Genomic DNA, 72,089 nt, shown 5'->3' with positions numbered 1-72,089 from the left:
AGTAAGTGATGATGTGGAAGAACTGGAGTCTGACAAAGCATACAAAAGCAATTATTAAAAGAGTTCAGACTTACGATTATTATTCCACCTCTCCGGAAAAGGCATGTAGTTGTCCGGAATAATGTCCAAGGTCCGCACCCGGACATAACGCTCTAACCAGCCCCGGTATCTATCTTCGTCCATTTTTGAAAAAATTGGATTCGGGCTACGCTTAGCGAGTTTTATTACACCACCCCGGAACAACCTCGGGGAGTATAACCGTATTAAGTGGGCCAGCGTGAACTCCTTTTCTGTATTATTGGCCAACAGCCGGAGGCAGGCCACAGTCCTCCAAACAATCAGACCAATCTGTGCCAAGGTTACGTTATAAGTCCGGCACATGTCTAAGATGACCGGATCGATCGAGGGGTCGAACTTGAGGGTGAAAGGATAAGTATAAACGTACAAGAAGCCCTCCCGATGGTCGGTGACTGACTCATCTGGTCCGGGGGCGAAAACTTGAATCGAACGGTTATCCCATCCGCAATCGGCCCGGACCAAATCGAGTTTGTCCTCAGTAATGGACGAGGGATATCTCCTTACATCAAACCCTCTATCGGAAACTAGAGAAGGTTTCTTGACCTCGAAGTCTTTGTTGTAGTTAGGTTTGGACGGTACAATGTCCAAAGCAGTGGGTTCGAAGGTGACCTTCCCCTTGGGTTGAGAAGTTGGCTCGGTTCCTTGAGAAGAAACCGATGGAACATCATGGGAAGTGGTTTCGGTGTTGGCAGACATTTGAAAATATGGAAAAGGGAGATTGGGTGAATTCGAAAAAGAAGTTAAAAAGTGGAGTAAGGGAACAGTCAAAGAATTCAAAAATGGTAGAGAACGAGAGGAAGAAGCAGCAACACACTTACAAGAACGACTAGTGGAGAAGTTGGCAGAATCGTTCCTTTTTACGTAGTATAAGCAGCGAATCAACAAGAAATGTGAGTTGAAAGATGATAAGTGAAGAAGTGAAATCGTGAATAAGTGAAGAACTGAAAACAGAGAATAAGTGAGTTTGAAGAGGTAAAAATGTTAAAATGAAGAGGTAAAGGATGTTATATAGGCATGGGATCGAGGCGGTTACAGATCCCAGCCAACCGGGGAGAGCCACGTGTCCCATAATTAATGAGAAGTGACTTGAAACGACGTGCGTTACGGCGGTTGTCAGAGCTGACCGCCCGGGATGAGACACGTGGCTGATGACAGACGGGACGTGACGCAACTGTTCCCGCCAAAATGAAAAGATAAGAACGAGCATGCGGAACCACCGGTTTTTTATTCATCCACTTCTCGTTACTCCGATAAAACTACGATTCGGAAAGTGTGGGGACTATCTGTATACGGTAAAAATCGGATATATGCTAGACCGGTGAGACCGGTGACCGAGGGAAGAAAGAAACAAGTACGAGCATGAAGATTCTTTTGGGACCGGAGAAGTGCTTGAATCGAAGAGAGGGAAAAACATCATTTGGTCCGGTTTCTCCATAGACGAGTTGATCGTGGCCGTTGATCCGTTTGATCGTGGCCGTTGGTCCGGTTGATCCGTTACACAATTGTCACGCGTCAATACCGTTCTGCCACATTGTACTGCCAATCGTACGGGTGTCAGACCGTACGACCAACCTTATCCATTTTAGGGTTTTCTTTATTCTTTAGGGCCTTATGTTGTATGAAGCCCATGAGGCAAAACTATAAATAGGGGTCATTACCCTACTTTTAGGGGTTGGCTTCTCAGATCTAGAACATTTTGTAATAGCAAAATCTACAAAACTTTCCTACTTATTATCTGATTTTGGTCCGGATTTATTGTGTTCTTCTTAGATTTGTTCAATAAGGCAATACCATATATTATTTAATATGCGCATTATTACAAGCCATCAATCACTATTCAGATTACTCATAGCTCATCTTAAACCATTTTCTCTCAATCAAGAATAGATTAAAGTTCAACCACATATCTTATACCTCACTCATAAATTTAATTGATTATCCAAATTTGGGGTAAATAATTTATCTGTTCCTTTAGCGCTTTACTTAATACTATTTCACAAGTTGAATAATAAGGGAAGATTTAATAAAAAATAAATGACTTCTTAATTTTTCTTAAAACGTCAAATAATCTGACACACATTCAGTTTGTGAAAACATCAAATTCATAAACATATTTATCTGTTCCTTTAGCGCTTTACTTAATATTTCACAAGTTGAAAGATTTAAGAAAAAATAAATGACTTCTTATTTTTCTTAAAACGTCAAATAATCTGACACTAATTCAGTTTGTGAAAACATCAAAAAAAAAAAAAATGACTAGAAGGAGTACTTGAAATAGTTTAAAGTATTTCAATTACATTCTCATTCTCCAATCTTTATCTTAGTTACTGGTTACATGACACAATATTGTCATATTCACGTATGATTTTTAAGGGTTTTCGAAGAAAATTTTTATTTGCTTGTTAAAATAACTACCTATATTCTAAACTATATGACAAATTTATATTTAATGTGTGTCGAAATATTTAACAACGTTCGCTAGTACCAGTTTTTCTTCTCTCATTTAAGTATTGATATTTTATATACTTTCACAAGGTTTAAGAACCCCATATTTTTTTAGTTAATTAAATTTAAATTGCGATGTGTGATTTTTTAATATTTATAATGATATGTTCAACCAAATAATGTAACTAGAAGTATATAGTAGTAGGAGAGTATCATTGACTAACAGTAGCTAATGTTGTTTGTTAGGCTAACATTCAGCAAGACCCTACTGTATAAATGACCATTACCCATTTAGCACGTTGTTGAGACTCTGAGGTTCTTCTTGTGCGTTTTTGTCAATGTTCATGCAAGTGCCAACCATATGAAAATGAAAAAAGATCCTAACAGTTAACTTTAAGCGAAAGACTACATTAAATTAAAGAGAGAAAAAAGGTTTTTAGAAATTGGATAAAATAAAGCCAACTAAGAAATCATTGGCAAGTTTAAAAAATTGCAAAAAAAGGGTAATGTATTAAACTTTAAAAGGGGAAGTTAGATAAGGGGAAAGGCAAAGGAAATCCTAAAGGGACCACCAAATATAATGTTACTACAGGATGCATGATAAGCATTCTTTCCTTCGTTTGAGTTTGAACTTTGAAATGAAATCACCTTTAATAGCTAGGGAGTTTTTTTTATCCAAAATAAGATTTTTCAATGCAAATCTGAATTGATTGGGCCCACCAAATGTTGTGACAAAATGATAAGCATTTTTTCATGATTTTTAATCAGATGTCTAGTGTTTGAACTTTGAAAAAAGAATCATCTTTGATAGGGAGCGTTTTACTCTCAGAATAAAAATTTTTGACACGAATATCTCTCAAAGTAAATTTTTTTGACACGAATATGAATTAGTTAAAGTACAAAACGGATACTGAACAACGAGTGTGAAAAACCGGAAAAAAGAGAGTCCTATTGGGTAGTACTTGGAGATTGCACATGATTTCATACTATATGATGTGCTGTGATGAAATTAATATCTTTATCCCGTCCCTGTCGCTGACCTTTCTTTCTTTGCCATATCTCTCCTTATTTACTCCTCTTTATCTTCGTTTCCTCTCATTTATTACATTATTTCAGTGCTAGTAATACTATCAACTATTATTACTGTCCAAGGTCCATTTATCTCCATTAGTTGAAGCACCATCATTTTACATATAATATAAAGTACCACAAGTGCTACAAATTACTCTCCATCTTGTTCATTATTTCTTCTCCATTTCTTCAATGGGTCGATCTCCATGCTGTGATAAAATTGGGCTGAAAAAAGGACCTTGGACACCTGAAGAAGATCAAAAACTCTTAGCATATATCGAAGAGCATGGCCATGGTAGCTGGCGCGCATTACCTGCCAAAGCTGGTGTGTTTGCTCGCCATCTTCAGCATTGATAGTGTAAAAATTCTTTAGTACGGAAATTTAATTTCAGTTAATTATTTTTGTAGGCCTTCAAAGATGTGGAAAGAGTTGCAGGCTCAGGTGGACTAATTACCTAAGGCCTGATATCAAGAGAGGGAAATTCACTTTACAAGAAGAACAAACCATCATTCAACTTCATGCTCTCTTAGGGAATAGGTACTTCAATTTTCTTCTCATTTTTCATTAATTAATCTTCAATTCATTCTTCTTCTGCTCAGAGACTAATTTAGGGTGCATTTCGTCGGTTCAACTGAATTCAAATGTATACATAATCTGATAACAAATTCATTTTGAACCCACCGAAGTTAGATCTTGAATTTGCCTTTGCTTCTTCTTCTTCTTTGCCTTAATAGGATTTTTTTTTATTATTGGTTTAGTAGATAAGTGATCATGGAAGATTAGACCATGAAATCATCAATAAATGCTTATGCTTATTATTGTACCTTTTTTTCTAATAATTACAAAACCATATGCATCAGAATTTTAACAGGCTCAACGGATGGCTTAAAATAGTGGACACAAAAATGGACAAATCTGAACTAACTTGCTTTTGCCTAGCATGATTTTCTTCACTAGCTGACACTCATTTACGTCTAAAATTTGACATTTTTATAAATCTCATCTGCACAAATACCATTGCACTTTTATTTTTCCAATACACCTGACCTTGAATTTATCTTCAACAATTTCAGTGAAAGTGAGGGGTCTTGTTGCACTCTCTTCTCTCGGACAATGATATTGTCCTTTTGTCTCAAATAGCTAAAAATCAACTTATCAGTTGAATTTTCTATTATTTCCTTTCACATTATTTTTATTGTATGTATTCCATGGATAAAATCAAAGTTTTTTTGTTTGGTTGTTGTAAGCCTGTCTTACACTAAACATATTCTTTTGTTGTCTTGTTATCAGGTGGTCGGCCATAGCCACTCATTTACCCAAACGAACAGATAACGAGATCAAGAATTATTGGAACACGCATCTTAAGAAACGGCTAGTGAAAATGGGCATTGACCCGGTGACCCACAAGCCCAAGAACGATGCCCTCTTGTCCAATGACGGTCAGTCCAAAAATGCTGCTAATCTTAGCCACATGGCACAATGGGAAAGTGCCCGCCTCGAAGCTGAAGCAAGACTCGCTAGACAATCAAAACTCCGGTCCAATAGTTTCCAAAATTCAATCACTTCTCAAGAATTTACTGCCCCTTCACCTTCTAGTCCACTCAGCAAACCCGTTGTGGGCCCCCCGCGATGTCTCGACGTGCTGAAAGCCTGGAACGGTGTTTGGACCAAACCAATGAATGAAGTTCCTGTCTCGAGTGCTAGTGCTAATATTTCAGTCGCTGGACTCGCTAGGGATTTGGAATCACCTACTTCTACACTAGGCTATTTTGAAAATGCGCAACATATTGCCACGTCAGGGATTGGAGGAAATTCTACAGTTTTGTATGAATTTGTTGGCAATTCATCAGGGTCAAGTGAAGGTCCAATAATGAATAATGAAGAAAGTGAAGAAGATTGGAAGGGATTTGGTAACTCATCAACTGGACATTTACCTGAATATAATAAAGATGGGATTAATGAAAATTCAATTTCATTTACATCAGGACTACAAGATATGACTCTGCCAATGGACAATACATGGACAGCAGAGTCACTAAGGTCAAACACAGAGCAAATTTCCCCTGGAAATTTTGTGGAAACATTTACTGATCTATTGCTTAGCAATTCGGGCGACGGGGATTTATCCGAAGGCGGTGGCACGGAATCCGATAACGGTGGGGAAGGTGGTGGCAGTGGAAATGCTAGTGAGCACTGTGAAGATAACAAGAATTATTGGAATAGTATTTTTAACTTAGTGAATAATTCCTCCCCCTCAGATTCGGCTATGTTCTAGTTAGTTTTTTTTTTTTTTTTTTTTAAATAGTGGATTTGAGCTAATAATTCCTTAATGTTCATGTGTGTGTTACAGCAAATGACTAATGTGGTGTGAAATTTACAGGTGAGTAGAAAAAACACAATGTGTAGATTTTAGGGAGACTATTCCTTTTCTTTGATCTCATGTTCACTGTCTTATCTTCATAGCTAATTAAGTGTGCTGGCTCAATCAATTCAACACCCAACTGATCCATTTTCTCTTTCCACTTTTCAACTCTCTTATGACTCGTTGAAAATAGGAGTACTTTAATTCTTTTTATTTGGTCAAAAGAAGAACCAAAAAACAAAAACAAAAAAACCGCACACATTTCTGCCTTAGTACGCTCTGATGAATTAGCAAAAGATTACTTGTGTGCAGGGGCAGAACCAGCATTATAGCTATTGGGTTGTGACTTCTAATGAATTGACAAAAGATTATTTGTGAGCGGAGCAGAGTCACCATTGTTGCTTTGGGTTCTACAGTACCATTAACTTTACTTAAACTTTATATTTGTGCTAAAAATATTAATTAACATATATAAATAATATATCAAAACCCAGCAAACAAAAGCTAATTGTGGTTCTAAAAATTCTTACTCAATCTCGACTTATGGCGAGGATATAATTGGTTGTTACAAGTTGTGCCTTCGTGAATGGGTTTTTCCCCCTCTCATCCCATCCATGAAAATCAAAAGTAGGAGCCTGTTTGGATTAATTTATGTTATTTGCTTTTAAATTAAAATAGTCTTCCAACACTGTTGTAGTGTTTGAGTAAGATAAAAAAGTAATTTTAAGTTAAAATAATAAAAATAAGTCAAAAGATATGATTCTTAGCTTATGACTTATGCTTCTAAGTCATAAGCCCATCCAAACAGGCTCTAGGTGACCTCAAACTTCATGAATGATTGAGTAAATAAATGGTGTTGTTTTCTTTTTATTTTGGTTTTTTCCTTTTTCTGTCTTTTGGGTTCTCTTTCCCAAATAATATTTATTTGCCCAACTTTTTTAAGTATCTAAGTTTTCGCTTAAAAGATTTAATGTCCTTATAGCAATTCCAAAATTTCTCTAATTAACCCTCATAAGAGTAGTTAAGATTTAGAAAAAAAACAAAAGTTATAGCATGCACCTATACGGCTTCTTTTAATTCTTGCCAATCTAGATGCCATCTTAAACTGTATAATATCTTACTATCAGCAGCCTAAAAGTCACGTTAAAGTTAAAGTTTCCATATGTGTTTTATAGCTATAATCTTATGCACCTATAAGTTAGAGATTCTGATGTGATAAAGACTTTAATTTAATTCTTTGCAGTCTAATTGTCACCTTAACTTGCACTAATAATCAAGCAATCAGCAGTCTAAATGTCACCATAAAGTTTTAATTTGCGTTTGTTAGCAATTAATTGGAGTGCTATTTTATGCACCTATAAGCTAGGAATTGGGATGTAGAAAGACTTTTTTTAGCATCAGTTTATGTAAAAGGCAACACACTATCTCAAAACACCGCTGTCATGCTAATTAACACTTATATTATCTTGTAAGACTAATGTCTAATTTTATCTTCATTATTGTACATTTGTACTAAATCGAAAAGCCAGCTAGTATGGATCTAGAGTACATTCAAATCCTCTTTTGAGTAACTCATCATATTGGTCATTGATAAAGATACCACCTAAATATTCGGCTACATATGTTTATGCCTCTTTAATTTGGGTTGAACATTTCAAAGATCAATTAATACGCACTACTTTATTTAACTCGTCGTACTTATCTAATCTAAGCACAAATAATGTCATTAAAGTTATACGTACATATTAATGTCAAAATGGACAAATCAAAAGTATGTCATGGTCACATTTAAAGTTGTACATATTATGATCAAACTATACATATATATATATATATATATATAGGTGTTTTTTTTTCTTTTCTTTTTCTCCACTAATAGTTGAAAATTATTACTTTCACTTTCAAAGTTAACTCGAATTGAAATCAACCGTAAAAGCAAGGCAGACAAACATGACGATGGAAAAGTTGATGTTGTTTTTGCTACCCTCAGATCCCATCTTTTTGTAGAATAAGGGAAATTCCAGGGAATATATTTCAGTATTAGAAAGGTTTGTGATAAATTAGGGTGATACCCTAGTCATGGATAGCATCATATAAACTAGATTGATTGTTAGGACCATTATGTAAAGGTCACTTTAATTTTGCCCCAGCAAGTCTGTGACCAATATAACAATGTGAGCCAAGTCGAGACACGAACCTTTAATATTTGTCAATCTTGATATGGTATGGTCCCTTTTGATTAGTATGTTGACTTATAGAAAATGTTTTTTCACGAAATACTAGCATTATTAGATTATTAAAAAAAAAAAAACATAGACAATGAAACCAGGTGACGTGGAAGACAGGATATCTTGCACTTTGTCTGGTTCTCCTCAAAATCTACAAGATCCGATTGGATTTTGGATCAGCCGATCAACTGCAGAAATCTTACAAAAAAACATATACTCCTATATTAATGCTACAAGACCTTGATTCTTTGTCTATTAAAATGGCCCTCCGTCTCTTTCGAGTTGAATTAATAGTACCACTAATTGAGTTGCTTATCAACGCAATTGATGTTTGAAAACGAAATACTCCCTCTGTTTGGTGTTTTTACATTTTCATTTTGTTTTAAAATAAGTGGTGTTCACAAAAAACCATTAAAGAACTATTTCTTTTTCAAGACATTTGATTAAGGATAAGTTTAAAATACTTCTTACTTTTTAGGGTGACTAGTTTTCTTAAAGGGTGTGTCCAAACTAAAAACACTTCTTATTATGAAATAGAGGAGTAACTACATAATAAGACAACAATCAAGAGTATTTAATACATCTAATTAGTAGACATTTCCATTGGAAATTACCACTTTTTTTTTTAAGAAAGAAATTACCATTCTATATCTATAGATTTTTATTAAAAATAAAAGAAAAAGTGTCTGAGCCACATAAAGCTTATAAAATATAGACAGCAACCAGGTATGAAAGGAGTGAATTAAATAAGAGAAAAGGGTTAAATATACCCCTCTACTTTAGTTTATTGACTAACTTTGGCCTCCGTTAGCCAAAGTAGTCAAATATACCGCTCTCGGTACAGGTTGGGCCAAATATACCCTACCGTTAGCAAAGTTTCAAAAATACCTCTCATTTCTAGCATATTTCCACATAAACAAGTCTAGTCATTGGAATTGGGTGACATTGATGCCACATGGCATTCAACTTATTCTATGTTGTGCCTATGTGGCAATTTTTTAAAAAACAATTTAGAAAATTGATTTTTTAAAAACAAATCTGAGAAAAAATGGATTTTATTGAAATCTAAAACTTTTTTGTTTTAATAAAACCCATTTTTTTAAAATATATTCTCAAAAATTGGATATTTTAGTTAAAAAATCGGGAAAATGTTTATTTTATAAATCTGGAAAACTGTAAAGTATTTTTTTTTTTTTAATAAAAGTGTCCTTTTTTAAAAAAAAAAATCTTGATTAATTTTTAAAAATCTGAAAAACTGATTTAAAAAAATCATTTTCCAGATTTTTTAATAAAAAAATCCAATTTTCCATAATATTTTTTTAAGCATCGGGTTTTATAAAATAAAAAAAAATCAAATTTTTGATAAAATCCATTTTTAACAGATTTTTTTTTAGAAAAATCAATTTTCTAGATTGTTTTTAAAATAAATGCTACGTAGGCACCACATAGAATAAGTTAAATGTCATGTGGCGTCCATGTCACCCAATTCCAATGACTAGACTTGTTTATGTGAAAATATGTTAGAAATGAGGGATATTTTTGAAACTTGGGTATATTTGGCCCCAACTTGCAACGGAAGGGGTCTATTTGACTATTTTGACTAACAGATGACAACATTAGCCAATAAACTAAACTAGAGGGGTATATTTTACCCTTTTCCCATTAAATAATTGTGACATGTAGTGGTGTCCCTTGTCCAATTATATTACCAAAAATCATGTTTAACGTGTTTTAGTTCTATTTCTTAATTTAGGTAGCAATATCTGAGATGTATGATCTTATATAAGACTACAAGTGACCTTCAACAACTCCTTTCCTCTAGTTCAATTATTTCTCTATCTTAACCTTTTAAGCATTTTAGGTTATATGCACGAATAGTGCAAATATTTTTTATACTATCAATAAAGGTAATTTGTGATGGCAACAACAACAACATCATACCCAGCTGAATCTCACAATGTGGGGTCTGTGGTACGCAGACCTTACCCCCACTTTGGAAGGTAGTGAGGCTGTTTTCGAAAGACCCTCGACTCAAAAGAAAACAAGGGAAAAGAGTTGGATACAGACAAGCAAATCAAAACAATGCGAAAATGAGAAATAGCAAGAGCAACGAAATCATGACAAAACAGCAAAGATAGACAAGACCCAACACATAGAAGAGGGATAAAAATACTCCTAATACGAGAAAGAAAACCTCGCGGCCCCCACTAGCCTTCTACCCTGTGATAGCAAGTTATATAAATTATCAAGTTCACTAGATCATCAATAATGTTTTTCAAGGTAATTATTAATCATTAAGCAATAAATATCATTAGTGCAAAGAACTTAATTATACTCATAGAAAATGCAAACTATTATATACTCTTATAAAACTTAGCTACAGGTTATTTAGCTTTTCTTATTCTAATAAACGTAACGTGGAGATATGAGAAACATTAGTATGAGGTAAACCAACAGACATGACGCTAAAGATGTATGTATGGTTAATTACATTACCTTCTCTTTGATTTGTCATATTTCTCATAATTCAAGAGACTCCTTCCAAGTGTAAAACTTTCACTATTTGTTGTTATAATGGAGACGTCGTATTAACTTGAGCATAACCCAACAAATTCACCATATGTTTGCCACGTTTCACAACCAACAATTTTTTGTTTTTGTGTTCAAAACACTTTCTAAAAATTGGTGTTCTGAAGCGAAATCAGAATTTGACGTTTGTGGGTTTTGGAATTTAATTATTTTTTAAAAGTTATTAAGTTTTAAATTAATAATATATACACATTTAATGAATTTTTAAGACAAATATAGGTTTTGAACCAAAACTACTGAACTCGATCGAATGCGTAGCCAACACTCTAGCTCCAACGCCGATGATACTGATTAAAAGTGTGTTAATTTTATTTTTCTCCCTTTCAAGCCTGTTTGTTTTATTAGAAGGCACTTTATTAAGTTAAATAATATAACTCTTTTATAAATTTTATTCTATTACTACAACTAAAAATTCTCTAATTTTGATCTTTTATTAATGGCAAACTTTATTGCAATACAATATCATAATAAATAAATTATTCTATTTTCAAAATACTTGTAGAAAAAAACTGCAACATCTCAATTAACAATGTACACACGCAGAGGCAAATTCAAGATTTCATGTTCATGAGTTCCTATAGTAACAAAATAATTTACAATATTAACTAACAATCAAATTTGATAAATTTTTAGTACATATACAGTGTGTGAGCAAAATTACTGGGTTCTTGTGAACCCGTAGGCAAATCTTTGGATCAGCCTTAGTAAACGTGTTATACAATCTATTTTCTTAACAAGGTTAGGGGCGGATTTAGTGAAAGAGTATGGGTTCATCCGAACTCGGTAACTTTTTCTTTACCTTGGATATATATTTAAAAAAATCCATTAAATAAGTGCAAATAACAAATTTCAAACCCAATAAATTAGACGGAATACAGCAGACTTCAAAATTCAAATTCATAAAGTTTAAAGTTTAAATCTTGGATATTGGATCTGTCTCTGACAATGTAAACTATATATATTTTAAATTATGAATATATATCTTACAGTTAATATAATGGAGTATAGCAGAAGGCTTTGAATACATTGGAAGGTTGGAAGAGAAGCAGCAGCGTACAAAATTAATTAAATTCGAAGACTGGCAGTACATGATCTGTGGTGGAATATAACTACACGAATGTAGGAAGGACATGATGAGTCTCCATCTTCATCTATGTATCGCCTTTACCTATTAAGAATTGCCTCAAATCACATGCATTTATTATATATCATCAATAAATGTATTTATATCTTCTTAGTTAATTTGTTTCCTGCCTACCTTTGGCTTTATGTATAATGTATTCAATCAATTATATGGTAACTCTTACCAAGCATCCTACGAACACCTCGTGCATTGGCGGAGCCAGTATTTTCACTAAGGGGTTCAAAATATGAAAAAGTAAACACATGAAGAAGCCAAAGAGGATTCAACGTCTGATTTATATATACATAAAAAATAATTTTAACCATATATATATAGTGTAATTTTCTGCCGAAGGGGCCTTTCCTCCCTCCGCATTAATCATAAAATTTGTAAAACTTAATATTTATCTCTTTTCTTAAATATCTCACTTAATGACTAATATTTTGGATCGATAAGCTAAGTAATCACAATAATGGCCTATGAACAATAAATAAAACAAGAACTTTGCTATTAATACTTCATATTCATAACTTCCAACCATAAAAAGATATCTAGCAAAATGTGTTGACTATCTAAAATTAACTATATGTAATACTAAATATTTATGTATATGACCATCCAAAGTATTAATTGTTACTAATACAGGTCTTCAGTAACCTAGCATTGGAAAGAATGTTAAAAATGTACCGGTATCCGACTTTACACAAAATTAATTATGCGAATCAAGAGTTTCATATATGCATTTACGGTTAATCACTTAATTATCCATTCTTAAGTGATATGCATTTGGATAAATATTTATCGAAACAGCATAGTAGCGCTTCAATCTCTCGCAGAAAAGATTGAGTACACTAATGAAAGATGTAGAACAATATATCTTAATTTTTTTCATTAATTAGAAAAAGGATATCAATGAATTACCCCAAAATATTTGGGTAATAATTGGGATAATTAGAAGAGCCAGGCTGTTTGGAGAGTAGACATTGGGGGAAGTCTTGGGCAAGAGTCCAACACTGAATTTATTAGCGATGTTACATTTGATTGTACAAACAGCATTTAATTTCCTCTGTAATAAATGATCACATGGGTGTCGTTAATTCATCTCTTCCTGGCCCGCCCTTCTTATATATGGACTTGCATTAAATTATACTGTAAGCAATACCTATATCTTTAGCTTGTTGTCACATGCCTTTTTCATTTAATTTTATAACATGGTAATACATAACCATATTTCGTTTGAGTTTACAATATACAGTTACTCAATTGGAACAAAATAGAGGGAACCGAACATCTCCGAAATATAACTTCAGCTACAAAAAAACTGAGTGTTTTAAACAAGTGATACTAAATTAATATATGCATGATATGTATTCTCTATATAAACTTCAGTCAATTCGTCATTGTTAAATATTACATATTTCCCGCATTATTTAATTAATAGTTAACTATAATAAGTTTAAATATATATAATTTGAAGTAATACAGAGTACAAGTAAGTATATTTTTATTCTGGAGCGTGTTTCAAAGATTGTATAGTTATCGTCACTTTAAGAGTGAGAGGAACTATCGACAATAAAAATAGTAAAAAACGTACCCGTTCATCTCCTAGAAAAAGAAATGGAAGTAAACGAAACATTATTGGTCAAGATATAGATAAAAAGTTTGAAATGATAATAAATCAAAAAGGTACCGTGTTAAATAAGTTGCTTATCCTACCACCCATAAGACTATTACGAACTAACTGTTGACATATATGTGTGAGTCAGTGACCAAACATACAAGGTTAATTTACCATGCAAGGTAAAAATGAAGAAGCTGAAAAGTAGTCGTCCCGTTGTTTTTAACCTTATTTAACCTGCCGAAGTCGATGTTCGAGAACAGCAACAACAACGTATTCAGTATAATTTCGCAAGTGGGATGTTCAAGAACCGATTCGAAAAAGTAAAAAAGAAATAAATTTTACTTATAGGTATTCCAACAGTGAAGAATTTTTAGACTATAAATCATATTTCACATGTTATATTTGGGTACGAAATTCATTTTATTGCTGCGACGTGGCCTTGAAAGTGATTTCGGATTGAGTTGGGCCTCTCATATATCTCACGCGCAGCGGTGGGTTGGGGGGGGGGGGTGTTAATCAACCCGTTTTGCTACGAAGACCAATTCTCATGTGGGCCAGACCACTCTCTTATTCTAGCCCATTTACCAACCTAACAAAAGACTTTTCATTATAATGTGGAAAGAAATACTCTCCACCACCTATGAGGGACATTTTGCATTCATGAAGGACAAAAGAGAAGTAAGTGAAAAAGAACCCACAAGGAAATTTTGACTTTGCATAACCAATCAAGACTTAATATATACATATTCTCACATAAATGACACTAAAAAGCGGAAACAGTGAACTTAGAATAGACCTATTCCTTGTGAATCCTCAGAGAAACGTCGGGTGGTATTTAGTATTTCATTAATTTCATTTTATATACCTTAATTAGATAGGACACGAAATTTAAGAATTTAACAAAAAAACTGATTCTTATATTCCTAAACAAAACGTTAAATGTGTACAACATAACAAATGTACCCTTTCAATCTTGTGGTCTCAGCTCTCAAACATATCATGTCATGTCATTCTTATAAATAAATGTCATCAAGGATAATATGTGAATTTTGAACTAAAAACTTATATTAACAAATAAAGGTAACATAACATTCTTTTTAAACAAAGTAAAGGAAATTAAGACATCTAAATAGAAAAGAAAGTAGCATTTGGTAATAAGAGTTTACAAGTTAACGGCCATTCACAAACTTCTTGCCACTCAAAAATTGATGTTTGTTGCTTAAAATAAAAAAAAATCGAAAGACTCAACTCTTTGTACAGCTTATTGAAAAAAAATCTGAAAATAGCAACATTTTGGAATACTTCAATAAATTCCTATACGGAATCGGAGCCATTAGGCTTACAGTTTTGGGAACTATGGATGCAAAAGGAGCCATTGGGCTTACAGCTATAGATGCAAGAGCAAAAAGGAACCTAACAAGCCCACAAGAACCAGTTTCATTTTGTGGCTTTGGTATATAAAAGAAATTCCCTTTACCACATTTTTCTTAAACATTTTTTCAATGTTTTAAATAAATTATTAGTAAAATTTGTCTTACTGTATTTTTTATATAGCTGTAAGACATGTAAATTGTATTCTTACAAAATTTGAAGATTAGCAAGTGGAGGAAGTACTATGATAATAGAACAAAGCTGTAGCTCTCCCCCGAGGATTCCTCCCAATTTTTTGTCAGATTTGGGAGCACATTTAGCCTAGATCAAACAGTTCTAATAGTTCTGGGAAAAGACTATAGTAACTTAAAATACCGTAAGGAAAACAAACTATAGTCGTGTTCCTTTATAGAGTTATGTGGTGATTGAAATACCATATATGTTCTCATAAGTAAAACACCTTTCAATTTATATTCATTTTATCGATATCGCTCAATTTTTTAAGCTTCGCTTAAATTAGTTGTCAAAGAGTGAAAGCTTGTGACCTGATTTCTGAACAAATCAACTACTATGAGAATTAGACAATGCGTGAGCAATTCAATGCCCAAACTAGTAGCTAACGAGTAAGAAGTGTTTTCCTCAAAGTCTTACTGCGCTCCATTCTCATCTTTATTGCCAAGTGAAAGCATTTAAAACTTCCTATAAAATGAATTCATTTAAATCTTTTTGCAACATCTTCAATTTGAAATGGCAATTCCACAATAACGTCTCTATTGTTTTAACAAACTAATCGATATTCAATTAAGCAACTTCATAATTTAAATGATTCCTCCAAGTTTTACAAGTCCCTCTTTCTTAGGCCTATACTTCACAGTCAAATAATATTACATCCAAATTTCGTAAACTTTAGTCAGGTAGTCACAATCCATCTAATTAACATACGCCTAATGAATAAACTTCGTCAACCAATTAACCATTAGACGAATGTGACTTCATCCAAACAACTCTATACTTTGGTAAACAAAAATTTAACTTATTAAAAGAGAATCTTTTTGGGACGCAGAGCAACAATACTATGATATTTGTTTCAACCATACCATGACCAAAAGAATTTTAAAAGAAATTAGATCAAATGTAAGGGCGATACAGGCAGCATAGACATGACATTATTCCTAGCTGCAAAGCGGTACCCTAAAAATTAGTATATGCACACTTTACATATTAGGAGTCTGTGCATATGCTTTCGCAGCCACAGATCCTATTTCCAGGCGCAAATTTCTACATAACAAAAGAATTACGAACAATCAAATTCATTTTTCATATAAAACGATGCAATAGAATTTACTCCAAAAACCAATCCCCTATTGACAGCTGCAGCAATTGGGTTGCTATGGACAGAAGGGAACCCTAATTACAGGATCCTGAATGCTTGGCCCTATTTATCGAGTACAAAGTACACTTGGTTGGGCCAAATGGGCCAATTCCGTTTACCGAGAAATACAATGGGCCTGTGTGATCAAGCAGCAACTATTTGGGTCATTCGCATAAATGTCCCAGTTTCAGGTTGGTCTTTAATTTGAAGTTTTTGCACGAACTGTCCTTTAACGCACCGGTCATTAATTTTTGTCCCTCACATATGTGGTTTTTAGTTTTCGTCCCGACTGCTCATTTAATAAAAATATCCAAACCTGCTCTGATCGCATAAGTTTGGACATTTATTTTCGAATCTGAACTTTTGCTTCGCTCGGCATAAATTTATTAGGAATTAAGTTATGCAGCATAAGTTGTGTAGTATTTTCAAATTTATTGTAGTGTTCATAAATTGGAGTTATGCTTTTTGGGCATATGTTTTTTTGAGTTGAATAACGTGCCTGCTTTTGTGGAGTTTCATGTGTTTTTGGCCATTTTTATGTTGAGTTTTGAAAGTTTTGTAGTGTCCGGAATTACTTGTGGAATATTATGATACAAAAAATATAAGCTTATGGCGCACGAAATATAAAGTTATGCCGCGCTAAAAGTACTGAAGGACAAAATTTAAAGACAACAGATTTGAGGGACAAAAATTAAAGAGGCCATTTGCACTTTTGTGATATTTTGTGTTGATCTTTAATTTCTGTCCCTCAAGCCATACAACTTTTGGCATAAAGTTATATTTTCGCATCATAATATCGCACAAGTTATGCCCCGCTAGACATAAGTTCGATTTTGAAGGACAAAAATGGCAAAATACATCAAATCAACCCTAAACTATACCCAAAATGTCGATGTCATACTTAAACTATACCGGTGACCTAATACACACTCGAACATCTTAAAAGTGAATTATTTTACTCCCTGAGTTGCTGATGTGGCACAAAATATCAAAATAAAAATAAAAAAGCGCGTTTTAAGTAGAATTTTTCATTTTTTTTAATTTAAAGATTTAATTATTTTAAACCCACCCCACCCTCACCCGCCCCTTTCTTCTTCATTTGCCCCCACCCCACACTTCTTCTTCTTCATCACGCCCACCCCCCCCCCCCCGGTCCCTTTCTTCTTCCCTCTCCCCCAGGCCTTTTCTTCTTCACGCCCCATTTTTCATGTCTTCTACTTCATTTTTTTCTCATCACATTTCTCTACAACTTAATTTCTTCATCAATTCATTTTTTTCTCATCAAACACATCATAAATTTCACCACCCCTCTTCATCTTCAAACCCAATTTTTATTCTCCTCTTGAACCACGCCCCCCACCCACCTGCTTTCCTCTTCTTCTTCTTCTTCTGAAAACCCTCTCATTTTAACTACCTTATAGGTATTATATATTCAAAGAGGCGAGCTGCGATTTTGATGGCAGGTTTGGTGATGGATGCAAAATTTACAGTGGTTCTTGCAATTTTGGATGGTTTCAATTGTGGTGATGTGATTCCAGTGGTGAATTTAGCTGCAGGTTTGAATTTATGGTGGTTGTTTGCATTTTTTTATGATGGAAGTGGTGGTTATGGTGTGATTCCGATGGTCGATTTGGATCTATGGTGGTTTTGGTTATTGGGTGTTGGTCGGCAAGTTTGTTCACCAGCCACCATTTCTCCCGGCGAGGCTGGCTAGATTCTTTTTTTTTTTTTGGTGGAGAAGATAAGTATGATACTTGGCATCGCGTGGAACGCAGTAGCAACAAATTCATGAGAAATTTAGACTTTCAGAAAATGCTACGATTGATTAAGCTGTGAATCTAGTAGTGGTGGTGGGATGAATTTGGTGGTGGGTGATTATATCCATGGTGGTTGAGTGGTTGCATTTTTTATGAATGTGAAGGAGAAGGAATCAAACGACATGGATTTTTTAAAAAAAACAAATTTGGCAGTTTATTGAGGTGGCACTGACGTGGCGCTGACATGGCGGGCAAGTGTATTACACCTCCCCATGTGCAGCTGGTTATAAATGTATGAGGGGTAAAATAATTCACTTTTAAGATGTTCGAGGGTGTAATGGGTCGCCTGTATAGTTTGAGTGTGATATCGACATTTTGGGTATAGTTTAGGGTTGATTTGATGTATTTTGCCGGACAAAAATTAAAGACCAGCCCATTTGAAGGGACAAAAACTAAAGGGCAATTTGCAGGATTGTCCTTCGCTGGGGGTGGTCATTAATTTTTGTCCCTCAAAATGGTGATTTTTAAATTTTGCCCTTCATGCAGAATTTACATGGGCAGAAATTCTGCCTATGCCCGAAATTCTGCCTTCACTGGACAGATTTGCAAAATTTTGCCTAAGGGAGAATTTAGCAAAGTCTGCCGTGAGAATTTTTTTATTCTTTTTATTGAGCTGGGGTTCGAACCCACAACCTCGAGGTATTAGGCGAGGGGTAAAACTTAAAGACCACCAATTTAAAGGACAAAAATTAAAGATCACCCCAAATGAAGGCCAATCCGCGCAAAAAAAAAAAAAAAAAATTAAAACCAGTCCATTTGAAGGAGAAACCGTGCAATTTCAACCAACGAGGAACCTAACAAAGCCCATTGGCTTAACACTATAACGTGCGCATGAGAAGCAAACAATTAGCAAGCCGACTAACGCTCCTTCCTCAAATTCTAGTGCCCTCTATTTTCACCAAATCATCTTTATTGCTAAGCCAGTGAGTTGAAGGATTTAAATTAATGAATACATTGATCTTTAGTTAACATCTTGAATTTGAATGATGACGCACAAAGTTTTATCTACTTTTCCTTGATGAAATGGTAAATCAACCCATAATAATGAATAATACATGTTTAAAATTTGTTTTAAAATACTATTAGAATCGACATTCTATTAAGCAACTTCAACATTAAATGATTCGTCCTAGTTTTATAAATGTTGAAGTCCGTTACAACTAGTTTGGCTGGTTTTTACAGTATTATTTGTAGATACATACAAACATTTGAAAAAGGTAGTATAGCATAAGTGGAGTTAAATAGAAAATCAGGATAGGCAAAAGATAGGATGTTGGAATATTATCAATAACATAGGGGAAAAGAGAACCACACCATACATGTCAGTTACATCAAATGGATCTTTTTGTAATTAAAATTACAATACAATATATTTCAATGAGTAACAACCATCCAAACAAGCTGTAAATAGATACCAAATACACACAAATCAATAAAAAGTTGGGAGCCGTATATAATGTCTTCAACAATTTACTATAAGCATACATTCAGGGGCGGACCCATGTGTAAAGTTTGGGTGCTCCGGCATCCATTAAACTTAATCACGGAGTGTATAATTGTATAGAAAATATAAAGGAAACAGATATAAATAGTTAATAGAGCACCCCCGAACTCAAAATTCCTGGGTCCAGCACCCCCGAACTCAAAATCCTGGGTCCGCCTCTGCATACATTGACATATATGACCAACAATTTACAAACGAGAAAATAACTTAATGTCCCATGGAAAACTTTTTCCAAGTCAAAATATTTTTCGCCTTACCAGATACACCCTGCCTCTCTTCAGGAAATGGGATGGAACCACAGCAATGGAAATAGCCATTCTCAGCGTACACAAACCTTTTTGAAAGATGAGCTTCACGGATAAGACACTCTCCCCATTCTTCCGAGCCATATTCACCAAAAATTGTTCGCGCATCAAAGGGGTCAGTTGTTTCTGATCTTTTTTTGCTATCATTTAGGGAACAGCAAGTCAGTGGCAACCGTAACAATAAAGAGATTTATGCAACTGGTAGAACCATGATAAAGATATTAACCTGACAAATAAACAAGACTGCAATGAAAGAATTAAAAATGTCACCTTTTTCTGTATCGCGCATTCAGTATTGTGGCATGCAACTGTATTACAAGATAGCAAAAAGAAAAGGAAGATAAATTTAACAATTTTCACCCGGACAGTTTCATGGTACAAGCATTCTGGTATTAAATCTGTAAAGGAAAAAAACCACGAGAGACAATAGAATATATCTAGAAGGTAATTGCATCAAAGTGCAAACCTGGAAACAGTTTAAGGGGGCCAAGCCTTTCTTGAAAGTAAGCATTAAAGAGAAAACATACTTGAATATGCTGAAGCATAATGTACAAGTATTTAAATACTTCATACCAGAACAAAAACAATTGAACACCACAAGAAAAGCACCAGCAAGCAAAGTGCATTGAAGAAACAAGTTCCAGGCATATAAAGTTGGCATGCAAGAGGTGAAAATGAGTTAAGGTTCTAAAATGCTGAATTTGAAAAGGTGAAAGAATAAAAATGGATGCAGGCATTTTGACTCTTGGTGGTAAGTGAAACAAATTCCCTTTTCAAAACAGGTCCAAATCGTTTCTGGTTGTATTAAGAGATTCTCTACATTTTGATGTAGGGGAAGAAATTGCCGACAAAATTTAACCAGAATAAAGAATTAACACTTGAAAGCTATACCTTTAACTTCTGTTTTGCATCTTTTTCAACAACAAGACCAGCTTCACTGAACGCATCAATGATCACCTCTAGGAAGGCTAAGAAATAACAAATGCAGGTACTAAATTCCCTTAGAAATAACAGAGAAATTTTTAAAAAAGTGGGTATGGTGAGGGAATCAGATGCCAAAAAATTTGGATACGACAGGCACGTAAGAGTCGGGCTTCACCACCAATTACTTCAACAGGAGCATAGACAACATAAGCTTTTGCTGGAGAACCTCTCATGCACTCCTGCAGGATAAGAACAAATCTGAGTTCCAAACAGGAAAAATTGTGACCTTGTGAAATCTCATTAAAAGCAACAACCTTATGTTCACAGATAAGTGAAAGATTATATAGAGGGTCCATAACTGTATAACTTGGATAAAGACTTACCAAACCTTTCAGTCTTATAGACACAGGTCGCCTCTCCAAAGCATCAAGTACTTTTGGTGAGACACTCTGGACAGACAAAGGAAAGCACTTTTTTTATTAAAAAAGTTAGAAGGAGAAAGAGATATTACAATGGAAGCAAATGGGAAACGATTACCCGCATAACCTCAGAAGCAGCTTTAAATCGGTCATTATCCCAAAGTTTCAGCATGAGCACAGTCAAGTGAAATGTTTTTGGATTAGTAAACATGGACTTCTCAATTCCCAAATCTGTTGAGTGGAAAAACATTGGACAATTTTGTCAGTGATTAAGACATAATGAAGGAAGCAATGAGCCCCCGTACTAGGTTAAAAAACAGGGATAGATATTATTATAAACATAACAAGGAAATGCAGAGATAAGAATTTTCACCTTGATTGACTTCAGCAGTTCCAAGAACTGAGTTCTTCAAGTTGGTGAGCTTGTTGACCGTTTCAGGATGTGTAGACAATGGAAGTGATATAAAGTGAGTGTAGTCAACATTTTGGCTTGTAGTTGCCTACAGGAGAAAAAGGGAACAAATAGCAAATAAAACTTGGAGGAATAAATCAAGTTTAACCCTGAAAGAGTTCCTCGATGAATACAGAAATCAAATAAAGTGGCGTTCTTTTAGAAGTACTGCTACTGAAAGTAAATTACCGGCTGAAATATGCTGTTTATTCAGTATCTTATCAGTACTTTTGGAATCAATCAAAGGAAAATAGACAGAGAACATCCTTAGTAAAGACTCTGCTGATAAAGAAAAGCCTTAGTTCAAGCAGATATAACCTTTGCAGATAGACATTAAAAATGTACGGGCAATACAGGCAGCAAAGACATGAGATTATTCCTAGATGCAAAGCAGAGCCCTACAAAATCAGCATATGCACTTAAATATTAGCCGTCTGGGCATATGCTTCTGCTGCAACAGATCCTATTTCCTGGTGCAATTTTCTTCAAAACTAATACTCCCTCTGTTTCAATTTGTTTGGCTTGATTGGGAGTACGAGGGTCAAATTAACTAATGTTCTGTATGAATTCGGATATAGAATCTTCAATTTTTTCGGAATAAAATTTACATATCTACAAACTAGATAAAAAGTACTCCCTCTGTCCCAATATATAAGACATAGTTCGGATTTCGAGAGTCAAACAAGAAAATCTGTCTCTTCGGGGATATCCGATAAAATTGGAACGATACATAAAAGATTAGCATGGCCCTGATTAGCATGGTCCTGAACAAGAATGACACACACAAATCGAGAAATGGTCCAAATTTTTTATAAAAACATATTAATTTATCTGCATAATATCTCTAATAAACATACAATGTTAAAAAAAAAAAAAAAAAAAAAAAAAAAAAAAAAAAACTTTGACAATGAGTCATTGGTACACCTTTAAATATTTTAAATTGTTAATTCTCGTGAGTTATAGTACTTTTAATGTAGTTTCTAAATAGATAAATTATTTTTCAAAAACCTTAAAAGATTGTATGTCCTAATACACGGTCAAGTTAATTTGACTTTCGAAATCCAAATTATATCTTATAAACTGGGACAGAGGGAGCACATATTTGAAAGAATTATGATCAAAGAAAATATGTTTTTTACTGCCCAAATAGTAACTAAGACAAACAAATTGAAACGAGTGAGTGAGTAATACGAATAACAAAGTTGAGCTGAAAAGGTGCAAAAAACTCACTCCAGAACTCATCATCGTATGAAAGCTGCAGGTCTGTCGTTGCTATGGAGAGAAGGAAACACTTAACTCCCAAGTCACCAACTCTCAAACCCTTTCGCTTCTTTTTTTCTTCATCCTTGCACTTATTATTGACTATACAAAGTTCTCTTTGGTTGGGTTGAACAGGTCAACCCCATTTTTTCTACTATATGCTTCGTCATCAGTCACTTAAAAAAAAAAAAAAAGGTGGGCCCCAATCTTCTTTGATTAATAGTACAAAAATTGTAAAAGAAAAAATTAAGATGGAGCTCAATCTTCTATAATAGTAGGAATGAAAAAAAAAAAATTAAAGTGGAGCCCACTTTTCTATAATAATAGAGATTAAAAAAATTAAGGTGGGATTCGCGTGGAGAATTAGGAGACAATTGCAAAAAAAAAAATTAAGATGGAGTCCACGTGAAGAAGTAGGAGATAATTGCAACAGAAAAAAATAAGATATTTAAATAATGATAATAAGTTCAGAAAATGGTAAAGGTGCGCTTAGAGAAAATGTAAAGAAGAGAAGTTCGGGAAAAAAAATAACGATTTAAATTGAATATAAAAACTGCTAAAGAAGTCATAAAACCAAAAGATTTAAAACTTATACCATACGTCTAACACCAATAATGAGGAATAACATCAAGAAGACGAAATATAGACGGTCTTCTATAATAGTAAATTAAAAAAAATTAAGGCGGGACCCACTCTTTTATAATAGTAGAATTGGGGCTCACTTTTCTATAATACTATAAATTAAAAAAAATTAAGGCGGGGCCCACTCTTCCATAATAGTAGAGATAACAAAAAAATTAAGGTGGGATCCACATGAAGAAGAAAAAAAATAGGACATTTAAATAATGATAATAAGTTCAGAAAATGGTAAAGGTACGCTTAAAGAAAATTTAAAGAAGAGAAATTCAGGAAAAAAGAAATAACGATTTAAATTGAACACAAAAACCGCTAAAGAAGTTGTAAAACCAAAAGATTTAAAACTTATACCCACATACGTCTCACACAAATAATGAGGAATAACATCGAGAAGGCGAAATATAAACGGTCAAGAAACGTATACACATATTTTCTTAAAATGATGAAGTTAGTCTATACTTAAAAATTCAAGACTACAACAGATGCTGACACATGAAAGCGTTTTTCAGTGTTGTTGATTGGAAAGAGATGATGACATGAAACTCGGTAGGAGAAAGTGTATATCAAATCTTTCAATTGGAGAACCAAACCAGGAAATTCATATATGGGAGAAGCGGACTAAGTAAAATAATTTATTGATATTTTCAATTAATTGAATTATAATAATTTCTGTAATAAAAATTTCATAATTATATTACTAAAAGTTACTCTCTATGTCCTAATTTATGTGACATAATTTGACTAGGCACGAAGTTTAAAAAAGAAAGAAAAGATCTTTGAAACTTGTGGTCTAAAACAAGTCATAGATATTTGTGTAAATTTAAATCATTTCATTTAAATCAAATTAAATGATTTCTAAACATAAAAATATATCATTCTTTTTTAGATAGTCTAAAAAAAATGTGGTACTATTTTTTACCTCCAACTCATGTAAAAATAAAAATAAAATATGCACCCCATATTAAAAAATCAAGCAATATCCATGTAATTCTCAAAGTATCCCCCATTAAGTCAGTAATAGTGGATTCATTCAGTTGGATTTCTATACCACGCGCTACATTTGCAGCATTTTTGAATGACTGTCCAAAAAAAGTGGCCCCCTTTGTTGGTATATCAAAGTATTCACTTTGTCTTATTGCGCTTTTTTCTAACGGTTTTATTGGATATTTCATCTTTTATTTTTAGAAATTTATGGATAACATGTGTTACATCTTCTGATGTCGGCTTAATACAAAACTCCTGCCTTCCCCAAACAAAAATTGATGGAGGTGGTTTCGTTGTCCACCTCCAACTCATGTAAAAAAAAAAAAGGTGGGTCCACCTCCTACTCATGTTAAAAAAAAATAAGGTGGGGATCCACATGTGTGTTGTAGGTCCTAGCAAAACTTTCTCCACATTTTTTTGGCTCATTGTCACTTATGCCCTTATTTTGTGTTGCTGTTTAATTTTTGTTCCTCGGAAAAAAATAAAAAAATCTAGGGTATAAATTTATATTTCTATCATAATATCTCACAATTTATGTTCCGCACCATTAAAAACTTATGGCCACTAGGCATAAAATTTAGGAAAAATAACAGCCTATGTCTATTTGGAAAAAATATTTACCTGAAATGACTCATATTTTAATATTACCCAAAATAACCCTTTTATACATTATTATACACTTTTATATAAGATCAACACATTATTTACAGTAAGTGTATAATGTTGTATATCGTGTGTATAAACACTATTGTAAAAAAAGTTGGCTATACAGATGTAAATTAAAAATATAACTACGTGGATATAATATTTTATGCTAGATTGTATATTATTGAAATTATTCATAAAATTAATTGCTAAAGGCAAAAATTAAATACCAACCCATTTGAAGGACAATTCGTGCAATTTCTTCCTTTTTTTTTTTTTTTTTTTTTTAATTTGTAATAGACAAATTCCCTTTTTTAAAACTAAACTATATAAAGGCATGAGTTGAAGAAGTGGATCGCCGACCAAGGGCAATTTGGTCAAAGCACTTGCCATTGAATAATTCTATTAGTTAAAGGTAGAATCTTACTGTAGCTTAGTATTAAATATATTCGTACTTTCTCTATTTTGCCCCTCCTCATAAAAATTGCATCAGAACAGATGATGTCATTTCAAGTGGCAGATATTAATTATGTTTTTGGCCACGTGTCACTTTTACACTCCTTTTACTTTTCAGTATTTTATCATGGTCACATAATTCCACTTAATAAACAAATAACATTTGTATATATGTATTAATGTTCATCTATATATATGCATCGACAGTAAAAATTTAGGTATATTTATTAGCAATATAAAATATATATACTATCACTATCCAATACATAAATCTTTACAATTGTACACAACTACATACACATAGATACACTATATAATCCAAAATGTTGGGCCCGTACGCAGCACGGGCATACGCCGTCTAGTTACTATATTAGAAGCATGAGTTGGGGGCGGTTTCGTCGTCCACCTCCAACTCATGTAAAAAAAAAAAAGTGAACCCCATACTAAAAAATAAGTAATATAAAAAAAAGTGGACCCCACCACCTCCAAACTCATGTAAATAAAAATAATAATAATAAAAAACGTGCACCCCATATTAAAAAATCAAATAATATTCATGTAATTCCCAAAGTATTCTCATTAAGTCAATAATGGTGGATTCATTGTCACATGCGTATCAACCCATTAGTGGGAGCAAATGAAATTATTGTACAGCAAAAAACGTGGACTCCATATTATTGTTTTTCTTCAAAAGGTTAAGTAGTCAAACCATATAATTTCCTTTCTTTTCTTATATTAGCCTGAGATCTAATATAGATATTTAATTATTGTATTTGCTATTCCGTCATGTCATTTATTTGTTATGTTTACTAAAATAATTTTTTTACTATATTAGAAGCATGAGTTGGGGGTGGTTTCGTCGCCCACCTCCAACTCATGTAAAAAAAAAAAATTTAAAAAAAAGTGGACCCCACCACCTCCAAACTCATGTAAATAAAAAAAAAAAGTGGACCCCATATTAAAAAAATAAAGCAATATAAAAAAAAGTGAACCCCATATTAAAAAAACAAGCAATATAAAAAAAAAACAAAAAAAAACCGTGCAACCCATATTAAAAAAGCAAACAATATTCATGTAATTCTCAAAGTATCCCCATTAAGTCAATAATGGTGGATTCATTGCCACATGCGTATCAACCCATTAGTGGAAGCAAATGAAATTATTGTACAGCAAAAAACGTGGACCCCATATTATTGCTTTTGTTCAAAAGGTTAAGTAGTCAAACCATACAATTTCCTTTCTTTTCTTATATTAGCCTAAGATCTAATCTAGATATTTAACTGTTGTATTTGCTATTCCGCCATATTATTTATTTGTATGTTTACTAAACTACTAGTGTACTTTCCCGCGGTTATTGAAATTAACCGAACTCTTTTACAAACATATATTTTTGAAGGTATTCTTTAAATTTTTAAGCTATTAGTAATGTAATTTATAATTTTCATGCATATTCTAAATATGCAAGTGTAATGCACATTAAGGTGATTATCATTAAGGTTGCTGCTACGTAGGTTATTAAGACAGCAGCTACGTGGTTTGATGACTTTATTGCAAAGGTTAAGTCTTAAATATCGGCCTTTAGTTACTGCTACTACGTGGGGTTGATTGCATTTAATTTATAGGCACAATTATTTTTTAATAGAAAAATTAGTGGAAAGACTAAAACAAAGGGGGGAAAAGTTAAATACATTTTTTGGCTATTGAGAGGTGCCAAAAAAAAAAAAATTATATACATTTCTTGGCTATTGAGAGGTGTCATATCAAGTGCTTTGACCCTGACACTTTGAATTCATCATACTGTGTTACCTTCATTCCTGAAAATTCTTAGCACTTCCAAAAACCTATTACTTTGTGGGGCGACCTCTCTTTAAATACTCCCTGCATGCTTGTGTAAAGTTTGTTAAAATCCTTGCATATTATGTTGCAAAAATCTATAATGATTGGAATCATCATGAATTGAATCACAAACCTTGAGAGCCTGCCTTCTAACCTGAATGATACGAATTACCTTTTTCCATTAGGTTTCTTTCTTTAGTGTCGTAATAAAGAATTAATGAAAAACAACTTCAAGCCTGGGGAAAGAGTAGATCAACAAAAACTTCAATATAACTTATTATAACACTATGCAAATAAGAAAATGGATACAATGTGAATGGTATGAATTATCTTTTTCCATTGGGTTTCTTTGGCCTTATGTGGTAACAAAGAACAAAAAAAAAAGAGAACTTTAGGCCCAGGAAAATGAGTAGATCAACGAAAACTCCAATATTACACTATGCAAATAAGAAAATGGTAGATATCATTAGCAAACTATTACATACAAAATCGTTGCATACAGGTGAATTTGGATGCCTACACTACAGGTTGGAAGATCAACATCTAAAATTTACAGTAGTTGAATTTTGCCTGCCCATTCATGTCCATTCGGTCGTTCTTTTTTTGTTTTCTATCAATGCTTGGAATACAAAGAGGTATGTAACTGAAAGAGTAATCTAATTAACATAGCCATTTAACACAATTATTAAGAGAGTTAAATGAGTGAGAGTTTTTTTTTTAATGTAGAAAAAAATAGAAAACATGTCAAAAAAGGAGAAAAAAGATAATTGTGTTTCTTGGTCATAGAGAGTGCCACATCACCTTGTTTATGCCTAGCTTTATATTAGATATAGATTACATCAAGAACCTCAAGAATTGTCTTGTCTCTTCCAGTCTTTCAACAATATTTTACTCCTGTTTGAATCACGGGAAAACTCAAGGAAGCTCCTTTAAGGTCTTCATCCTAAAAGCGAACAAAATAGAAGAAGAACAAAGAAAAATCTTGTACATATACAAAATTGAAAATTTAAGGTTTTTTTATTTTAATTAGATATTTTTAGAAGATTAAAGCATAAATAACATCTATTTTATTGAACAATCACTTAAACCTAAAATATGATTAAAACTCCTCATCTATGTCAGAATAATTAAATTATTTCAAAAAAATATACGTACTATCAAATTAAAAGGACTTATTCTAAATAAAATGATTTTAATTTTTCAAAGAGTGACCGAGGATTTTGGAAAAAAGAATATAAATACTAAAATAGATATACCATAATGAATGAAATAAGCAGATTTTACAACCTTCCATTTCTACAACTCCACCTTTTGTCTTCCTTCTTCCATTTTTTTCTTCGTTAGTCAATTAATTATTGTCTTCACATATATAGAGAATAATTAAGAAAAGAAAAGCTATGAAACCTAATATGTTAAAGATAAAATCCCTCTTCAATGTTCCTTTTGGACATAAAATTACTGCGAATCTATATAAAGGCGAAAAAGAATACAATAACTTATGGAATTGCACTTGTAACTTTTTGAGATTATAACATAATTACATCAAGAACCTTAAGAATTGCCTTGTCTCTTCCAGTCTTTCAACAATATTTTACTCCTGCTTGAATCACGGGAAAACTCAAGGAAGCTCCTTTAAGGTCTTCATCCTAAAAGCGGACAAAATAGAAGAAGAACAAAGAAAAATCTTGTACATAACATTAATTTCGTAAAGGGTAGATGAAACCGAAGCATATTTAATTGAATCATAGTTCCTAGACTTTTGTCGAAGCAGGGGAAGACAAAAAATACAACAATCTAAAATTCACAATAGCACAAAAATTAAACATAAAGATGTATAATAAAACAAATCAATCTAATATTAGAAATAAAACAACAATGTAGGAAAACAAAATAATCAAACAAAAATAAATAATATTACTCCCTCGTTGGAAGAACAAAAGAACACACTATTACTTTATCATTTGGAAGAATTTAATTGAATGATTGTTTGCAACCTTCTTGTTTCCAACTTAAATAGTAGAAGAACTTTTATGCTCTATTAATTAAGAATTAAGGAAAACGGTCACAAATGACTTATTAGGAAAAGTTGAAAAAACCAAACGGATAGAAGTGGATGAAAAGGTGCAATTAAATAATTAAGAGGTGTAATTAAGATAATTAATAGAGTGGCTTTTGAATTATTTAATAGATAGTATATTGATTTTAAAATGAGAGAAATTTCAAAAAAAGGAGAAAAAAGATAATTAGGTTTCTAGGCCATAGAGAGGTGCCACATCACCTTGTCTATGCCTAGCTTTATATTATATATAGATTTATATTTTAAAATAAGATAGAATTTAATTACTTTTTCATTTTTATTCTTTCTCTAATAAATGTGAAAAGAGATTAATGTCGTAAAAGAAAAAATAATATTAAATGGAGATCAAATAATAAATAAGGTAAATTAGTCAAATTATAATTCTAATTGACGTTTCATTAAAAAAACGTGCAAAAGACAACATGACAAGTAAAATGAGCTAAATCAAGAATATTCACCAAAAATTAAAAAATTGTAGTTCTTCGTTTAAATAGAAAATTAAATTTCTACTTTGTTTCGTTTTAATCATGTAAAATTAATTTAATAATTTGAATTAGAATTATCCAAATCAAAATTTGATAAAAAATAATAAGTATTGTTTAGGTCCAATAGAATATTTTACACCTTTAAATTAATCGAATTAAAATTCAAAGTATCAACTGATGCTTAAATATTGATATTGTTTTGTCTCAACGAGAGGAAAATTGTTCCCTTTTAAACAAGTACTCTCTTTTAAAAAGTATTAATAAATTTTTGGAAACTTTGTATTCGTAGCAAACACTAATATAATAAAGTTTTGGATACGGAGCACAAACTAAAATGTTATATTAATCGTTTGTTTTGAACATAGTATATATATATATATATATAACAGTCCAAACTTATGTATGTTTATTAATAATATAAAATATATATATTATCACTATCCAAACACAACTACATACACATAAATACACTATAATCCAAAATGTTGGGCCCGTGCGTAGCACGGGCATACGCCATCTAGTTTTACAAAGAAAATGAGCCTAAAAGTGATCAATCAACGTGATGTTTACCAACTTTTTCGAGAAAATGACAAAAATGGTCCATTAATTATGCACTGAACAGATTTGGTCCTTTAAGTTTGTCAAAAGTTAACACTTTAAGTCTTCACAAATATTTAGCAAGTTTTTTTTTTATTAATTTAACGAAAGCACTAGAAAAATAAAATCATACACACGAAGAAAGTCCTATTAAATTTTAAAATATGCTACATAAAAAACTACATTACACACTAAAATAATATAAAAATATCAAAAACTGCACCTTAAAAAGTAGTACTAGATCTGAAAATAAATAAAAAGTAGCAGGATTTTAACGAGTTAGTTGACGCAAATTTATTCAAAGGTTAAATAGTAATACTACAACAACAACAATAACAATATACCTAGTAAAATCACACAATGTAGGGTCTGGGGAGGGAAAGTATACGCAAATCTTACCTACCTTCCAAGGTAGGGATATTGTTTCCGAAAGACCCTCGGCTCAAGAGAAACGATGGGGAAAAAAGTAAGATAAGGACAAGCAGTTCAAAATAGTATGAAAATGAAAATAACGAAAGCGAAAAAGTCATGAAAAAACAGTCTGAAAAAAAAGAGCAATAACTACCACAGATAAATAAAATAATCGAAGTACAAGAAACAACAGATAATAGCAGAAACCAAAGGACAAGAAAGTATAGAGCAAAACTGCTACTACTAGTACAAAATGATAAGCGGAACTACCAACTATCCTTCTACTCTAATATGAGTACTCCATAATCTCTTATCTAATATCGTGTAATCGAAATAGCAAAATGTCAGATCAATTCAATCAAAAGAATAAGTCAGCTTGAATTAAAATATTTCACCATATCGACACCAATAGGTGAACCTTATGAAAAAACCGTAAAAGTTGACGAGCGAAGATTTAGTCCAAGTCGGCATGTAAAAAAAATCTGTTCAATTATGGAGTAACAAAATAGGAGTATACTTTTAAGTTAGAAAAGATAACAAAATGGACAAAAGATATTTTAAGTTAAGAGGAGTAGACTGTGTTTCACCCGTTCAAGCCATTTTGATCTGCGAAAGAAAATACGAAATTACATTATAATTTATTCATATTGATCTGGTAAAAAAAAATACTAAATTACATTATAACTTAATTCATTTTATTTTATGAATGATTTACCTCCTGCATTTGACACTCTTAAACAGGAGATGGTTCAAATATGCCACTGAAATGTCATTCGCTAATAGTTGGATTAAATATGTTCCTATCATTACAAAATTGATTTAAATATGCCCTTATTTTTTAAAAGCAGAAGCTTTCCAACACATGATCTTTTTTTACAAAAGAAAAAATTCAAAGTTGCTCTTGAACTTTGCCGAATGATCTAGATTTGCCTCTGACTTTTGCGAAATTGAGTTTATTATCCCCGTGATAGCAACATCATTTTCTTCAACACTCAAAACTTCCAACCAAAATGTATCTATCCCCCGAGCTCAAATTAACTACTCTCAAGCCTCAAATCATCCCAAAATAGTGAACACTAGCACCACCAAGTTAATTTTTCACTTTTACTGAACAGTCAATGAACACAACTCCATCACCAACTTTTCTCAGATCGCCAGTAGCGATTCCAAAGCTCCATATCAACCTCCTAATGCTAAAACAAACCTAGACATTCAATATTTAGCTTCTAAATCATTTGGAGCAATACTGTGACGGTCAAGGGTGGGTTATAGTAGTTAAGGATCGTTGGTCTTACAATAGAAGTATAATGGTGAGATGAAAAGAATGATAGTAAAGACGAAGATGTGAGAGAGACTGTTTGAATGAGGTGGTTTTTGTATTCATTATGTGAGTGTCGTCGATGTTGAGTGGTGATATATTAACAGTGCTTTTTAATGTGGAGGGAATCTTGTTACGGTGGTGATTCATTTGGGTCGACGATGATGGATGATAATTGAGAAAAACGAAATATGCACAAATTATCAAAATTCAGGGGTAAATCTGGAGCACTTCACAAAGTTCAAGGGCAAATTTGAGTCCTTTATCTTATAAAGAAAGTCACATATTTGTTGCAGTAAATACATATTTTATCAACTACTAGTGAATTTATCCGCGCTTCGCGGGGATCAGATTTTAAATACTAAAATTCTTAAAAGAAAAAGAATTTTAGTTTTCGAAGTAAAATATTTAACGTTTTAACCAATTATATTATTAACACTTGATTTATATGTTTTTCTATGATTTTCCATAACTTAAGCGTTTTTTAGTCATTTATAACTACTTGTATAGTCTACGTAAAAGTGAAACAATTTTTTTTTCTTAAAGTAAAGTAAAGAAACAAAAGAATTTCAAGAAAAATCGATCAGTTTTTGTGCGTGTATTCAAACTTTAAAATACATTTATTTCTTTGTCATTTGCTATATGTATATAAGTATCTAAAGAAATGAATCTCTTATGTAACTTTAATCTTATTTTTTCCTTTTCTTTTCCTCTTTTTATCTTTAACTTTTTCATTTTTTCTTTCCTCATTTTATTTTAAAAATATCAAAATTTTATTTTTCTTCCTGCTTTATCATTTCAATAAAAAAAAAATAAGTGACCAAAAGACAATATTCTCCAACGTCAACATAAACTAAAAAAGAAGATATTAAGGAATTAGTGCATAAAAATATATTGTAAAATTTGAAGAATCATAGAATTATTACACAATATTTATTCAATTTAATTAGAGAATATGAAAATAACTGTTATAGATAGGACTTAGGAAAAGAATAAACAATTTAATTGATGAGCATATCATTAGGAATACGAAAAGAACGCAGCAAAATATTAGAAACTATTTTAATAAATTTTCTTTTGTGATCATTAGATATTTAATTTAACAAAATTTCTTAAAATCCTAATATACCATTGGAAGGTCTTCTTCACGATGGTAGCCCCTTCCGTCCTTTTCAATTTTCGATCTACCATATACTTTTGGTCCTTCGAGTTACTTTACATATAGTGATTTATGTTTGGTTGATGCTTTTTTTTTTTTTTTTTAGTGCAACAATGAAGCTAAATTATTATAAATTTCAGTTTCACAAAACTTCAAAAATTACACTGTGTCAATTTTTGAATCGATCTAATCATATTTCCGGACATAAATATGTATTTAGAGAGTATATAATTACCTTAGAAGAAAGCATCCAACATTGAGGTAGATATCACCAAGCGTAATAGATGCCTCGATGTAGATGGCAAAGTACAAATTACTAAAATTTAGCAAGTACTGATTAAGATCAATTATGAGGTTCAAAAATGTCAAGTTTTCAACAAAAACATTGCATGCCTTTCACTTTAATAAAATAGATCCTTTTGAATATGATGGGAAAATGACACATACAAGTAAGTTTAATCAAGATAGTATATCCAATAGCACATGAATCTCACAAGTGTAATAGTGATTATGTAAAATTAATAACAAATTAAAATACAGTAACTATGCAAAATAATCTTACCACAATATAATGCAAAATAATTAAGAATCGAATAATCTATTTAAACAACTAAATATACTTCACCATATATAATATCTATATAGAGAGAGAGAACAAACCAAAAAAAATTACTATTAACTTTGAACTTCTAGGCATAAGCTGCAAATCACAAAGCTGAAGCATCACAATGAGACATGAATGGAAAAATTGAGGAACAACTAATATGAAAAGAAGATAAATAGTATAAACATTACTATGTATTAATTGCTCAATTTAATTGGAGATTAAATGGGTGGTGAATGTTGACCCATGATGGGGAAGAATGAGCAAAACGGATAAATGAAAAGACCTATACATGAATATGTATTAAATGCTCAATTAAATTAAAAAATAAAAATGATTGCTGCTTTTTAATATAAGCTAAACTAATAGGATGAATGAAGAAAAAATTGCAAAAAAAAAAAAAAAAAAAATAGAAAAAAGATAAATGATTTTGTAGGTTATAGAGAGGTGTCACATCATCTTATCTATGCCTAATTTTATATTATATATAGATATAAATTAACATGATATATCTAGTTAGGGGTGTTAGATGGGTGGGTTAGGTTGAAATTGGACAAGTCAAAATGGACTGAGTTGATAAAATGGATTGGGTTAAGATTAACCCAAAAGTTATTGACAAACTTACTCAAATGACTACCTTATTGTAGCTTCCTACCATTTATAGCTATCCTTTTAAATATTACTATTTGTACCTACATTTTGGCAAAATAGTGTATGTTTTCGCGTGTATTTGTTGTCAACAAATACATGAGAACATGATTACAACAACAACAACAACCCAGTGAAATCCCACATCGTGGGGTCTGGGGAGGGTAGAGTGTACGCAGACTTGACTCCTACCAAGGTAGGACGACTGTTTCCGAAAGAACATGATTAAAAAAAAAAAAAGGATCCTTGATTTTAGCCTTTAACGGTGTAGCTTGATTTTTTGATGTATTTTAGTGATTCTATTTTTGCTTTGATGTATTTCAGCGATTTTTTTGTTTTTTGCTATAATGTATTTTCGTGTCCCTTTTTTTTTTTTTTAATGTATTTCAGTGATTTTTTTTTTTGATGTATTTTACTGATATTTTTTTGATGTATTTCAGTGGCTTTTTTTTTATGTATTTCAAATACATTGTGTACATTCCAACTACATATGAAGCCAAATATATTCAAATTTTCGTGTATTTGAATGGATTTCAACAAATACATTGAGATACAAGAGAAAAAAATTCAAATGCATGAAAAATACATTAAAAAACAGCGTGTTTGGCTATTAACAAAATACACTAAAAAATACGAAGACAAATACATTCAAACATAGTGTATTTGTGAGATGTAGATTTTTGAATGTATTTGTATTTGGCTTTTAACAAATACACACGGCCAAATCTGAAAAACTACCACCGCCAAAAACCCTAATCTCTCCACCACCACCAAATCCTAATCTGAGACACCACCACCACCAAAAAACCCCCAATCTTTCCACCACCAATAAAACCCTAATCTCTCCACCTCTACGTCATCTTTTCCGCCATTATCTCAAAACCAGTGTCATTACTACCACCACCAACAATACACACGCCCAAATCTGTGTCATCGCCTCATCGAATAGAGTGAAAAGAGAGAGAGAGAGAGAGGGGTGAGCACCGAGAGGCGCGGCCATGGTGTCATGATTGAGAGAAGGGAAGAGAGATTTTTTTGGGTTTTGAGAAATAAAAAATCTGAAATGGGTAGTGATTGTGAAAAAAGAAAGATATATGTATTTGGGTATGTATTTTTTATATAGCTACCATTTGTAATCTAGAAAAGTTAATTAGCTACTAAATATAATTAAATAAAAGGGTAGTTAATATTAATAATTAGGTCTTAAAAAAGCTACAATGAGTAAAAATTCCAAAGTTATTAGGGTTATTTGGGCTTGAATGGGCTTGGTTATGACCCGCCCAACTTGACCCAATTTGTTTTGAAGAGTCTATTGTTTAGGAAAACATTTTTCGTGGAAATATTTTCGAGGAAAACATTTTTCGTGGTAAATATTTAAAACAAAAACATTTTTCGTAGAAAATAATTTTTCTTCATATCAAACACACCCCAAATTTATAAGATACATAATACAAAAAAAAAATTAATACATAGAAAAAAATAAAGTAATCCCAAGTAATAAACCCAAATTAAAGTGAATTAAAAATGAGCTAATATTAGGTTAAATTGAAGATCAATTTAAAATGAGTTATGCTGGATTAGACTAAAATCAGGGCAATAAAAAATTATTTTGAGTCAACCCATAAAAATTTGGACGGATTGAGCTGACCATCAACTTTTGGGTCATATTTGACGCCCATATATCCGATCAATTTCTCAAAGTTGGCGTATTTAGACTTTTTCCCCTCCTAAATTGAGAGAGAAATGAATTTTTAGCCTTTTACAAACTTTTTTTTAGTTTTATGACATTTTTACAAGAAATCTTCATTTTTTACACATATGAGATCTGAAAATAACACATAATAGATCTGGAAAAGACATTTTTTCTATTCAAATTGTAAAAGGTTAAGAAATTTTATTTCCTCCTAATAATTGATGTGACATACAAAGTTAATACTCCTTCTGTCCCAAAAAGATTGTTTTACTTTCCTTATTAATTTGTCTAAAAAAGATTGATACATTTTTATATTTAAAATTTAATTTTATGAGATGATTTACAACCACATAGATAATTAAAATTTATTTTGAATCACATATTTTAAAAATTTTGCGTTATTTATTAAATTTTATGTCAAATCAAATTAAGACAATTAAGTAATATATGATGTAACGAGCTTCGAAAGTAGAAACGGTAGGTTGCCTCGTTGAGAGGACAAACACAGCAAAAGTTGCCATAAAAGTGCTTGAATTGAATCTCCATTTGAATATGAATATTCTCTTTCACGCACATAAAAAGCCATTGCGAAATTCCCAAGTTGACTTGCCGCCACGATGCATCTGCTTTGCTTTAGAAAACTCAGATGTTTTTTTTTTTTTTTCCTTTTTTATTTGTTGTCACAGTACTCTGCAATTACTAGAAACACGAATTTTGAGTTTGCTCATTGGTCGATAGTGCATCAATCAATATTCTGATGAGAAAGAAAAAAAATAAAAGATTCCCAACTCCATTGTAAGCATATGCGTATCATTCATAGTTATCTTCATTGGTGATTATATATATTCTTAAAAATCCAAAAGGCGAAAAAGAAAACAAAAATAATAATAAAAAAAATAGATCACTGCGTTTACCACTAGTGCTGCCCTCTTTGTCTCTTTTAATTAAAAAACAATTCCTCTTTGTTCTTTCATCACATCAGAGACCCAAAAGTAAATTATTAGATCAGCTGTTTAATTTAATCCAAATAAGGTGAAATTGATTTGAAAGAAGTGAGTAATCATTAATCGATTCTAGTTATGAAATTCGGGAAAGAGTTTACAACGCATTTAGAGGAAACCCTACCTCAATGGAGGGACAAGTATTTGTGTTACAAGCCCTTAAAGAAGCTTCTCAAGCACCTTCCTTCTACCGGCGGCGGTGATAATGTCCCTCCGCCACCGCCACCGCCACCGCCGCACTTGCAGGAATGGTTCGTTAGAATTCTGAATGAGGAACTCGAGAAATTCAACGATTTCTATATAGATAAAGAGGAGGACTTCATTATTCGCCTCCAGGTTTCTGTTCTTCTTCGTTACTGTATACATGCAAGTATCTTATTAGTATGTCAATCAATTAACTGCGTCTTAATAATTGGGGCCGGCTATATGAATCCCAATTTGTTAGAATTTCTTCTCAAAATTTTATTGATGCATATTCAATTTTACGACATTAATCCTGTTAATTGCGCGGTGATTAGGTGTGATGTTCACTGTTTACTCAAAGGATCTTTTTTTTTTTTTCCTTTTTACTGCTGATCATCCCAAACTTAGAATTTAATTAATTGTGCTTTAGTTTAAACTTTTGACGGATCATGAAAAGTGAAGGATGTTAGGTGTGAAGCAGGGGTTTACTTGTACTGCTTGTTACGATGGAGTTTTAGAGTATGATAAATTGGATGGCGACACCCTTTTTCCTTTTTAATTAATTGTGGTGTCCGGGGCGCCTCGACTAATTTCATGGGTACCTGCTACTTCGCACCAATAGAAGTACCGGATAACTCTGTCCGGGGCTTGAATGGATGGAAGAAATCACTTGGTTGGAGAGATTTATCACATAAAAGATTGAATGCAGCATGGGCTGGAATTGTGCCAACGTATAAAGCGGTCAACTGCAATTATAGAAATTGATGACAATATTTGAGATCATGAGGAACTTGAGAGGGGTGGCAAGAACTTAATAGTCCGGTCCCTACCATAGATAGGAGATAGATATATGCAGAAACTAATAAATTAAGTGGGGTAGGGAAAAGGTATCATAGGAGCTACTTTGAGAATATTCTTAGTTAAGCTGAAGCATAAGAGTATATTGATGGTATATTCCACCTAAGTGCCTTTCCAATCTGTTTAGCTGTTTTAATGAAATGGCTACATGTCTTAAATTATACTCCTCCTGTCTTAATCAACACGACCTATCTTTCTTTTTATATATTATAATAGTGGTGTCCGAGAGAATGCGTATTTTTAGCGCACCTCGATTCCTCCGGGTCCCTGCAACCTCCCACCCAAGAGGTATGGGTAACTCTATGCAGATGGGAAGGAATCATCGATATTTTCTTTCTTATCTCTACCGAGCCAATTTGCGCACCAAATCTTATAACGATGGTGTCTGAGCCAATTTGCGCACACCTTGATTCCATCGTTATCTTCCATCAACATAGGTCTGGGTAACTCTAAATGCCAATACTTAGGTAGACGGGAAGAAATCACTTTTTTTTTTTTTTTTTCATCTCTATTTGGATTTGAAGGGTTGTCTCCAAGGTTTTCACCCACTTCTTTGATTACTTGGCCAACCCTTGGGAGCTTAATCAGCAGAACAGCCTACCTTGGTTTATGTAGTTAAATAGTGTACAATCAGCCAGTCAATCCAACGATGAACAACTACGCCTTTATCTCAGATCTGGTGTATGAATCCTTTTATGCCATTCTACTCTATTCAGCTCCATTTTATTGTAATGCTTAAAACAACATGTTTGAACAAATTGTTATATTGATGTTGGCCAAAGAGTGTTTGAAATAGTTTCTTGGCATTTGATAATGTGGAAGGATTAGCAGTAAGATGTACATTAAGTTTGCCTTCAGCATCTACAGATGAAATTTTAATGAAATGCCACCTTACCAGATAAAAAAAGAAAAAGCATTGCGCATTAAGTTTGCAGTAGTATAACGTAGTAATAGTTTATGCTAATTGTAGATTTGGGGACAGCTTTCATTTACTAAGACATATCACCATTATTTTGGTCAAAGGAAAACAATGAATGAAACAAAGTAGGTCCCTTCATTGACACAGCTTTAGCATCAATTACCACTGGAAGTCTGGAAGTATGAACTTGCATGACCAGATTCTTCAGAAAATGACTATAGTCCCAAATGTTAAGTGTTATTGAGCACCAAAGACAGAAATTTGTAAGAGCGAACTGGTGCATTACCGACTTATTTGATGAAGACACTCATGTGGGTCCCCCATCCCCCACCACTACCCCCCTCCCAAAAAAAAAGAAAAAAGAAAAAAGGACTTGGAAGGAGGAACTTTCATGTGTTGCAGATGGGTACAACATGGCATCCCTAACTTAGATTGCCTAAGAAAGTTCCTCCAAATTTGATGGTGCTGCCAGTTAGTTTCATCATTGTTGTATGATTACTGCCCAGCTAGGCAATGGGTTGGCGGTTTATTTCTCTTGTCACGCAACTGTCGGTTCATTGTGCTATTATCAACTGCAAGTTTTGTTAATAAGCATGTGTCTCGTGTGGGCACAAGTAATGGGTTAAATAAGATAGACGCCTACATATTGAATTTATAGCTTGAACTTGCATATGAATTCAATCACAACGGTTTGGCGCTGTCCATATTGTTGCTTCTCTGGGTGTTGCTAATGCATAATTAAGAGATGAAATTTAAACCCTTGCTTTCATATAGGTGAAGTTCAGTATACTTGAAACAATTGACGCATGAACATACTAGCAACTCTAAAAATCACCATGGTTAATTAGTAGCTGAGTCGATCAATGGTTTGATGGCATAAGTTTATGCTCTATTTGTTTACATTTGTCAGTGGCTTGTCACTGTCAGTTTTAAACACATAGTAGGAGTTAGCTCTGAGTCATGCTAACAGTCGATGCTAGTGGCACATGCAGTCTAGCAGATTTTTTTTTTTGATACACTACTAACTAGTTGGTCCTTGGCTACTTGTACTGGTAATTTAAATGCACAAGTTTGCTGACATACATTAAAGTTGAGCAGAAATTGTTGAGTTAAAAGCTGCATCTATCAACTTTTTTAACAAGGTAAATACTTTCGTCATAATGGGAAAAGCTGCATCTATCAACTTTTATGCTTCTTATATAACTGTTGTAGGATGACAGTTAAACATGTAAATTTGAGTTAAAAGCTGCATATATCCACTTGTATGGTTTGTATAAAACTATTGTAGGGTGACAGATAAACATGCAAAATTTAAATTGAAGCACTTGTCCTAGAGATAAAAAGCACTCAAGTTGAAAGTATGTGCTGTTTGCGAGACATTTATGACTTGTAGCTGTCTCTCATCATTTGCATGAACATCAATTAATCAGAATGAATCTTTTACTAATTGAAAATATAGAGAACTTCAAATACTCTTTATTTTTTTTTTATTCTGCATAATGCTGACATGATATGAATTTAAATGGAGAATCACGTCAGTGAGGATTTATACAGCCGACTCCAACTTGTTTGGGACCGAGTTATAGTTGTTTTATCACATTTCTCGTTTTCAGCCTCCTTTAGCTAATGACTGTCAGTCTCTTACTTTTCCCCTTAATTTGATTAAATTGTGTCTAGTCTGCATAATGCTAGCTTTATAAAAGTTGTTAAATTTTCATGAATGATGAACATTTTATCTGAATCATGCACAGGCTGAGGCTATCTTTGGTCTCGACAGCGACATTTGCTGGGATATCATAATTAGCTTTTGTTTCTTTTTCATTGCACTAATCAAAATTGGATGAATTTTGGAAGGGAGGAAGTTGCACTTTCCTAGTTACACTAATCTGTTTGACGCCTTGGATGGAAGATTGATATCTACCTTAGTCTTGTAGTAGGATCATTTGGTGGTGAAATGAGTTATGCAATGCATGATATTTAGAAGTTCATTCCCTTTGGATTTGTTATTATGTTGTTGAGGATGACATTTGCTTGTGGTGTCCTTGAAAAAAGTTGTGTTGGTAGATGGGGGATAAGGAAAAGTATTTTGGTTTGAATTTGTTAAGGGAAATTCTTGCATTTGGACTTGGAATCAATCTCTCTAATGGAGTCCCAAAAAGGGATGAAAAATAGGATGTTCTTATTTCTCTCTCTTTTTCTTGGTTGTGGAGAGGTAGGGATCGGGAAGGATGGGTTCAAGAAAATATGCCTATGAGTAAGCATGTAAAAATTCAAAAGTGGGAAAATGAATAAACATTAAAATATGCGGCTATCAATCATAATTGTGTTGGTATGTGAATTGACCCTATTTCATCTACTTTACCAGGAATTGAAGGAACGAATTGAAAGACTGAAGGAGAAGAGTGGCAGAGAGGGAGTTTTCACAAAAGATAGTGAATTTAGTGATGAAATGATGGGAATACGTAAAGACTTCGTTGCCATACACGGGGAGATGGTTCTTCTGAAAAATTACAGCTCTCTAAATTTTGCAGGTACTGCAGCATTTACACTCTATTTTAAGCATATAATTATTACTTACCATTGCTCAAGCATTTGTGTTTCAAGTGTTGTACTGCTCTTGTTTCAACTGTTTAAATTTTATGCAAGGTAGGTCCCATCAGCTTTCTAAAACAAATTGTTTTGTTCCCTTAGGTCTTGTTAAGATTTTGAAGAAGTTTGATAAGCGAACTGGGAGATTGTTGCGTCTTCCTTTCACACAACTTGCTCTTGATCAGCCCTTCTTTATAACGGAGCCTCTAAATAGATTAGTCCGTCAGTGTGAGGAAAATCTCGAGCTCCTATTTCCTTTGGAAGCAGAAGTTGTTGAATCAGATGCTACTGCAGAAGAGCCGACGAGAGGAACTGCTTCTTATGCTTCAAATGTCTCTCCGGCATTGCCACTTGGGGAAGAAAATGTGGATATATATCGAAGTACACTTGCGGCAATCAAAGCTATTCAGGGACTGAAGAAGGCAAGCTCCACGTATAATCCATTATCATTTTCATACATCTTTGGTAGCCAAGATAACGATAGCACAGGCGCTATAACTGCAGAAAACTCTGATTCAGACCCGTTGGTTGGCTCTCAGATTGATAAAGAGACAGATCAAGAGGATTCCCATTCACTGTAATAGAATTCACCTTTCTAGTTTTTCTTATTGATCTTTGCTCAGTGGTTTGTTGTTGACTGACGGAGATAAAATGGTTTGCTTCTTCATTGTATACTACTGTTCTGGAATAAATCGCTCGCTCCATCTATAAGTTTTAGCACTAACGCGACTTTACTAGTTCTTGGATTACAAAAGCTTGTTGATTATTTAGAATTCCCATTTGTTTGAGACTTTTATAGGTCAAAACATTTTAAGATATACAAACTGCGGAAGATGTGAAGTTAATGGTGTGCTATGTCTCCTATTTGTTAATAGGACTCTGTGTCGTAAGTTTTGCTCAGTAGTTGTGAAGTTAATGGCGTGTTATGTCTCCTATTTGGCGTGTAATTTTTGCCTGTCTTTACGAATGTGTATTCTTTTCCTTGGCAATGCGATTGTCGTGGTCCCTTATGGTTGATTGGAGTCATATCCTAAAGAAGTTATCAGTCATTTTCATCTAAGATTTTGAATAGATGTGGGACTTCAGACATTCATTGCTTTGCCCAACATTTTGGAGCTCTTTTGATGAAGAAAGCTGGACGCATATATATATGAGCTGTATTCTTCAGCTATTGTTTCTTTTCGTGGCTATGCTAATTTCATACATCAATCATTGGCTTACGAAAATTCCTAGAAATTTCGTGAAACGCTGCATCGGTTGTAAGCGAGTCTTGGTAGAGAGTACCAATTATCAAGCACCTCCTTATTGAGACTATTCAAGGGCAAAAATGTCCGTGTGGATCTAAACAAGTTTTTTATGTATATGAGCCATGATTACAGGAAAAGAATTTCAGCTAAAGGTGACTCTTTGACCAAAATAAGCTATTATTTTAGCCAATTCACCAAAATAATACATTTTTTTGAAAATTTACAGAATTAGAATAAACCTATTTCACAGTAACGTATTAGACATTATTTTATTCAAAAAATTCAACAGACAAAAAAGTTAAAGATTAATGGTGTTAAAGGGTAATTCGTTACTGTGAGTAACGTTTTATGGTTAATACGTTACTGTGAGTAACGACTCTTAAAGAATACAAAATCTGACATTGATTGATCTTAAAGTCGTAACTCAGAGTTACAATTTCAGGCTAAAACGTAACTGATAATAACGTTTCTACAGAATCCAAGTACGAGCAGTTAAATCCTACAAAGAATTCTTCAAATTACGAACCCTTCTGATTGATGTAATTATAAAACCTTACCGACAATATTTTACCCTTAAAAAAAAAGTATCGATTAGCCTTACAAAAAGATACCGATTAGCCTTAAAAAAAATTGATTAGGATTAAAAAAAAAAATTGATTAGCCTTATAAAAAAAGTATTGATTAGCTAAGTAAAGTAGCAGTTTTTCAATTTCAAAACAACACAAGTAGTGGAAAATTATATGAGCATAAGTTGGTTAATTCTCCCTTTCAACATTTTCTTATACATTTTAAAGTGCAAGATGGTTAAGACCCAAAAGAAATTAACGATACAATGTCTTAAGTTTACAACAATAACTACTAGTAATTAATGCTTATATATCACAGTCTTTTCATATATGAAAATTAAGAAGCAACCATCTTTCATATCTACTGCTTAACGAAAAATACTCCATCTTTTAAAAGCAAAACAACAACTAAATTTGGTCTGTTAATTCACTTTGCTGGAACTAAATTTGTATAAAGCAAAACGGTAGCTAAGAATGGTTTCCATCAAGTTGTAGACTAAGAGACCTTAGTGAATCATAGATACTCCATAAAATAAAGCACTCAAATCAGCTAGGATAAAATAAAGAACTCAAATCAGTGGAACATTGAAACCATTAATTAACCATAAAACGTTACTCACAGTAACGTATTAACCATAAAAGATTACTCACAGTAATGAATTATCCTTTAACACCGTTAACCTTTAACTTTTTTGCCCGTTGAATTTTTTGAATAAAATAATGCATAATACATTACTACGAAATACGTTTATTCTATTTCTGTAAATTTTCAAAAGAATATATTATTTTGGTGAATTGGCTGGAATAATGGCTTACTTTGGTAAAACATTCGCTAAAGGTACATTAAGTAGAAGATGCAACAATATATGGACGTAGAAATCTGAAACATAATGGACATTTTCAGCCTCTTGATTAAGGATTTATCTTCTGGAGGGTCGAAATAGATCTTTGTACTGTTGTAATTTTCCAATTTTAATAGTACATAGGCGAGGCTCGAATCAACTATCATTTCGTCCTATACCTTTCACTTTCTAATTTCATGAACAATATGAACACCATTGACGAATGAATCAAAGAATTCTCCAAAATCATTTTTGAGTCTCGAGTACTCTGGATTCCTTTGATTTCCTTTTACAAACTCTTGTCTTCGTCATAGTTGAAAGGCAGGGGTACAGACTTGGAGGCACGATATTTCCCGACGTTATTTAAGTGCTCATTTTCCAACCTGAACAATCAAAGAAGCAGAGCTACTGTTAGATAGAAGCAATACCTTCTATGTGACGTTAAATAAACACACAAATATCAGTGTAACTCATCAAATTTCTGTTATGAAATAGATAGGATTAAACTTATGTATATAAGCTGACATTAATATCAGTATGGTAACATGTAGTAGTAGACTACCAGGTAAGTGGTAACCTGTCGCTACTAATTCCACTTTCTAGGGTGAGTAGTTATTTTTTAGGTGACATGGCAATATATGTAAAAGTTCTTTAAATAGTCGTTGTGTAGAAGTTAAACTCAATAGGTAACACATCTGACCTGAAAAAGTTCCACAAGCCTCGGCGGAGGATTTCCAAACAAGCAACAATTGCAACAAATGCTTTCTTGTGCAGATGTGGTAGTTCTTGAAAATCTAGAACCAACTGCATCCATACTAGTCTCAGAATAACGTCCAGAACCTGCATTTGTACTCAAATAATCAAAAAAATTCACTACAAGTTTTATATGGCAATCTTTTCTTGAAACTTGTATCTGCACTTACAATGGCAATAAAGTAGACAATCTTGTGTGGCACAATTAGCTTGTCTCTCAACCAGGGATTTTTGGAATTCCTTTGTAATAGACCCCAATCTATGACAAGGTCCCAGTAAGTGTTTGCAACTGTAGTAATTCCTGAAGTTGATGCTGCCATTACTTTCCAAAAGACTCCTCTCTTTTGATCATATAGTGTCCTCATCACAAGAGCAACAATTGTTGAGAAATATTTGAGGGCATTAAGCCCCTGCATCGAATCTTTCTCTTCATATAAGCGACGAAGACACTGTACATATCATGAAATCATAAATAATTGTCAAGATATCTACAGTAGGAAATGGGAATGATATTTGTTGTGTGTAAAAATTCTCAAACCTGAATAAACCGAGACCAAAAGGGAATAATTGCAATGATTATATGTAAGACTTGGTAAACACTGCTGTCTTGACATGTGTTTGATCTTGTTTTGAAGTTTCCCCATACATAGTAGCAGACATAGAATTGCAGACTCCTAATTGCCGGAACCTGAAATACAAGACCACATGATAAGTACTGCACAATTTGCACATCATACTGACTGACTTATGAATTTATTAGATCCCATTTAGAAAAAAGCTGAGCGTCAAACCTGGCTGGTAAGTTGATCTGCCAATAGGAAATCTGGTAGAGTAACCTACAAATTGATGCGCGACATTTTAGTATCTATGTACTTCCTGTGATATTAATGCGAGTGAATCTGTAAATCTCTTAAACAAATTGCTTGTACCTTATAGAGGGGAGCGCATAGGCAGTGCCAAGCAGTTCTTAAAAAGAAGAAACGACTTGAACGATATATAATGTTCAGAGGACAAAAAAGCATCAGAAGCAGAATCTGAAAAAAGATATATCATTAGGGGGTTTGAAATTTGAAACATTTTGTATAAATCAGTGGTAAACTGAAAGTAAAAGAAGAACTAATGTTTTTTCTACACTTACAATCACCAATAAAAGTGGGATCAGCTCTTTAAATGGCTGGTAGCTTCTTGTTTTCGGGTCCATATCCATATCCAGATGGAAGAGTGCAGCAGCCAATGCAAGTACTGAAAGACCAGAAGCAAGGAGGAAAACTTGTCTATAACCTAGCTCTGTTCCATGCTTGAAGCCAAATATGAAGGGATAATTGACCCGAAAACGTCTCCAGTAGTATACATTCGCCCCGTACATGAGCATATGGAGGACAATGTATCCGAATAGGCTGCAATGTTAGAGCTTCATTACTCATACGTATTGCTTAAAAATGGTTTCGCTTGCAGACAAACATTTGAAAAAAAATCAATACGACTTTGTAAAAGACAGATGGTTAGTTCACCTGTAGAGTGGAAATATGTTTTCCATATATTGCCCACGACCCTCATGCTCGAGAAGGTGTCCTGCACGTATCGATATAGCAATAGCTGCCACTAATGCTATTGAGCAGCCAGAGAACAACCCTGTAGGTGAAAAGTATATATTAGTTACTAAAATAAACATATCATTCTGATGCAAGCGACTTGATGTTAATAAGGATGCATGCTTACCTAGGAAAAATGTTACTCTATGCGTTTCTCTTTTAGCTTTTGGTCTTAAATATTTCATTCCTTCCCTTCGGTTTCCATTGACAAAATGCTTTATGAACGTGGCCTCCACTCTTTCCGTGAGCCTAGTAAGCTAAAAAAAAAAAGGAAAGATTGATGAGAAGTTCAAACTATAGTTGCAAGTGGAATCGAGCTGGGAGGAAAACAGTTTTTGAAACTGAAATAAATGTACCTCATCTGAGCTACCAAGATCAGACTTATCAATCCTCTCACAGTATGATTTAGAAGCTTTCCTGGTAGTGGTCTGTATCAATAAATTGCAAGGTTAAAGGCAAAAATTTATACTTTCTATTGACAAATAGTGATCAATTCAGTGTAGTAGGGATCACTTCAGTGTAGTAGTACCTTATCGTACTTCTTCATGATCTTGGAAAACGCCAACACATTTAAGAAACTAATACAACAAATAGCAAAGTGTGAGTTGAATTGAACACAAAAACAACTATAAGTCCTCATTTGTTGGAAAAAAAAATGAACCATTACCGGTAGCTTTTCAGAAGTCGAAGCTTTCGATAGAACTCAACAAAAGCCTTTTTCATTTGTTCTTCAGCTTTTCTGAGCTGGTCTTTGCTGAATGATGAGTTTGCCTTTGAATTCTTCATCACATTTTTCAAAGTCGAGACAGGTGTTGCAGGTTCGATATTGATTCTTACATTGTCCAAAATCTCTAGTGGAGCAGGCCTAAAACGCACGCGCTTTGGCGTATCTTGTTTCCCTCTGGATGATCCATCTTCCTCAATTTCTTCACCGGTCATCTCAACTTCTTCAATTGCCTCCATGTGTGATCCACCTATATTGATGTTAAACAAGAATTCAAAAAATCATTGCCAGCAGCTGGGATAACAAATATTTCTGTTTTTCCCATAATGCTTCAGTGCCACCAAATGAAAAAGAAAAGGTCGAAAGTTACATATTTGTTCTTGATTTTAACGAATTTCCAACAAAAAAAGAGTCTACTTCAGAGATTTTTTAGCCAAAATTATTCCTTATCTACGGGGGTAGGTCTGTTTTTGTCCTTTAAATATGACCATGAGCATCTTTAATCTCTTAAGTTTGCTAAAGCGGAGCACCTTTGGTCAAACTAACTGAATGGACTTAAAAACTAACGGTGACTACCAAAAAACACTACGAAACCATCGACTTTCGGACTGACTGAAAAACGGACCGAGCTCGTTTAATGTTACTTTCCATTGTACTTAAGGTTGGACCTCCATTACTGTCAAAAGCAAATATGGAACAATTTGTTACGGCAATGGTATGAACGACCCCTAATAAAAGGTAAAATTAAGATATTCAGTACAGCAAAGGAGTGAAAAGAATTTTCAAAAAGTTAGAACAGTAATATAATGGCCACAGTATCTGTAGAGATTGGAGTTACCTGGACTTTTCAATGATGCTGGAGACAAGGCACTATCATCTATGGTTTCACTATGCATTTCAATCGAAGGCTTATCAACCATAATTCTTAAAGCAATAAGTGCATCCATTTGTTTACTCAACTCATTAGCCTCAGCCTTCACTTCCCCTACTTTTTTCTGATAAAAAGTTAACACTTTGTTGAATTCATCATCAAGTCTTCTAAAGAAAACCACTTCATATTCTCCACCTTTTTCAGATGACATAAGAAACTTAGTTTGATGGTGGCCCAGTGAACCTTCTTGCTCCAGTGCACTCACTAAAATAACTTCTTCATCTTCATTTTCTATTTTAGGAGAACCTTTGAAACTTAATCTACTTTGTAGTCCACTAAAGGCTCTATACATAGATATCCTTCTCTTTAAAGAGCCTTTTGGGGTTGCTGCAACTTCAGGTAATGGTGCATTTTTCTTGTTGAATTTTGATATGTCTTTCACCACACCCTTTAGATAATTATAATCCATGTAGGCTTCTTCCCATTCATGGACCATTTGGGATGTAAATTCTTTCCCAAATTTCATCTTTATCAGAACTTATTAATCCAAAGTATGCTTTTGTCTTAAGAAAGAAGGGGAGTATGTATCTTTGTGTTACCAAATATGGAAATATTGGACTTTAAATAAGAATGTTGGTGTTGGGCTTTTTGGCTTGTAGCCGTCAGTAGAGAAAAGGTCAGCGATCAAGTTGTTTAAAGGGTCGCTAAAACTAGTAAGTTTCGTAGAAGGTCGTTGAAAAAGGAGAAGTACAAGATTTTGAAGAATAGTCTTGGTAAAATCAACGGGTTTTCTTTATCTTAGATAGTTTGGGGATTTGAGAAGTTTTCTGCTTGTAATATTAACAATGGCAGAAGCACCAACCAAGAAAGTCAGTGTGTGACTGTGTTTCAATCAATATTTCAGCTACGGAGTAATAAAGTACCTACCAGTGGGGCTGTGTCAGAGCTGGCCTGTTCTTTTCAATGGGCAGAACCACGGCAACACTGGTTGCCAACTTTGAACTATTCACCAATTGAAAATGCACTCGCGGTCCCATTAACAACTTTTTTTTTAATTGATAATGGTCACATTTAAGATTTCTATCTTTACAAAGTTCTGAGTTTTTCTCATAGCTCATGACAGGTTCGAAATATATTACTCCCTTCCATTTCAACCCATGAGTCTTAATTTGACTATAAACAAAATTTAAGAGGGTAAAGAAGATTTTTGAATGGGGTCTTAAATTAAAGATATTAAAGTTATCAAAATATTATTTAATCGTATGGTCTTAAATATATCATGTGGATGTAAGAATTAAAGAGTTGTCAAATTAGAAAAGAAACATTCTCTTTTTAAACTGATTTAAAAAGAAAGAAAGATAAAAATATTGAAATAGAGGGAGTATTTATACTTATTTAATTATTTTCTTTACACATATACAGAGTCTGAACTAAAAATTTCTAAGTTCATATGAACTCATAACATATCCTGATATGTTGGTGATCGACTAGTTTGCGATTGTTCTATTGGATATGCTCCCTCCGTCTCATTTTATTTGTCCACTTTTCCTTTTTTGAAGTCAAATTATATAAACTTTGATCAACTTTTTGAGATATATTTTTTCACCATATTAATATGAGAAGAATTGCAACTTGTAGTATTCTTTTTGTATAATTTTAAAATATTGAATTTATCAAATTCAATTTAGCTCTTAAAATTAGTTAACATGACTCTCGAAAAAACGAAACAGAACAACTAATATGACACAGAGTTATTATGTTATTTCACCGGTTATATCCTATTTCTCATCTCTTTAGTTGAAGTAGTGGGTAACTCTACTAATTACTCGACTTAGATAGATGAGAAAATATTTACCTACTATTAGAGGGCATGTTTAGGACCACACCCATTAAAAGCAAAAATCTCTAGTTTTTAAATCATGAATGCTGACCAAAACTGTCCAAATAGTAGAAAGCAAAAGCATGCCGACTGGAGGAGATTGGCTATAGATATTATAGATAAGCAAACCGCCTCATCAAATCTCTGTCAAGATTTGTAAATGGTCCTAATCCTATTTTGTATATACGAATAGATACATTTTTTATAAGGTCACAATTTAAACCTAATACTGTATTCTATTAAAAGAAAAAGAAATTAGACTTTTCTTAGAAGTCCTTTCAGAAATGTATTTAAAATACTTACTATAATAGGCACGTAAAACGAAATCCACAATTTAACGTGTTTCTTGTTCCCAATCATATTTCGAGTCAAATAGTCCCTTTTAATTCTCTTTATTTTTATTGCAATGTATAGTTCAGGTAAAAGCTAAATAAATTTAACTAACCTAGAAAATTCACCTTAAACTCTGACAGTAGCGTACACGAGTGTGGATGGGTATTCGATTACATTTTCTAGTTCTAGACTTTTATTCTCCAAAAGTTCTCTAGAAATATATTTAAAACACTAGGGAGTAATAAGTACTATAAAAAATAAGTTCCACTATGTGACGTGTTTCTATCCTGATTTTTTCTCCTCTAATTAATATCTTAGTCGTGACCTTGTACGTTACATGAAATTAGCTATACGCTACAACGACAAGTTGAATTGCATGAAATAGAAGGTCCCCCACTAATCAAGTACAGGTAGGCATAAATATCAAAAACTGAAAAACCAAACCAAACCGAACCGAATGGATTCGGTTTTTCGGTTTTCGATGTTTTGGTTCGGTTCCGATTTTTTAAAATAACAAATTCGGTATTCGGTTCGGTGTTCTGTTTCGAATCACCGGTTTTTCGATTTAACCGAATTTTTGCTGTTGCTGTTACTGTTTTGCTGCTGCAGAATGGTAGTTGTTGGACTACAAAGAAATCATTTGGTTGGACCTTTTTCACTTATTTAACAAATGCACTGATTAACTAGTAGCTAAAAAATCGTTTTCTCCCAGTACATCTTACAAAGTCAAGATCATATAACACGACATTAGAGCGGTAGGGACTGTTGCTGCTGATGCAGTTGCTGGTTGCTGCTGCTGCAGTTGCTGGCTGCTGCTGCTGTTGTTCCTGGCTGCTGCTGCAGTTGCTAGTTGCTGGCTGCTGCTGCTGTTGCTGTTTATGCTAGATGACGAACAAACAATTGTCCCATTTGTTTGGCAAATGGAATAGATATGCTATAGTCTGTAGTCTGTATTCTTCGATTAGCTGGAAAAGTTTGAATATTATTAATGGGTGACTATTGCTTAACCAATGCCAAAAAAATCGAATTAGAAAACCGAAACTGAACCGAACTTTAAAACATCGTACCGAACCGAACTAATTCGGTGCGGTGTTCGGTATCCACTTTAAAAAAATCAAAACCGAAATACCAAACCGAACTTTAAAAAAACCGAACCGAACAACCGAACGTCCACCCCTAAATCAAGTGTGCTCTTAAACGATGTATTTGTTGTTCGATCATCATCACTTTACTTACGTCAGAGACTTGACTCCCGTTTGGCCATAAGAATTATTCACTTTATTCCGGAATTTTTTTTAACTTTGTTCCGGAACCAGCGTTTGGTCATGAGAATTCCGAATACAACTTGAAGTTGTATTCCGGAATACCAAAAATTCAAAAAACTTATTTTAAAAAAAAATCACTTTTTTCACTTTTTTACAACTACATTTCACCAAAACTACAATTTCAAAAACTATGGTCAAACACAACTCCAACTCCAACACCAAAATTCCAAAAAAAGTGATTTTTTTTTTTTTTTGGTATTTATGGACAAATGGGGCCTTGGTCTGTCAGGCAATCAAATTCTCTCCTCAACTTTGAACAGTAGACATTCTCCCCCCTCCCTCCCCTCTTTATCTTATGCAATGACTATTTCATCCTTGTTTTTTTAATCCTCTATTATGTCGTAATACATTTTTAGATTATATAGTATAATCTTTATTTTTTAATCTAGGTATTTATAGATTCTTATTTAAGTTCATTAACATTACAAATAGAATAATAATGTTATGAATTTGTGACAAAATCTAATGCTATTTTTTATGATTGTTATTTCAATATTATATGCATTAAGTATGTATATGTATGTACATGCATGTATATTTATTTAAGTTTCACTTCTCTCTTATTCTCTACTGTTTAACAAGTTTTGGTTGTTACTAATGGAATATTTCTTAAATATATTAAAATTCATTTACAGTATAAATAGATATTTTAAGAACTTGGTCCAATTTTTAATTGTTTTTGCATTAAATGCATAGAAACATATTTATAAAGTTATTATGACATGTTATTTTTCACTTGTATAAATAAATATTAAAGTTTTAAGTTTTTTTATTGAAATTAATTTTTTGTCTATTCTGTTAATTTATTTTCTTATAGAACATCATTAACTTATATATTCAATTAATAAAAATCTTTCCAAAGTGAGAGAAGGAGGATTTCACTTTTTCATTTGCCTAGGAGATAATATTTATTTTTTATAAGAAATTTGTTACAGAATTTTTTTTAAAAAAATGAAAAATATCATGATTTTAAGAAGTAACAAAAGAAAACAAAAGTTAATAATGTAAGGGTAAAATAGAAAGTCAATTAGAATAAAAGGGGAGAATGTTTGTTATTCAAAACTAAAGGGGGAGTTTGATTACTCAAACATAGTTGGGATGTAAATGATGTTTACCCTTTCAATTTAGTACTCTCTCCGTTTCAATTTATGTGAACTCATTTGACTAGGTATGAAGTTTAAGAAAGAAGAAAAGACTTTTAAATTTGTGGTCCTAAATGAGTCACATATATTTTGTGTGACTATAAATCATTGCATAAAGGTAAAATGTTTCCAAATATAGAAATTGATCATTTTTTTGGTACGAATTAATAAGAAAATAGGTTCACATAAATTGAAGTACGTACGAAATTGTACATTTTATTTACTTTTTGTTTACCCTCACCCAATTGATTACTCCAACTTGGAGAATTCCGCACGTTTATTTTGCTTCTTCAATCTCCTTTTACTTTTTCAGTCAACTGATACTTTATTTCTTCTTTTTTGACACAACCATTAGGTATTCCATGTTTACTAATTCAATTAATTCAAATTTTTATTGTGTAAGGTTTATTAAAAAGTAAAGTGCTTTCTACCGGGATTTAATCATTCCAAAATTCAGTAACTTTTTATTTTCCTTGGATATAGATTTAAAAAAATCCATTAAATAAGTGCAAATAACAAATTTCAAACCCAATAAATTAGACGGAATACAACAGACTTCAAAATTCAAATACATAAAATTTAAATCTTGAATATTGGATCTGTCTCTGACAATGTAAACTATATATATTTTAAATTATGAATATATATCTTACAGTTAATATAATGGAGTAGCACAAGGCTTTGAATACATTGGAAGGTTGGAAGAGAAGCAGCAGCGTACAAAATTAATTAAATTTGAAGACTGGCAGTGCATGATCTGTGGTGGAATATAACTACACGAATGTAGGAAGGACATGATGAGTCTCCATCTTCATCTATGTATCGCCTTTACCCATTAAGAATTGCCTCAAATCACATGCATTTATTATATATCATCAATAGATGTACTTATATCTTCTTAGTTAATTTGTTTCCTGCCTACCTTTGGCTTTATGTATAATGTATTCAATCAATTATATGGTAACTCTTACCAAGCATCCTACAAACACCTCATGCATTGGCGGAGCCAGTATTTTCACTAAGGGGTTAAAAATCTGAAAAAGTAAACACATGAAAAAGTCAAAGAGGGTTCAACGTCTGATTTATATATACATAAAAAATAATTTTAACCATATATAAACAGTGTAATTTTCTGCCGAAGGGGCCTTTCCTCCCTCCGCATTAATCATAAAATTTGTAAAACTTAATATTTATCACTTTTCTCAAATATCTCACTTAATGACTAATATTTTGGATCGATAAGCTAAGTAATCACAATAATGGCCTATGAACAATAAATAAAACAAGAACTTTGCTATTAATACTTCATATCCATAACTTCCAACCATAAAAAGATATCTAGCAAAATGTTTTGACTATCTAAAATTAACTATATGTAATACTAAATATTTATGTATATGACCATCCAAAGTATTAATTGTTACTAATACAGGTCTTCAGTAACCTAGCATTGGAAAGAATGTTAAAAATGTACCGGTATCCGACTTTACACAAAATTAATTATGCCAATCAAGAGTTTCATATATGCATTTACGGTTAATCACTTAATTATCCATTCTTAAGTGATATGCATTTGGATAAATATTTGTCGAAACAGCATAGTAGCGCTTCAATCTCTCGCAGAAAAGATTGAGTACACTAATGAAAGATGTAGAACAATATATCTTAATTTTTTTCATTAATTAGAAAAAGGATATCAATGAATTACCCCAAAATATTTGGGTAATAATTGGGACAATTAAAAGAGCCAGGCTGTTTGGAAAGTAGACATTGGGGGAAGTCTAGGGCAAGAGTCCAACACTGAATTTATTAGCGATGCTACATATGATTGTACAAACAGCATTTAATTTCCTCTGTAATAAATTATCACATGGGTGTCGTTAATTCATCTCTTCCTGGCCCGCCCTTCTTATATATGGACTTGCATTAAATTATACTGTAAGCAATACCTATATCTTTAGCTTGTTGTCTCATGCCTTTTTCATTTAATTTTATAACATGGTAATACATAACCATATTTCGTTTGAGTTTACAATATACAGTTACTCAATTGGAACAAAATAGAGGGAACCGAACATCTCCGAAATATAACTTCAGCTACAAAAAAATTGAGTGTTTTAAACAAGCGATACTAAATTAATATATGCATGATATGTATTCTGTATATAAACTTCAGTCAATTCGTCATTGTTAAATATTACATATTTCCCGCATTATTTAATTAATAGTTAACTATAATAAGTTTAAATAGATATAATTTGATGTAATACAGAGTACAAGTAAGTATATTTTTATTCTGGAGCGTGTTTCACAGATCGTATAGTTATCGTCACTTTAAGAGTGAGAGGAGCTATCGACAATAAAAATAGTAAAAAACGTACCCGTTCATCTCCTAGAAAAAGAAATGGAAGTAAACGAAACATTATTGGTCAAGATATAGATAAAAAGTTTGAAATGATAATAAACCGAAAGGTTCCGTGTTAAATAAGTTGCTTATCCTACCACCCATAAGACTATTACGAACTAACTGTTGATATATATGTGTGAGTCAGTGACCAAACGTACAAGGTTAATTTACCATGCAAGGTAAAAACGAAGAAGCTGAAAAGTAGTCGTCCCGTTGTTTTTAACCTTATTTAACCTGCTGAAGTCGATGTTCGAGAACAGCAACAACAACAACGTATCCAGTATAATTTCGCAAGTGGGATGTTCAAGAACCGATTCGAAAAAGTAAAAAAGAAATAAATTTTACTTATATGTATTGCAACAGTGAAGAATTTTTAGACTATAGATCATATTTCACATGTTATATTTGGGTACTGAATTCATTTTATTGCTGTGACGTGACCTTGAAAGTGATTTCGGATTGAGTTGGGCCTCACGTATATCGCGCGCGCAGGGGTGGGTTTTGGGGGGGGGGGGGGTTAATCAACCCGTTTTGCTACGAAGACCAATTCTCATGTGGGCGAGACCATTCTCTTATTCTAGCCCATTTACCAACCTAACAAAGGACTTTTCATTATAATGTGGAAAGAAATACTCTCCGCCACCTATGAGGGACATTTGCATTCATGAAGGACAAAAGAGAAGTGAGTGAAAAAGAACCCATAAGGAAACTTTGTCTTTGCATAACCAATCAAGACTTAATATATACATAATCTCACATAAATGACGAAAAGTGGAAACAGTGAACATAGAATAGACCTAATCCTTGTGAATCCTCAGAGAAATGTCGGGTGGTATTTAGTATTTCATTAATTTCATTTTATATACCTTAATCAGACAGGACACGAAATTTAAGAATTTAACAAAAAAATTGATTCTTATATTCCTAAACAAAACGTTAAATGTGTATAACATAACAAATGTACCCTTTCAATCTTGTGGTCTCAGCTCTCAAACATATCATGTCATGTCATTCTTATAAATAAATGCCATCAAGGATAATATGTGAATTTTGAACTAAAAACTTATATTAACAAATAAAGGTAACATAACATTCTTTTTGAACAAAGTAAAGGAAATTAAGACATCTAAATAGAAAAGAAAGTAGCATTTGGTAATAAGAGTTTACAAGTTAACGGCCATTCACAAACTTCTTGCCACTCAAAAATTGATGTTTGTTGCTTAAAATAAAAAAATTCGAAAGACTCCACTCTTTGTACAGCTTATTGAAAAAAAATCTGAAAATAGCAACATTTTGGAATATTTCAATAAATTCCTATACGGAATCGGAGCCATTGGGCTTACAGTTTTGGGAACTATGGATGCAAAAGGAGCCATTGGGCTTACAGCTATAGATGCAAGCGCAAAAAGGAACCTAACAAGCCCACAAGAACCAGTTTCATTTTGTGGCTTTGGTATATAAAAGAAATTCCCTTTACCACATTTTTCTTAAATATTTTTTCAATATTTTAAATAAATTATTAGTAAAATTTGTCTTACTGTATTTTTTATATAGCTGTAAGACATGTAAATTGTATTCTTCCAAAATTTGAAGATTAGCAAGTGGAGGAAGTACTATGATAATAGAACAAAGCTGTAGCTCTCCCCCAAGGATTCCTCCCATTTTTTTTGTCAGATTTGGGAGCACATTTAGCCTAGATCAAACAGTTCTAATAGTTCTAGGAATAGACTATACTAACTTAAAATACCGTAAGGAAAATAAACTATAGTCGTGTTCCTTTATAGAGTTATGTGGTGATTGAAATACCATATATGTTCTCATTAGTAAAACACCTTTCAATTTATATTCATTTTATCGATATCGCTCAATTTTTTAAGCTTCGCTTAAATTAGTTGTCAAAGAGTGAAAGCTTGTGACCTGATTTCTGAACAAATCAACTACTATGAGAATTAGCCAATGCGTGAGCAATTCAATGCCCAAACTAGTAGCTAACGAGTAAGAAAGTGTTTTCCTCAAAGTCTTACTCCATTCTCATCTTTATTGCCAAGTGAAAGCATTTAAAACTTCCTATAAAATGAATTCACTTAAATCTGTTTGCAACATCTTCAATTTGAAATGACAATTCCACAATAATGTCTCAATTGTTTTAACAAACTAATCGATATCTAATTAAGCAAATTCATAATTTAAATGATTCCTCCAAGTTTTACAAGTCCCTCTTTCTTAGGCCTATACTTCACAGTCAAATAATATAACATCCAAGTTAGACATAAGTTCGATTTTGAAGGACAAAAATTAAATACCAGTCCATTTGAAGGGAAACCGTGCAATTACTTACCAGTCAATCGAATCTGATTGGGAAATGGAAAGGCAAACTTGCAGGAATAAATACCTCAAAGGTGGAACTTACCAACAGTAGCTGCCATTTCACAATTACAGCTTGTAGCTAACATACAACAAAATACGTGTGAATTCGCGTGTATTACGCAGAAGTTGTTCTCCCCTTGCCGGCCGAGGTTCGAACCCAGCCAACAACATTACTTTAATTACATATTTTTCCTAACTTCTTCTCCTTGTATTTTGAGTGTATTTGAGTCATATGTATTTGGCTCATATTGTATCTCATATGTATTTGATGTCACATGTATCTGATGTCACATATATTTGAACTTTTTTATTTGAATGTATGTCATATGTATTTGAGCTTCTTGTCTTGTATCAAGTACATTCAGATACAAGACACTCAGGCCAAATACATATAGATATAAATATGAGCCAAATACATATGGCAAAATACACTCAAATACAAGGAGAAGAAACTAAGAAAAATATGTAAGAAAAGAAATATTTTTCCTAACTTCTTCTCCTTGTATTTTGAGTGTATTTGAGTCATATGTATTTGGCTCATATTGTATCTCATATGTATTTGATGTCACATGTATCTGATGTCACGTATATTTGAACTTTTTTATTTGAATGTATGTCATATGTATTTGAGCTTCTTGTCTTGTATCAAGTACATTCAGATATAAGACACTCAGGCCAAATACATATAGATATAAATATGAGCCAAATACATATGGCAAAATACACTCAAATACAAGGAGAAGAAACTAAGAAAAATATGTAAGAAAAGAAATATTGTTGGGTGGGTTCGAATCTGGGTGGGCAAGGGGAGAGCCTCGCCCAATAACCACTTCAGCCACTCCAATTTTATGTATTTTTGTATAGCTACGAATGGTAATCTACAAAATCACTGTAGCTACTAATTATAATTAAATGAAAGGATAGTTATTATTAATAATTAAATCTTAAAAGAAGTTACAACAAGTAAAAATTCCAAATGGAAGCTAAGCCGATGTTGTGGCCCAAGATTTGCTAAAATTGACAAGATGCCCATTACAAGAAACGACTCTTTAAACTATTTGAACCCATTCACTTGGTTTCACATTTCCGAAACTTCTATGACTGCTTCTGAGCAATCAGGGAAACATGTTTTATGTCCAGCATTTAAAAAGAAAATGATAAATAGCTACAGTTACAGTAATCGCTTTCTGCAATTAAGAAATCGCATTACGTTTTTTTTGTCTTTGCAGGGATATAAAACTTTGAGCTTTCATGATTTTCACCTACTAACAGGTAACTTCTCTAGATTTTAAATTGTTAATCTTCGTGAAGTTTAGTGGTAACACCAGTGATGACGTAAACCGTCTTTACTATTGGAAACATAAGCATATCAACTGTAGATAAGATGAAAAATGCTTAAATGTCAAGTCATGTGGATTTACTGGTGTGTTCACTGTTCTCATATTTTTCATATAGGAAAAGGGTACTATGTTAGCCGTCTTTACTGATTATTGTGTATTCTTTTCCTCCAGTCTTCTTGTTCGCGTTCACTTACGGTTGATTGGGGGTTATTTTACATAAGAATTAGATGAATTACGACCATTTTCATGTTAAATTTTGAATAGATATGGGACCTCAAGCATTCAAAGCATTGTTAAATATTTTGAAACTCTTTTGATGAAGAAAGCTGGATGCGTGTATATTATTAGCTGTATTCTTCAGCTATTGTTTTCGCGTGGCTATGCTAATTCCATGCATCAATCATGGATTCATGGGCCAAAGAAAATGCTAACCATTTTCGTGAAAACCTGGATTGGTAGCAGCACTCCTTGGTAAGGAGAATCAACCAAATTATCAAGCACGATTTCCTTGAGACTTTTCATGAGCAAGTGTTTTTGAGACGTACATTTTTTTGTCCTATACCTTGACAGGTTCGCTGTATAATTTCACAAACAAAATTATATTTATAAACACCATTGACAAACGAATCAAAGAATTATACAAGAAAGGGGAACCAAGAGAACAGAAAAATCATTTTGATTGTTGAGTGCTGTGGTTCCCTTTGATTTCCTTTTACATACTCTTGTCCTCATCGTAGTTAAAAGGCAGTGGTACAGACTTGAAGGCACGGTATTTCCCAACATTATTCAAGTGCTCATTTTCCAACCTGAACAAAGAAAACAGTTTAGCTGCTCTTTAACTTATATATACAGACTCTGTAAAAAATCTCTACACTATCAATGTATTTTAACTTGTGTAGCAGGTAATCTCTCTATTCCAATTCTATGGATGGAAGCTATCCCTTAGGTGACCTTATAATGTAAAAACTCTATACACTGTAGTGTATATAAGTTAACTCGGATAGATGATGCTTCAGACCTGAAAAAGTTCCATATGCCTCGGCGAAGGATTTCCAAACAGGCAACAACTGCAGCAAATGCTTTCTTGTGCAGAAATGGTAGTTCTTGAATATCTAGAACCAACTGCATCCACACTAGTCTCAGTATAATGTCAAGAACCTGCATTTACACTCAAATAATCAAAAAACTTTCGCTGCAAGTTTTATATGGCAATCAATTTTTTGAAACCTGTCTGCTCTTACAATGGCAACAAAGTAGACCATCTTGTGTGGCACAAGAAGTTTGTCTCTCAACCAACGGTTATTGGAATCCCTTTGCAGTAGACCCCAATCTATGACAAGGTCCCAGTAAGTGTTTGCAACTGTAGTAATTCCTGAAGTTGATGCTGCCATTACTCTCCAAAAGGTTCCTCTTTTCTGATCATAAAGTGTCCTCATCACTAGAGCAACAATAGTTGAGAAATATTTGAGGCCATTAAGCCCCTGCATCGAATCTTTCTCTTCAAATAAACGACGAAGGCACTGTATATCATGCAGTCACACAAAGCACCATATCAAATATTTGACAAGATATCTATTGTCAAAATGATCTTTTTTTGTGTGCAAATATTCTCACACCTGAATAAACCGAGACCAAAAGGGAATAATTGCGACGACTATGTATAAGATTTGATAAACACTGCTTTCTTGACATTTATTTGATCTTGTCCTGAAGTTTCCCCACACATAGTAGCAGACATAGAATTGCAAACTTCTAATTGCCTGAACCTGAAATGCAAGACCACATTACAATTCTTTCTGATAAGCAATGCAAAATTTGCACATTACACTGACTGATTTGTCAACTTCTTGGATCCTCTCTTGGTAAAATATAGAATTTCTCCATTTTTTTTTAAAAAAAGCTTAGTGTCAAACCTGGCTGGTAACTTGATCTGCCAAGAAAAAATCTGGCAGAGTAACCTGCAAAATGATGTGAGACATTTTAGTATGATGTTAATGTGCGTGAATCTGTATATCTCTTAAAAAACTATTGGTACCTTATAAAGGGGAGCGCATAGACAGTGCCAGGCACATCTTATAAGGAAGAAACGACTTGAACGATATATGATGTTCAGAGGACAAAAAGTTATTAGAAGCAGTACCTGGAAAAAGATTTAAGTTCATTTGAGGGGTTAGAAATTTGAAACATTTTGTATAGATCAGTTGTAGAATGAAAGTAAAAGAAACACCAATGTTTTTCTAAACTTACAATCACAAGGGCAAGTGGGATCAGCTCAGTCCCTGTCTCAAACCTTCGCATTTTCGGATCCATATCCATATCCAGGTGGGAGAGTGCAGCAGCCAATGCAAGTACTGACAGACCAGAAGCAAGGAGGAGAACTTGTCTGTAACCCAGCGCTGTTGGCTTGAAGCCAAATATGAAGGGATAATTGACCCGAAAACGCTTCCAGTAGTATACGTTCCCCGCGTACATGAGCATATGCAGGACAATGAATCCAAATAGACTGCAAAGATGTGGCTGCATTACTCATTTGTATTGCTTAAAATGTGGTCTGGCTTGTAGACAGACAAGGGGAAAGACAGATCGTTGGTTCACCTGTAGAGTGGAAATATGTTTTCCATATACTGTCCACGACCCTCGTGCTTTAGAAGGTTTCCTGCATGTATTGATACAGCAATAGCTGCCACTAATGCTATTGAGCAGCCAGAGAACAAACCTGTTAGTGAAAACTATATCAGTTACTAAAATGAACATATGGTTCTGACAATTGAGATGACAGGTCAATCCAGATGTCTCTAAAAATATCGTTATGATGCAGTACTTTTTCTAAGTACTTTTTTTTTTTTTTTTTGATTAGCGCCGGGTGTCCGAGTCTCTTTGAGCCCCGACTAATCCCGGGGGTGCACAGGCCCTCGGCAAGGAGTTTCCCGCAAGTGCACCACGTGTAATTCAGGGTTTCCCCGGTCCGATGGCCCTCAAAAATTGTTTGCACCCAGCGGGTTTCGAACTTGAGACCTTGAAAGGGAGCACCCCAAGGCTCAAGTCAATTGCCACCAGGCCAACCCCTGAGGGTTACTTTTTCTAAGTACTTATCCTGGATAAAGATGATGCATCACTGGTAACCTCGGATAGAGGCGAATCAAGGATCTAGAGTTAGTTGATTCAAATGAGATATGATCTTATTATATGTAGAGTCGTCAATATGGACTAGGCCCGTTGGGCTGATCCAGCCCAACCCGTGATTTGATAGGGTTGGGCTATAATTTTTGGAGCCCATTTAAGAATGAGGCTTTTTAGCCCAGCCTAAAAAAGCCCCCTAGCCCGTGGGCTTGAACAGTGCTGAGTTGGGCCAACCTGTGGGCTTGAGTGCGCTGGGTATAGATATCATTACACTAATAATAAAAACATGATCTACAGAAAAAATACCTTTAAAATAGCACAAAATAAATTTAACGCACGGGGCATACGCTTTTACACTCGGAGCTTATGCTTTTGCGTCCAGGACTCACGCCCCAAACTCTAAGACATACAACCTATGAAGCTACGCCTTTCATTTGCGACCCGAAGCGTTTTTGATACGCCCCGAACTGAAACTCGCCCCAAAAATGCCTTTGAAAACACTGCTTGAGACTTGGTTAGCAAATAGTAACACCATGTAATATTGTTTTGTAAATATTTATGTTAGCCTTTTAAAATTAGAATTTAACTTAAAAGAATTATCAAAAAAAAAAAAAAATTAAAGAAAAAGATGGGCTGGCCCGGTAAGGCCCGCAACCCACCTAGTGGTGGGTTGGGCTATCCCGGCATGGCCCATCAAATTCCAAAGCCTGCATGGGCCAACCTGTTTTGACAGGTCTAATTATATGTATACAGCTGAACCAGCAGAATCCGCCCTAAAACCGCATTTGACCTCTGATTACATAGAAAGAGGAAGTTGATGCTAATAATGATGCATGCTTACCCACGAAAAATGTTACTCTATGTTTTTCTCTTTTAGCTTGTGGTCTTAAATATTTCATTCCTTTCCTTCGATTTCCATTGACAAAATGCTTTATGAATGTGGCCTCCACTCTTTCTATGAGCTTATTTACCTGAAAAGTTGAAATTATAGTTGCAAGTGGAATAATGCTGAGAGGAAACCAGTTTTTGGAACTGAAGGAATAGATACCTCATCTGAGCTACCAAGATAAGATTCATCAACCTTATCTAAGTATGATTTAGAAGCTTTCCTTGAGGTGATCTGTATCAATAAATTGCAATGTTAAAAAGCCAAACTTTATATATAGGAGTACTTTCTATTGCCAAATACTGATAACTTCAGTTTAGTACCTTATCATACTTCTTCATGATCTTGGAAAATGCCAACACATTTAAGAAACTGCACAATTAAGTGGCGACGTGTTAGTTGAATTGAACAGAAAAACACCTATAATTCATCTGGGAGGAATGATAATGCGCCATTACCTGTAGTTTTTTAGAAGTCTAAGCTTTCGATAAAACTCAACAAAAGCCTTACTTATTTGTTCTTCGGCCTTTCTGAGCTCTTCTTTGCTGAATGATAATTGAGATTTTGAAGTCTTGATCACATTTCTTAAAGTCGAGACAGGTGTTTCGGGTTCAATATTGATACTTACATTGTCCAAAATCTCTACTGGAGCAGGCCTAAAACCCATGGGATTCATCTTTGTTGTATCTTTTTTCCCTGATGTTGATTCATCTTCCAGAATTTCTCCACTAATCATCTCAACTTCTTGAATTGCTTCCATATGTGACCTTACTGCAAAAACAAGAATTCAAAACAAATTAAAGGGCAGTCATGGAATGGATAAATTAAGCAAGTGCCAGCAGCAGAGATATCAAATCCTTTGTTTCACCATCTCTACTACATTGCCACCCAAAAAAACAAAGACAAAATAAAATGTGACACCTATGATCGACGGCAGATTAAGGAGAAGGTTAGACAGACTTCTAGACCGGCAAACTTATGAATAAGGAAGCATGTCATATCTTAGGCAAATCTTACATCAGAAAAAGAGAGGAAAGTGAAGTGCTATATAAGACAGAGGAAGTTCACATCGTTCCTGGGCTATTTGGCATAAATAAAAGGCGTAAAATCTGGAAAACACTCATCGGTATCTTTATCATATTAGCCAAAACTTTTTTATTTTTGTGTCTGCACGATATTCAGTCCGTTGAACAAAGGGACAATATATGTCATGGGGCTTGGGGTGTGACAAGATAGAACAATGATAGAATAGCAATAGTATCTAAAGAGATTGGACTTACGACTTTTCAAATGAATAGGAACCACTGATGCTGGAGTTAAGGTACTATCAGTGGTTGAAGGATCCATTACTTGTGCACTTTGCATTTCAATTGAAGGCTTATCAACCTTAATTCTTAGTGCAATAAGTGCATCCATTTGCTTACTCAACAAATCAGCCTCAGCCTTCACTTCCCCTACCTTTTTCTTGTAAAAAGTTAGCACCTTGTTGAATTCATCATCAAGTCTTTTAAAGAAAATCATCTCATATTCTCCACCTGCTTCAGATGACATAAGAAACATAGTTTGATGGTGGCCTTGGGAGCCTTCTTGCTGCACTGAGTTCACTAAAATAACTTCATCTTCATGGTTATTATTATTATTCCCGGAAGAACCTTTGAAACTTAATCTACTTTGTAATCCACTAAAAGCTCTGTACATAGATATCCTTTTCTGTAAAGAGCCTTTTTGTGTGGATGCAACTTCTGATGATGGTGCATTCTTCTGCCTGAAATCCAAGATGTCTTTCAAAAGCCTCTTGAGCTTATTATAATCCATATAAGCTTCTTGCCATTCTGGGACCATTTGGGAAGCAAATTCTTTCCCAAATTTCATCCTTATCACAGCTGATTAATCCAAAGATCTGTTCTTTTTTCTTAAGAAAAAGTGAACTTTCTCTGTTTTACCAAATCCAACACGGAAAGACTGAGCTATAAATATGAATGTTGGGTTTGGCTTGTAGCGCGTGATTGGAGAAATGGTCTGCAATCAAGTTGTTAAAGGGTCGCCAAAGCTAGTGCAATTTCCAAGAATGTCGTAGAAAATACAAACTTTTGAATAAAGTAGCCTTCGCAAAATGAATATCTTCTCTTTCTCTTGATAGTTTAGGACTTTTGAAGTCTTCTTCTAAATTCTAATATTAAGAATGGCAAGAGGACCAACCCAGAATATCACTGTCTGTGCCTCAATCAATAATTCAACTACCTCTCCTAATAAACAATTAGTATATATGATTATTGGGGCTTTGTCTGAGCTGGCCTGTTCTTTTTATGGGCAGAACCACAGTGGTGGCCAACTTTGAACTATCAGCAATTTTTTTTTGTGTTTCATAATGTTCATATTTAGGTCCCATCATGGTTTCTAACCATGTTTGGACATACAATTTGAACATTTTAAGTTATATTTTTTCTTATAGACATGAAACTCCATAAATTGTGAAAATTATCAAAACATTCTCAATTCTTATATAATCTTATCAAATGAGCAAATCATAGTTTATAACAAAATTAGTACACTACTAGAAGGCCTTTCTAAAAAATGCAACATCAATTAATCAAACTTTAGTTCAATAAAAACGAAAATTTAACATGAATAGTAATGTAACTACTCTTTAATATAATCTTCCCACATAAATTAAAGGTTGGTAGACGTAAATAAAGGTTGGTGGAAATTAATCAGATCGGTAAATGATTGATGGGATAATTGCTAAAAATATCTACCAACTTATGGGTCTTTTTTTACAAAATATAAACTTATGGGTTAAATTTTATATTTTAAAAAGTTGAAACCATGGTTTCAAACCCCAAATCATGCCTTTTAGGATGATTTGGGGTTTCAAACCATGGTCCCAAACATATGTCCAAACGCTGATTTGAAACCATGGGTTGGCCAAACGCCTACTTAGTAGGCGTTTGGATATGAAAATTTAAAACCTTAGTTTGAAATCATGAGATGAAATCAACATTTGGACATGCATTTCATCTCACTGTTTCAAACCATGGTTTCAAAAATTTTGAATATAAAACTTGACTCATAAGTTTATATTTTGTAAAAAAAAAAAGATTCATACGTTGGTAGATATTTTTAACAATTACTCCCACCAATCATTTACCAACTTTTATTTATGTCTACCATGTGGGAGGATTGTATTAAAGAGTAGTTACATTACTATTCATGTTAAATTTTCTTTTTTATTGGACTAAAGTTTGATCAATTGATATTGTATTTTTTATAAAGGTCTTCTAATAGTGTATTAATTTTGTTATGAACTGTGACTTGCTCATTTGGTAAGATTATATAAGAATTGAGAATATTTCATAGTTTTCACAACTTGTGGGATTTTTTTGTCTATAAGAAAAAATACAACTTAAGAAATCCAAATTGCATGTTCAGACATGGTTTCATCTCATGGTTTCAAACCATGTCCAAACGGCTCCTTAAGTAGGCGTTTGGACATGCGGTTTGAAATCATGAGATGAAATCAGCGTTTGGACATACATTTCATCTCATGGATTCAAACCCCAAATCATCCAAAAAGGCATGATTTGGGGTTTGAAACCATGGTTTTAACTTTTTTAAATATAAAATTTACTCCATAAGTTTATATTTTGTAAAAAAAGACTCATAAGTTGGTAGATATTTTTAACAATTACTTCCACCAACCATTTACAACCTCATTAACTTCTACTAACCGTTATTTATGTTCATACCATGTGAGAGGATTATATTAAAGAGTAATTACATTACTATTCATGTTAAATTTTCCTTTTTATTGAACTAAAATTGATGTTGTATTTTTTTGAAAGGCCTTCTAGTAACGTATTAATTTTGTTATCAACTATGACTTGCTCATTTGTAAGATTGTATAAGAATTGAAATTTTTTTGATAATTTTCACAACTTGTGGAGTTTTTATGTTTATAAGAAAAATACAACTTAAGATATCCAAATTGCATGTCCAAACGGCTCCTAAAATTTAGACTTTATGAGTTTTGAGATCTCTACCGTAGTCTATCTAATTTATTGATTTCGAAATATATTATGTGTACTTGTTTAGTAATTTTTAAAATATATATATAGAGTCTGATCGGATGAACCATAACATTAAGTCATTAACACTACATTTGCCCCTAACAGTGGTGATGTTGGCCGGTTTGCATCCACCTTCCACATGACTGTTCTATTGGGTACATGTTATGTCAATGGATACATCCTCTCCCATCTCACCAGTAAGTTTATTGATTAACTCTACTATCTATCAAAATTAAGATAAATGAAAGAAATTATTTAATATTTTCTATTTTCTATTTAAATACTTGACCTTTCATGATTTTCAACCACTTAATGGAGCAAGAGGTCATTTCACTAACCCCTAGACCACATCCATTGAAGGCAAAATCTAATTTTTAAATTATTAATATTTAATCATCGTGAAGTTTAGTGGCAACAGAAATAGGGACCAAAACCGTCCAGATGATGTAGAAAACAAAAGCATGCCAACTGGAGAATATTGCACGAAATAGAAAGTCCCCCCCCCCCCCCCCCCCCCCCACTTCAGTGTTCTGTATGATGAAACCAAAAAAGTTTGTTCTTAAATGATGTATTTGGTGTACGGTCATATCATCAATTCATCACTTTACTTACTTCGGACTTGGTCCTGCAGGCAAATTTAATTGCATCTTTTGCAAGTTGCCACACTATATTTTGTGAAAAATGTTTGTTAAAAAAAGATAAGAAATTCCATGGAATTGGTTAAATCATGTTTGGAAGCGCAAAAAAGATATCAAGGATAGAAATAAGGAAAATTGTAGGAGAAAAAAGTTATACATGTTGAGGAAAGTAGGGGTGGCGTTCGGTTCGGTTTTATCAAACTTCGATTTGGCTATTTCGGGTTCGATTTTTTGAAGGTGGACACCGAATACCGAACCAAACTAGTTCGGTTCGGTTCTTTCGGTTTCGGTTTTTTAAAGTTCGGTTCGGTTCTGTTTGGGTTTTTTCAATGCGGTTTTTTTGATATGATATTAGAAGCAATTTCATTGACACTAATTCGTATTCTTGAAAGCAATAAAACACAAAACTGATAAATTGAAATCAAAATCAAACAAACAGGATACACAAGAACAAAAAACTATAATCATGATATAGGATTACTAGGTGTTATATACATACCGTAAGAATAATTAAGAAAACACATAAAAGACATACATTAATCCTAAAGACACGTCCTAATTACCTTCCTTTGTTAAGGATATTTGATTTTCTTAACTGAAGTGGAAAATTAGGGATACCAATGCAAAAGAGGACTTGTTACAATTGGATTTTTTCTGGCTTTAAACTTAATGGGTCTGGACTATTTTAATTTTTTTGGATAATGTATTAAATTTCGGTGCGCATTCGGTTTTCCGGTTCGATTTTATCAAACTTCGGTTCGGCTATTTCGGTTTCGATTTTTTGACGGTGGACACCAAACACCGAACCAAACTAGTTCGGTTCGGTTTGATTTTTCGATTTTCGGTATTTATGCCCAGCCCTAGAGGAAAGTGTTAGACATCGAATTTTGGCTCACCATATTTTAAAATACCGTCTCAGAAAGCCCTAATTGTTAAAAACACAAAATAGCACTTTTTACACATTTTTGTATTTTTTAGCAATTTATTGATAATTATTCTTATTTCTGCAAATATTAGAATTTTCATCAATTTATCGTCACTTAAATTAATTTCAATAATCATTATTTTTTTACTTTGTATTAATTATTGCTAATACAAGTAATTCAGAGGCGTCTCAAAATTTACTTTGTATTAATTATTTGGCTATTACTCAGTATAAAATTAACGGAAAAGGGTCAAATATACCCCTGTATTATTAGAAAAGGATTAAATATACCCCTTGTTATACTTTGGGTCCAAATATACCCTTCTCGTTATAGGGTCCAAAGATACCCCTCTGTTATAATTTGGGTCAAAATATACCCCTCCTCCGTTAAAATTGTCCATGATGCACATGAGATATAACGTGGCACTGACAACTCGGTGAGGTGGACACCACGTGGCATGCCACATCACCACCCCAACTCATTTACCCCTCTCTTCCCCTTCTTCTTCCACCACTACCATCTTTACAACACAATTATCAAACTGAAAACATGCACAGAAAAATGTAATGTTGTAACTCATCTGTTCACAAACCTTTTAATCACACAACTCAAAAGTAATCTAGAGCAGAATTAATCTTAAGGTAGCACAACAAACAAGAAATGAAAACTGGCACATTCTATACTTTAAAAACTATTAAATGATGAGAATATATGTGAACACAAAATTAATGTAAGTCAAAATGCAAACTCATTTTGAGCTAGTTAAAGGACTTGAATTCACGAAGAAGCTTTTGGAAGGGTAAAGTCTCGTCCAACAGAGAAAAATAAGAATTTTAAAAATACCCAATCTATAAACAAGAATATGTCTAAGCTCATTAAAATTTCGGAAAGAGAAAAAAAAATCAATAACGTCCAACCTGACATTTCCAATTGACATAATCCAATTTCCAAAGGTTGTGGAGGGGGAGGAGATGATAGTGGTGGAAGAAGAAGGACAAGAGAGGGGTAAATGGGTTGGGGTGGTGAGGTGGCATGCCATGTGATGTCTACCGTACCGAATTGTTAGTGCCACGTGATATGTCATGTCTACCATAGACAATGTTAACGGAAGGGGGGTATATTTGGACCCAAAATATAACGAGAAGGGTATATTTGGACTCAAAGTAAAACGAGAGGTATATTTAACTTTTTTCTGAAAGTATATGAGTATATTGACCCTTTTGTGTAAAATTAAATTTATCTACCCACCTACTATTCCACCTATCCCATTCGTATCTCTCTCCTCATTTTTTTTTATTTAAGCCCCACCTGATTTGATTTTTTACTCTTTGGGACCTACATCTTTTCCTTCTCTTTTTGACTTTATCTCTCTCTTCCCTAAAATCACGAGTCCGGAACCAAAATGCCCAAAAAAAAAAATCATGTGGAACCAAAATGCCCAAAAAAAAATCATGTGGAACCAAAATACCCAATAAAAAAAAAGTGACAAAAGTACCTTTAGCGCAGTAATTTACTGCGCTAAAGCAGTTCATGAAGACGGAGCCGTTAACTGCTTTAGCGCAATATTTTATTGCGCTATAGAAGCAGTTAAATTTTTTTTTCTATAACGCAGTAAAATACTGCGTTATAGAAACAGTACCAAAAAAAAAAATATTGGCCAACTTTATTTTTTGCAAGACTTAGTGTTTTTTTTCATACTTTGTCCAATGATTAGTCGTGTGTCAAGACTCCGAAACGTCAATATTTTATATAGAACCATATTTTTTTTGCGTACAATAATGTAGGCTCAATACATCAAAGATAGGTAAATGTTCGGATCATCATTTTAGGGGTTGAAAAGGTGCCCGAAGTAAGTTTTGTTTGTAAACTTTAGGTTTAAGTGTTCTATATACACAGACGTCCATTTTTGTTTGAAGACTTGTTGTCATTAGCTTAAAGTTTTTTATTTTTAGGGTTTAGATTTAAGTGTGTTATTTTTTAAAGCGTAACTTTATTTCGAATATACGCGATTTTTTGCGTTCGGACGTCTGATTTGAGCGATTTTTTTTTTTTTTTGCAACATATTCGAAATAAAGTTACGCATTAAAAAATAACACACTTAAGGAACACTTAGTGTTTTTTTCCATAAAAAGATCGCTACATCTTATTTTAATAAATCTTTTCTTTGCAGCACTTAGTGTTTTTTTCCATACTTTGACCAACGATTAGTCGTGTGTTAAGACTCCGAAACGTCAATATTTTATATAGAACCTGATATTTTTTTCTGCATACTATAATGTAAGCTCAATACATCAAGGATACGTAAACGTTCGGATCGTCGTTTTAGGGGTTGAAAAGGTACCCGAAGTAAGTTTTGTTTAAGGTTTAAGTGTTTTATTTTTTAAGGTTTTGATTTAAGCGTGTTATTTTTTAATCACGACATAACTTTATTTTGAATATAAATATAATTCTAAAAAATATAGGGAAAAAACTAGTTGTAAAGTGGTCAAACTTTAGATGGTCATAACTTTGCGCTCGGACGTCCGATTTACGCGTTTTTTTTTTTTAACTTGCGTATTTTTTCGAGATATACGCGGACAAACTGCCGCAAGGCGGTTTGGCCGAGCCGATTTTAAAAAAATATTTTTTATCCCATTCAATTTCAATTTTCCCCAAAATTGGCCTGAAATTTTCAGTTTTATTTTACTTATAAGATGATGATACACAATAGATTTCAACGTAAAAATTCCGGGGTAATGTAGTTGTGAATGTCAATTTCACTTCTGCGATTTTAATTTTTGAAAATAAAGCTGACTAATTTTCTCGACATATAAAGTTAACTAAAATAACCTTACAGTCAAACACTAAGTTTTTTCAAACAAACTTACTTCGGGCACCTTTTCAATCCCTAAAATGACAATCCGAACATCTACGTATCCTTGATGTATTGAGCCTACATTATTGTACGCAGAAAAAAATATCAGGTTCTATATAAAATATTGACATTTCGGAGTCTTGACACACGACTAATCGTTTGTCAAAGTA

The 72,089-nt window shown here is 33.2% G+C and overlaps 5 protein-coding genes and 1 pseudogene across 6 annotated transcripts; 3 read left to right on the top strand and 3 right to left on the bottom strand.

The window, feature by feature from the left end:
- Window positions 1-3,617: 3,617 nt before the first annotated feature.
- Window positions 3,618-6,117, top strand: LOC132623611 (transcription factor MYB16-like). The gene is made up of 3 exons (XM_060338387.1): window positions 3,618-3,919; window positions 4,003-4,132; window positions 4,886-6,117. The coding sequence occupies exons 1-3, from the start codon at window positions 3,787-3,789 to the stop codon at window positions 5,868-5,870; spliced, it is 1,248 nt and encodes a 415-aa protein (XP_060194370.1). The 5' UTR covers window positions 3,618-3,786; the 3' UTR covers window positions 5,871-6,117.
- Window positions 6,118-19,507: 13,390 nt separating this feature from the next.
- Window positions 19,508-23,079, bottom strand: LOC132623180 (uncharacterized). 2 transcript variants are annotated; one of them, XM_060337893.1, is made up of 9 exons: window positions 22,912-23,078; window positions 21,604-21,730; window positions 21,349-21,461; window positions 21,195-21,260; window positions 20,960-21,050; window positions 20,779-20,846; window positions 20,158-20,195; window positions 19,840-20,027; window positions 19,508-19,740 (listed from the first exon to the last, which is right to left on the bottom strand). In XM_060337893.1, the coding sequence occupies exons 1-9, from the start codon at window positions 22,924-22,926 to the stop codon at window positions 19,721-19,723; spliced, it is 726 nt and encodes a 241-aa protein (XP_060193876.1). In that variant the 5' UTR covers window positions 22,927-23,078; the 3' UTR covers window positions 19,508-19,720. The 2 variants fall into 2 exon arrangements, with proteins under 2 accessions (XP_060193876.1, XP_060193875.1); XM_060337892.1 differs by lacking the exon at window positions 19,508-19,740 and having other exon boundaries at window positions 19,747-20,027; window positions 22,912-23,079.
- LOC132625289 (U6 spliceosomal RNA) lies at window positions 22,375-22,491 on the top strand (annotated as a pseudogene).
- A 14,052-nt stretch (window positions 23,080-37,131) lies between the features above and the next one.
- On the top strand, window positions 37,132-42,830 carry LOC132621605 (SPX domain-containing protein 4-like). Its single transcript, XM_060335935.1, has 3 exons — window positions 37,132-37,827; window positions 41,817-41,982; window positions 42,143-42,830. Exons 1-3 carry the CDS (start codon window positions 37,570-37,572, stop codon window positions 42,619-42,621), a joined length of 903 nt encoding a protein of 300 aa, XP_060191918.1. The 5' UTR covers window positions 37,132-37,569; the 3' UTR covers window positions 42,622-42,830.
- A 1,904-nt stretch (window positions 42,831-44,734) lies between these two features.
- LOC132622988 (phosphate transporter PHO1 homolog 9-like) lies at window positions 44,735-49,731 on the bottom strand. The gene is made up of 13 exons (XM_060337682.1): window positions 48,603-49,731; window positions 47,708-48,014; window positions 47,570-47,618; window positions 47,397-47,468; window positions 47,168-47,297; window positions 46,960-47,080; window positions 46,587-46,845; window positions 46,378-46,482; window positions 46,240-46,284; window positions 45,987-46,136; window positions 45,619-45,897; window positions 45,396-45,535; window positions 44,735-45,078 (listed from the first exon to the last, which is right to left on the bottom strand). The coding sequence occupies exons 1-13, from the start codon at window positions 49,159-49,161 to the stop codon at window positions 44,985-44,987; spliced, it is 2,310 nt and encodes a 769-aa protein (XP_060193665.1). The 5' UTR covers window positions 49,162-49,731; the 3' UTR covers window positions 44,735-44,984.
- Window positions 49,732-59,918: 10,187 nt separating this feature from the next.
- Window positions 59,919-65,657, bottom strand: LOC132621759 (phosphate transporter PHO1 homolog 3-like). Its single transcript, XM_060336145.1, has 13 exons — window positions 64,715-65,657; window positions 63,893-64,205; window positions 63,758-63,806; window positions 63,597-63,668; window positions 63,390-63,519; window positions 62,024-62,144; window positions 61,676-61,931; window positions 61,464-61,568; window positions 61,342-61,386; window positions 61,045-61,194; window positions 60,670-60,948; window positions 60,447-60,586; window positions 59,919-60,234 (listed from the first exon to the last, which is right to left on the bottom strand). The coding sequence occupies exons 1-13, from the start codon at window positions 65,304-65,306 to the stop codon at window positions 60,141-60,143; spliced, it is 2,346 nt and encodes a 781-aa protein (XP_060192128.1). The 5' UTR covers window positions 65,307-65,657; the 3' UTR covers window positions 59,919-60,140.
- Window positions 65,658-72,089: the final 6,432 nt, after the last annotated feature.

The sequence above is a fragment of the Lycium barbarum genome, chromosome 12, assembly GCF_019175385.1.
Source record: "Lycium barbarum isolate Lr01 chromosome 12, ASM1917538v2, whole genome shotgun sequence".
NCBI lineage: Eukaryota > Viridiplantae > Streptophyta > Magnoliopsida > Solanales > Solanaceae > Lycium > Lycium barbarum.
This window is presented reverse-complemented; position numbering and strand designations above follow the sequence as displayed.

Coding starts and splice junctions, on each gene's coding strand:
- LOC132621605 (XM_060335935.1), top strand. CDS start 37,570: ATGAAATTCGGGAAAGAGTTTACAACGCATTTAGAGGAAACCCTACCT. Junction 37,828..41,816: donor ACTTCATTATTCGCCTCCAG/GTTTCTGTTCTT, acceptor CTACTTTACCAG/GAATTGAAGGAACGAATTGA. Junction 41,983..42,142: donor CAGCTCTCTAAATTTTGCAG/GTACTGCAGCAT, acceptor TTGTTCCCTTAG/GTCTTGTTAAGATTTTGAAG.
- LOC132622988 (XM_060337682.1), bottom strand. CDS start 49,161: ATGAAATTTGGGAAAGAATTTACATCCCAAATGGTCCATGAATGGGAA. Junction 45,898..45,986: donor TTTGGTCTCGGTTTATTCAG/GTTTGAGAATTT, acceptor TGATATGTACAG/TGTCTTCGTCGCTTATATGA. Junction 45,536..45,618: donor TTGTCTACTTTATTGCCATT/GTAAGTGCAGAT, acceptor GTACAAATGCAG/GTTCTGGACGTTATTCTGAG.
- LOC132621759 (XM_060336145.1), bottom strand. CDS start 65,306: ATGAAATTTGGGAAAGAATTTGCTTCCCAAATGGTCCCAGAATGGCAA. Junction 60,949..61,044: donor TTTGGTCTCGGTTTATTCAG/GTGTGAGAATAT, acceptor CATGATATACAG/TGCCTTCGTCGTTTATTTGA. Junction 60,235..60,446: donor GGCATATGGAACTTTTTCAG/GTCTGAAGCATC, acceptor TTCTTTGTTCAG/GTTGGAAAATGAGCACTTGA.
- LOC132623180 (XM_060337892.1), bottom strand. Junction 21,261..21,348: donor CTGCTTCTGAGGTTATGCGG/GTAATCGTTTCC, acceptor TTGTCTGTCCAG/AGTGTCTCACCAAAAGTACT. Junction 20,196..20,778: donor ATGCAAAACAGAAGTTAAAG/GTATAGCTTTCA, acceptor CTTGTAATACAG/TTGCATGCCACAATACTGAA.
- LOC132623611 (XM_060338387.1), top strand. CDS start 3,787: ATGGGTCGATCTCCATGCTGTGATAAAATTGGGCTGAAAAAAGGACCT. Junction 3,920..4,002: donor CGCATTACCTGCCAAAGCTG/GTGTGTTTGCTC, acceptor TTATTTTTGTAG/GCCTTCAAAGATGTGGAAAG. Junction 4,133..4,885: donor CATGCTCTCTTAGGGAATAG/GTACTTCAATTT, acceptor TCTTGTTATCAG/GTGGTCGGCCATAGCCACTC.